General features: G+C 38.5%; 3 protein-coding genes across 3 annotated transcripts in view; 1 reads left to right on the top strand and 2 right to left on the bottom strand.

Moving 5' to 3' along the window:
- Positions 1-9,405, top strand: part of LOC140235422 (ufm1-specific protease 2-like) — a 17,066-nt gene extending 7,661 nt beyond the window's left edge. The window contains 7 exon segments of the mRNA XM_072315448.1: positions 1-35; positions 1,319-1,465; positions 2,763-2,896; positions 3,400-3,543; positions 4,584-4,686; positions 5,930-6,054; positions 9,175-9,405. The exon segment at positions 1-35 is cut by the window's left edge and continues 68 nt beyond it. Of these exon segments, the coding sequence (XP_072171549.1) occupies positions 1-35; positions 1,319-1,465; positions 2,763-2,896; positions 3,400-3,543; positions 4,584-4,686; positions 5,930-6,054; positions 9,175-9,261 (775 nt within the window). The 3' untranslated portion in view covers positions 9,262-9,405.
- A 10,150-nt stretch (positions 9,406-19,555) lies between these two features.
- On the bottom strand, positions 19,556-41,151 carry LOC140234597 (ubiquitin-conjugating enzyme E2 A). The gene is made up of 6 exons (XM_072314624.1): positions 40,939-41,151; positions 35,986-36,066; positions 34,845-34,870; positions 23,449-23,538; positions 22,619-22,707; positions 19,556-21,151 (listed from the first exon to the last, which is right to left on the bottom strand). The coding sequence occupies exons 1-6, from the start codon at positions 40,980-40,982 to the stop codon at positions 21,020-21,022; spliced, it is 462 nt and encodes a 153-aa protein (XP_072170725.1). The 5' UTR covers positions 40,983-41,151; the 3' UTR covers positions 19,556-21,019.
- A 14,475-nt stretch (positions 41,152-55,626) lies between these two features.
- Positions 55,627-68,374, bottom strand: LOC140235149 (uncharacterized). The gene is made up of 5 exons (XM_072315185.1): positions 68,071-68,374; positions 65,326-65,478; positions 64,827-64,918; positions 63,975-64,198; positions 55,627-56,162 (listed from the first exon to the last, which is right to left on the bottom strand). The coding sequence occupies exons 1-5, from the start codon at positions 68,266-68,268 to the stop codon at positions 55,627-55,629; spliced, it is 1,203 nt and encodes a 400-aa protein (XP_072171286.1). The 5' UTR covers positions 68,269-68,374.
- Between the last annotated feature and the right edge of the window lie 3,715 nt (positions 68,375-72,089).

The following is a 72,089-nucleotide window of genomic DNA, read 5'->3' as shown; positions in this document are numbered from 1 at the left end:
CATCTATCCAGTTGGTGTGAGTGATGCAAGTTTAGGTAAGCTACTTTTTGTCTCTAGCCCCCCCCCCCCCCCCCCCCCACACACACACACACACACACACACAGAGTGGTGAGAAGATTGTATCTCATTGCGATGGATCTCAAGAGGTTTCTGTTCTTTTCTTTTCTTTTCTTTTGTTTTTTTGAAATGGAGTGTTTTGATCAGTTTCTCCTAATAGGAAGAGAGAGTGTGTGTGTATTTGATAGTGGATAAAGCTACTTTGCCTTTGTTTCTTTTTGCATCCTCTCATGTTTTTACCTTGAAATTAGTATAACTTTTATATCCTTTGAGTAGACTTAAATGTATATTCTATGATACCTGTACCAATTATATCACGTTTGTTTGTTTGTTTTTTCACAAAAATATTGAGACCTAACTCTCAAACTGCATTGAGATGACTTACACTTCCATATATGATGCACCACGCGCTACCCCGGGGTATCGTAGTAACCCGGGGTACCACGTTGTGTAGCGCCATCTCAGGTTCACTCGAGTACAACCGCAGAGTTACTGCGTTACGTATGCGCACTGTACTGACCCGTGGTACGGTGCGATACTCAATATAGCGCTTCATGCACTGACTACACGCACTATTATAATAGCCCGCTAGCTGTAGTGCCAAAGTTACGATCTCGTAGACGTAGTTTCGATCCCGTAATTTTGTAAGTTTTGTGCACTTTGTGCCGAACAAAATATCCTTTCGCAATTAGGATAAAGCTGCAAAAATGACAGCAGGTGATGGGGGCTATGCCGCACTGAAAGGAAAGGGCCGGAAAAGAAGGAAAATTTCCAGAGAGGAGAGGCTGGAAAACGCGAGGCTTCGCGCCACTCGGAAGTTGGGGAAGGAAGGGGCCGCCGATGTTCATGGGGAATCAATATAAATAATAATACAGGGTGTACAAGTATCATAACAGCATGAAACAATATCAATGATACACTGTAAAATAGTTACTCATAACGTTAACAAGGGATTAATTGAGAAAACTACAGGATGAAGAGGGTTTTTTTTTACAAGAACAATGGCCATAATTGAATGTTGAAGAATTAATCACACACAAAAAAATTAATTTCCCACTTTTTGGTAACCCAGGGTACAGCCCTAAAAAAAAAAATAAATAATTCAACAAAATGGCCGATTTTTTTCTGGTACCCCAGGGTACCATTTATGTCATCATATAGCAAAGTTGCAGTTATGTGATGTTGTTCCAGTATAAGCATCTCCAAGTGGTAAAGTCACTTCATATTTCTTTGCTGTTGTTGTGTCTACCTGCCCCCAAAGTGTCTACCAGGCAGTCCCTACACCAGCAGTTCATCCTCCCACTGGACAGGCCCCTGCTGAGGAGGTGTAATGCATTCGTCTTTCCAGAGGACAGCAAGAGTCGGGTCTACCTCATGAATACCCACGTGGGGCTGTCCCCCTCCGGAGGTGAGAATTGAGCAGAGTGGATGTACTCTAGATCTTGTGTGTTGTGTTTGTTAAATGAAGTCCTGCCATTCAGCTGTCACAGTTTTTATCTTTGATACCTATGCAGCCATGCTGTATCTTTTACTGGTCTAATGTTTTGATTTTGCTAACTTACATCTCATTTATATAGATTCTCCAAGACCAAGCCCTGACAGTCATATAGTGTAAAGCAAGATATTTTCGCAGCATGAAATTTTTCACAAATTGGAGGCAATGGCCTATTCCACTGCATGAAATTTCTGCAAATTGCCACTGGCATTCAATGCATGTAGTGTAGACAAGAACTTTGCATTCATTTTGATTTTGCAAAATTTGACTTTTGCAAAGTTTTACAGTAGTCATGATTCTCTTAGTTCTGTCAGAGTGCACAGATTTTCTCTAAAGATTTAACCCTAATCGTTTTGCGCAATATCTTCGCAACGCAATAAGCTCCCACCGCGATGTTTCATGACTTTTTTCTTTCAAGTATCGCGCAACTTTTGACACCCAAATTGTTGCGCCCACGCGTACTGTTTTGACGCGACGCCCTTTCGAAAAAAATTTGTCAACCCCAAAATTGCTCCAAAATGTCATTTTGTGTACAAATCCAATGCAAATTGTGTTTTTTCAATTAATTCACATAAAAATTCATATCTTCACTTAGAATGGCCGAAATTAATTTATTTTAGCATAATAATGCTTCGAAAAATGTCTGTGACAAATTTTGGCCAAAAAACAAACAAAAACAAAAGGTCAAAAAACAGAGAAATACATAAGAAATTAAAAAAACAATAAAATACATAAGAAATTAATTTCGATACAGATTTTTTTTTATCCTATGTCTCAAAAGAATGATACAAGAAACATTTTAAAAAAGAAATTAGCTTAATTGGAGCATTAAAAAGTGATTTAGAGCCCAAAACTGATTTTATGCATAAATTACAATAATTAATTAATATAAAATATAAGAAAAATTTTTCGGAGAAAGCAACCATACATTTTGATAGAATACGTCGCGGGCGTCGCGTGTGCTGATTTTCGGCGCAATTGCGCGTTCCATAGGCGAGATCTGAAGGGGGGGCGGAATCCGCCCCCCCCCCCCCCCCCCCCCCCCCCCCCAGACATAGCATAGCCAAAAAAGCCCAGCCTGATTAGGGTTAAGTATCCTGGTGCTTTTGCTCAAGATGAAAATCTCTGTGAAGGTTTTCAACGATATGATTTCATTCTTTTTCTAACCTCCTTCCTCTCCTCCCTCTCCCCTTCCAATCCTCCCCTCTAGTGGCTGGTGGAAAGCAGTCCATCGTCTTTGGCAACTACACTTACCACCACTACATGCAGGACCACTTCAACGATGACAAGTGGGGCTGCGCCTACAGGTCGTTGCAGACACTCTGTTCCTGGTTCAAGTTACAGGTAAGCTGTGTCGCTGTAGTATAGAGAGTGATATATCGTTTAAGTGTATAGTATTCAAAACGGCCTGTCTTTCCAACACAAATCACCTAGACAAATGGCTGAGTAATTAATTACATATTTCCCACCAAGAGTGGTGATATGAAATCCAAAATTTTCACATCTTTTTTCAAAGCGCAATACTGTCCAAGCTGGTGAAGCATTACCATGAATTCCAACATAAAAATGATGTTTAGATCCATAATGATAACATGATTAATATTTCTCAGTTCGTAAAAATGTGGAAGATTTTTCTTCTGCAACCTTTCATTGATTGAATGACAGATGAGGCAATGGTAATAGATGAAAACTAAAAGATATGAAAGATGTGTCTTGCTCCATGAATAATAAGAAATACTCAAGATTGTGAATGTGCTCCATTTCTTTTTGATTGTTGGTTTGTTATTTTGCAAAATGTGATGTATATTCGCTAAATTGAGATAAATTTGATTTTCATGTTCAACCAGGGTTATGTAGACCATGCCATCCCCACCCACAAGGAGATCCAACAAGCATTGGTGGATGTTGGCGACAAGCCAGCCAAATTTGTTGGCTCTCGGCAGTGGATCGGCTCCATCGAAGTCAGCACTGTACTCAACCAGCTCCTAGGGGTAAAAAAACAAAAAGCTAGAAACAAAGAGAACACACATGCAAAACAACAATGCAGCCTTAAAGTAGAACAGTGCATAAAGTGGAGAGTATGGATATGCTAGGGTTAGGTAAATTCTGTTAATTGGTTCAAGATTACACTCTTGAGATCTAATCCTGAGATTGAGCCAGCTGAGAGATGATGAGCATGTGGTTTTGTCATCTAACCAGTGTGCATTGCACTTCACAGTTCACAGGAAATAATCTAATCTGCTTGCTACTCAGTCATACTCTCCCACAAGCGGGAAGGGAGATATACTCAGTTATCACTCACACAAGACAAATAATATCTAACAAAATGAGCACAAATTATTGATGAATACAGTATTTGGGGAAAATGACTACAGTAGGATTTACCTGTTTAGCATCAGCACTGCCACTGCATGCAGTGCTTATAATGTTCAGTTTGGAACAAAAGCATAAATTGATAAGCTGGACAAAACTTTCTTCTTTAATGCATGAGGAATAATGATACAACATAGAATAGTGAGGGTGTTACATGGTTATCACCAAAATTGGGCAGCATCACCACAGTATGCCAACTAGCCCAATATCTATGGGATGTTTACTAGACCTTGCTCTCATGAAAATGGCAATGAAATCTACTTAAAAGAACCGTATGTATGAAAGTAGAACTAGAAAGCATCATGATTGATTTTGTAATGATGAATGTGCTTCCGATTACAGATATTTTGTGCCAAAATGTGGGTGGGGGCAGAGAAATACAGCCTGTGATGCAAATGCCGTCATAAAACTATGTTTAAACAGAATATGCTTTTGGGACAGCTATTAAATTTTTCATTTCAGTCGTTACGAATTACTAAAACTTGACAGTTTCATATGTGTGACTACATGTGCAGAATGTCTAGGATTTGTAGCTTCTTCTATTACTTTGAATTTGAGACTGATATGGAAACTGTCCTCAGTTTAACTCTAGCTTGGCTACTGCACTGTCCAACTGAATCCACACTGTTCATCAATATCCTAATTCATTGCCTTCCAGATAACCAGTAAGATCATGTTTGTCCCCAATGGAGAGGAACTGGCTACCAAAGGAAGGGAACTAGCTCTCCACTTTGAGGTGCAGGGAACCCCAGTCATGATTGGTATGTTTCTCTCCGCAGTGCATCCCCTATTAGATTACCTTAATGAAAATGGTTCCATGGCCACCCTTCGTGTCAAACTGCTGGTATGATGGTAGTAGGTATGCATGTCTTGTTTATGCCGACAGCTAGTATATAACGGCGTGGACGAAATTGTGTGTTGTGTTGTCAATCAGAATTAAGAGCTAAAGTGCAGTTCTCTCCATGTTTGATTAGACTTAAAGGACAAGTTCACCTTCATTAACATAAGGATTGAGAGAATGTAGCAATGTTAGTAGAACACATCATTGGAAGTTCAAGGAAAATCGGACAATCCGTTCAAAAGTTATGAATTTTTGAAGTTTTTGTGCAGTCACCGCTGGACGAGAAGACTACTGCAGTGTATGATGTCACATGCGTACAACAATATATGGAAAATATAAAGAGAATTTCATGAAATTTCATCTTTTGAAAAAAAGTACACATTCCCTCGACTCGTTACTGACATATGTTATGGGTAATGTTATTCCCATTGCCTTTAGAAAGAGGCAAGTCAAGCGCTCTTTTATTATGCAAAAAAAGTGAAGATATGTTGAATTTTCTTTACATTTTCTTTATACTGTTGTACTCATATGACATCACGAGCCTTAGTAGTCTTCTCATCCAGTGGTTCCAACACAAAAATTTTAAAAATTCATAACTTTTGCATCAATTGTCCAAGTTTCCTCAAACTTTCACTGATGTGTTCTACTAATATTGCTGCATTCTCTCAATCCTTATGTTTATGAAGGTGAACTTGTCCTTTAAATGAACAGAATGGTAAGCGTTTCATCACTGTCAGTCATGAGATAAAGAAGTTAGGGAATTTTACAATTGTGCATGTTTTCACCAGAAAGTAGCATTTGTGAAAACTACTTTTGCAAATTAGCTGAGATGTTGATATCAACTCACAGCTGTACATTTGGTTCATGCACTAAAATTTCCTAAAATAATGTTTTTACAAAAAATTCATTTGGGTGTCTACAGCTGTTGCCATGAAAATATGCAAGTCTGTTGCAATACAAAACAAATTTGATGTAAAGGATTCATTAAATATTTCCCTTGATTTCTTGTTAATAAAAGAGACATTTGATAGATGATTATGCACATGTCATTCAAATGAGGCAAATCAATATATGTCTAAATCAGAAATTGCTAGGAGGGTCATTGGTAGTCGACAATCAGACTGATGTGTTTCGCATTCAAACTGAAATCTCTCCTGCATCAGGTGGTGGCGTCCTTGCCCACACAATCCTGGGAGTGGACTTCAATGAGAAGACTGGTGACCTGAAGTTTCTCATCCTGGATCCCCACTACACGGGAGGCGAGGATCTGAAGATCATACAAGACAAGGTGAGGTGTTGCGTTGGTTACCACTCTTCATTTGCTGGAGACCCTCTTTGGAAAGTTTTGACAATTGCAAGTGGCACCAGATGACAAATGACCATCAAGTGAATACTTTCTACCTCCGGGGGAAATATTGACAGAATATGTAGGAAGTTTTTGTCATGACCTTGCTGGAATTCAGCAATTAAAGGACAAGTTCACCTTCATTAACATAAGGACTGAGAGAATGTAGCAATATTAGTAGAACACATCATTGAAAGTTTGAGGAAAATCGGACAATCCGTTCAAAAGTTACGAATTTGTGAAGTTTTTGTGCAGTCGCCGCTGGATGAGAAGACTACTGCAGTGTATGATGTCACATGCGTACAACAATATAAGGAAAATATAAAGAGAATTTCACAAAATTTCATCTTTTGAAAAAAGTACACATTCCCTTGACTCGTTACTGACATATGTTATGGGTAATATTATTCCCATTGCCCTTAGAAAGAGGCAAGTCAAGTGCTCTTTTATTATGCGAAAAAAAGTGAAAATATGTTGAATTTTCTTTACATTTTCTCTATACTGTTGTACTCATATGACATCACGAGCCTTAGTAGTCTCCTCATCCAGCGGTTCCAACACAAAAATTTTTAAAATTCATAACTTTTGCATTGATTGTCCAATTTTCCTCAAACTTTCACTGATGTGTTCTACTGATATTGCTGCATTCTCTCAATCCTTATGTTTATGAGGGTGAACTTGTCCTTTAAAAACAAAAAGTACCAATCATTGTGCCTCCGATCTTTACTTTTTTTAATACTAATCATTCAATTGTGATCAGAATTTTTTTATGCCTCCGCCACGAAGTGGTGCCGGAGGCATTATGTTTTCGGGTTGTCCGTCCATCCGTCCGTAATGAATTTTGTGGACAGCATAACTAAAAAACCTTTTGAGTTATCCTAATGAAACTTGGCATGTATGTGTATTAATAATAATAATAATAATAATAATAGTGGCTACTTGTATAGCGCACAGGTCCACTTTTCAGTGCTCATGGCGCTTAGGGGGTGAAGTTGTGCCTATCAACTTATGGGTGCACATGCTCAAGGTCAAAGGTCAAAAGGTCAAGGTCAACTACGTAAAATTTCACTATTTCCACCATATCTATGCAATGCCTGAAGATATTTTCTCAAAACTTAGTGTATGGAGGAAAAACTTAGTTCAGCACTTTCCCTTGATCTTTGACCTTTTGACCTTTGAGGCAAACAAAAAAAGAAGTGGCTCAAGTTATCTTGAAACTTACTACGTATTTATGCATGTTGTGCCTGACAGTGATTATCCTATGAATTTTAGGGTCAAAGGCCAGATGAAAATGGTAACAATGAACTTTTCATTATAGAAATTGCACTTTTTCTCCATACCTTGAAAATTACTCAATGCATAAACTTATGAATGGGTCAAAGTCAAGTTAAAGTCCCTATTAAAATCCCCAAGTATATGCTCTCCTATTCATCCAATTAAACCTAGGTCAAGGAAGGTGAACATTCAACACATTTGTGACAAACTTGTCATTTTAATATTTTTCCAATTTTGTGAAAATGTAATCACACATTGTCTACATGAACTATAGACGTATTAGGAGAATCGTGCATTATGGCGGAGGCATACCAGTCGCCTTAGTGACATTTCTAGTTTTTACTTACACTAGATATAATTGGAAAACATTGTCGAAATGGTACATATTGTTAGACTGATATCAGTGTGAATTTGATAATTATCATCCATTGTTATCTCACAACTACACTTTTTTGCCACTCTTCATTGTAGAGACACAGCATCATCATGTCTCTTAAAAAAAAAAAATGTAGAAGTAGCAATTAATCACCAAATGGGATATTTGCATAAGATGCTTTAAATTAAAAAGTTTTTGTAGAAGCTTGTTTCCTTGTAGTGTATTAACCCTAAAGGGGCCGGGCTTTTTTGGCTATGCTCAGACCGGGGGGGATGGATTCCGCCCCCCCCCCCCCCCCCCGAGATCTCGGCCATCGGTGGTGCGATCGCGATGAAATTTGGCATGCGTGAGTCCCGCGTCATAATCTACAATATTGTGTCATAAGATTTTTTGAAACAAGCAATTTCTAATTTTAATTAATTATTTATGCAAATTAAGCTCAAGATCATATTTTAGCCTAATTAAAAGCATTGAGAGTCTAATTTTTGATCTGTATATCTATTTTGGCATATTCAACAATTGTACATCACAAAAACTTCCAAAACTCATTTCAATTCTTATGTATTTTATTGTTTTCAGAATTTCTTATGTATTTCATTGTTTTTCAACTTTTGTTTTTTCTTTGTTTTTTTTATTGGAAATTGTCACTGACCACTTTTCTGCCATAATTAGCACAAAACTAATCAATGAAAGTGATTAATTGTAAAAATAATCAGGTTTTTATGACTTTCATGACAGAGCACTGTTTTCCGTAGGAAATGTACACAAAATCACAAAATTGTGCCCGTTTTGGGGCGACATTCTGTTACAAAAATGGGCGTGGCTTTGCAAAAGTATGCACGGACGTCGCACATTTGGTCTCAAAAGTTGCGCGAGACTTGAACAAACAAAGTCAAGAAGCCTCGTGATGAGGCCTTCTCGCGTTACAGAATTATAGCGCGAAACGTCGAGGGGGGGGGGCGGATTCCGCCCCCACCCCCGGCCCTTTTAGGGTTAAAACAAAGCAAGCAAACAAACAAAAACAACATCTAAGGGAACAAAGATCATTTATAACTTGATACAGAAATAATTGTCCTTACCTGAATAATTGCCTGCTGCTGTTATAATGACATTCTGCAAAAATCCTGTGTGTGTGTATTTTTTTTAAAGGTTTATTTGTTTTCTTTTAAGAGGAGTTAGGGTTTGAGGTTTGTGTTTTGTTTTGTTTTTGTTTTTTGTTTGTACTCTTCCCCCCCCCCCCCTCATTTATAGAAAACACTTCACAGTGGTACAAGAGTTGAATATTGAATGGTAATATACTTAACCAGATGTACGTAAATGACACTAATGCTAGATTAACCACGCAACAACCCATGTTCATGATCATGGTAATCCATCTTTACCATCTATATCTATCTCACTCTTTTCCCCAGGGCTGGTGTGGGTGGAAAGGCATAGACTTCTGGGACAAGACAGCCTACTACAACCTCTGCCTCCCTCAACGACCCCGGGAACTCTGAAGAAGATCTCTGCTCCCACACCCCTTGCATACGGACACTAGATGATGCACTGGAGTTCTGCACGTAGAGTTTCACTTTCAACCTCTTAGATAGGGGCACAATAGGCCAGTTTACTGATATGCTCCTAGTGTAGACAATTATTGTGTTCTGTTTTGTTTTGTCCGTACAGACTTAAAGGGATGGTACAGTATTGGTGGAGATGAGAATTGGGCTTTTAACTTTTTGCGAGATACCAAGAAAACACTTATGATATAGTACAGCGCATACCATTTTAACAGGAATTCAAAGTTTATTTGATGAAAATCGGGTTTGGAATGACTGAAACATCCAAAAACAGAGTAAAACAAAGCAATCATAATAAAGTGTGGGTCCCACACTTTATTAAAATCACTCTTTTTTGGATATCTCAGCCATTTCAAAACCAATTTTCATCAAATCAATGTTGAATTCCTCATAGAATTACATGTTCTTTCATATTTCATAAGAGGTTTCTCATTGTCTCACCAAAAAATGTTAGAAACCTGAAATTAGGTCTCAACCAAAACTGTATGATCCCTTTAAATACCAGCGCTGTAATTCACCTGTTCCTGATGAATACACTTCAGTAGGCCCCACATGGAATCCATTTGGCATGCAGTAGTTGCTGTGTCAGGCAAGCCTTGTGTAAGTTGTTTTGTTGTTGGGAACAACTGCCATGACATGGCATGTCTAGCACGCGTGCATCAGATCTGGATATGTTTATAAACTGGCCTGTTGCTAACCATGCGATGGTTTTTGGAAATCAAATTCAATGTGACCCATGTAGCAAGCATTGTTTGATTTTTATACATGCATGGGGCTGGCATGCATTTTGAAACAGGGTGTAGAGCAAATGCCCGTAACTCAATCCTGTTCTTGTGTAGTAGCGTCTGTCCATGTATGGCTCAAACAACAGAAATAATTGCAGAATCAGTATTTGAAGATGGCAGGATAGTGTAGTGGTAGTGAAGATGATGATGAGGAGAATGCAAATGATTATGTTGCCAATGGCGATGAATTTGATGAGGATGATGACAATATAGATAATGGTTACTGTGATGGTGATTATGACTGGGGATATAATGTCCATAGTGATGACAATAGTGATTATAAGGATGATGGCTGTAGTGCTCTTGCCTATGATGACATATCACGTGATAGTACTAGCTCAAAACAGGTTTCCATCAATCGATATGCAAAGCCAGTGACAATGTTACAGTGGTTACTATTAGTGATAACTATATTTTATTTTGATAGCCACAATGAACAATCACCTTGTCAAAGAAGAGTGATGTGAAAGAAAAAAAGAATGATTGAATGAATCGAATGTTGAATGTCATCTTTGTGTTTGAAATAGGCCAAGTTACTTAGAGCACGCACCAGCAGATGATATATTGTAGGAAAGGTTACATGTTTCCTGTGTGTAAAGGCCAACAATCCACAAAAGCTAGATATACATCCTCCCATTGGTCATCATAAACAGGGTTGACTGTCTTTGGTGCAATGCTGCTTCATTGGAAACTATTGGCAGAATTGAGATAAGGTCATGATTTTGCATTGCAGGCCTTAAATATGGGATCAAAATTTGCGGCATTTCATGGCACTTTTGATCAGGGATGTGTGGATGTGTGTTTTCCAGTCTGTAATTTACTAATTTGATGCTTCTGACCAATGTGCAATAATCAAATGATCCAACAAAAGTAAATATTTTACAGAGTCTTTATTTTGATCATTCTCTTTCTTTAGTGTATTTTTTGAAAGACTGCTTTGTATTGAATATAGCATGAGAAATATTTTCTGCCAGAGTAGAAGAACCATGGTGACGGGATTTATTTTGTTTTTTGTTTATTTCTAGTTGTATGATAGAAATGAAGGTGTGCATTTTTGTTCATCAGTCACAAATAGTACGGGGAAGACTGAAAAATATAAGTTTGCATACATCAGTTGGTTTGATTTGAAATGTCCGAAACGATGGCATGACGTGTACCAACAAACATTGCTATCATAATGAGTTCGCCAAATACCAGTCAGTGATTGGATAAACATGGTCAGGTAATGATGGACCACTTGTTTCGTTTTCCCATGGGCGGAACATTCTTTCTCTCTTGGGAGAAAATAGAGTTAGACATATTGCAAATAAGGGAGGAGGCAGCATGTAATAAAATTAGGGCATGATATTTGGGTATACATTGCGCGCATCAGGTATAGAGACCCTGCAGCTGCATATACAATATTGTACATTGTAGTTGTGCCAAGCGCAGTACAATTCTAAAAACATGGTTATTCAATAGTGTGACATTTTTGAATTGATCTTATGCAGGTAACAGGGTCAAACAATAAGGTCAGATTCTGAAGTGTTTTTTTTTTTATTATTATTGTTTGTTCATTTAAAGGCTTGATTAAGTATTCCATGCAATTTTGAAAAATTGGTACTTCATTATGAAAAGATATCCCAGCGCAGGAGCCCGGTCACATCAAATGTGGATGAATGTAATTTTATGAATCACACCTTCAGATGTATGTTCTAGAAATGAACGTCAGTATTTTTTTGTGTTGCTGATATTATATTTTTCATCTTTTTGTACCATAGGCTGAAGACTTGAAGTTTTTGTGTTTTAATAGGTTTCCACCAACAGACATTTTATGGTAGTAGTTTGTCATCTGTGAGTATTCAGGACCAAACTGCTACACAAGATAACAGTGAGGTGTGTCAGTTTTTTTTTTTTTTTTTTTCATACATCTTTAGAGTATCATGGAATATCAGATGGGTTACTAACCTCTTATGGGACATTGTACAGTTGGGTTTGTGCATTTCATGAAAGTATAACTACCACACTTGACGACTCACTAACACAAAGGACTATGATGTTATGTGTTTCAGTGGGAATGTTGGGAGAAAACGTCTTTCCCAATATACAAGGCTATCCCTGGCTTTTGTTTTTGTTTTTGTTTCTATGGGGGGGGGGGGGGGAGGGATTATTCATTTAAAATCTTTTGGTAGGTTGTTTCTCGATTATATTTAGGTTACATCGGCTACATGTGTCCCGGGCTCTGGGGTAGGCAGCTAGCAGGCAGCTAGAGTGTCAAACACCCCCTCTCTATGCAACTCAGTTTGGTGGGTTAGTGGGTACATTGGAAGGTGCAAGGGGAACAGAGGATTTGTTTGAAACCTTGAAATTGGGTATGCAGAACTCTCGCCACTGGGGAAAAAAAGGACACCCAAAACAAAAAACATTGGCTGCCATTACGCTGTTTCTTCATGGCTTTAACATTACATAGCTTGCAAAATCTTTAGGCACTTCATGCCTCCAAGTACAGTTTCAGTCTTGAAAATACTTACTTTTTATTTTGAATGTCTTCCATGAACTGACTTATCCCAGTCAAACCAATTATTTCCTATTCCAATGCCAGTGCTAGACTATTTAGTTGTTGATTTATTGTGTTTTCATTATCAGTCATTCCAAGTTGAGTGATTTTTGCTTGATAATCCTACCAATGATGTGCAAAAGTGAATGTGTTTCTTCAGAATGACACTTGGCTCTCATGTTCCAGGTACTTTTTCTTTGTGAAATATTATGCAACATATTTTTATGAAGCACAATTATTGGAAAAAGAAACATATTAACTGATAATAAATTGTAAATTAGCATCATGTAGAATGCTTGATATCTGGTATTTATTTATGTGCATTTCTCCTTGATTTTCATGAACGTTGTCAAGCTTGCTAAGTTTAGACATAGAGATGCTTTTCCAGACACATTCTAAAAAGTTTTCATTATTCTCCTGGAAGATATTTCTTTGGTCTTGGTGTACTTCCAGATTAAAGAAAAAAAAAACCCAAAACAAAAAACAAAAAACTGAGCTGTTATAAATGTGAAGTAACCATACAGCAAAATAGATTTCTTTATTTCTTCCATAATTTGTACTGATCCAATTCATGTGAGCATAAAGTATTCAATTATTATGCACACCCAAACACACCAAAATTCAAACTTGACCAACACAGAGCTGATAATATTTTTTTGGACTCGTCTAGTAGGAAGATCTTTGCATCAGAGTGAGGAATGTTTTGGCTGGAATTCACCAAACTTGTTCAAATTTGATCACATAAATGTGTGTGGCACATCTTATCCAACAACAGACATCCAATATTGAATTCCTACTGGGACACGCATGTGCAAGGTAGGACTATTACACACTTGATGGACTGTGCTTAAACGATGGATATCGTCTGTAAATTTTGGCCTATATGGGTGGTGTGGGCAGAGACTCCTGTACTAGTTGCAAAAACTTGAGGCTCTCCCACGTGGTATTGTATACGTCTTATACTTGGCGATGGTTTTATTTTCGACAACATGCAAGTTGACTGACATATTGTGCAAAGTTTACATGGCAAAATACTTCCTCCAGCAACACGAATGTGATGCATGTTGTCTCCAAGTCAGGAAATTGGCAACTTTATCCGTTGAAAAGGGTTAATACCTCTTTTGTATTGTTGATGTGGTTCAAGATTAATTTAAACACAAAAGTTTAATGAGTCCCTGTTTACACATTCTTCTTAGTCCAAATTTGCAAACTACAATTGTAAATTTGAATGTCATATCAGTACTACATTTTGATTTCATGGAGTGAATAAGATCTTGCAAAGATTAAACAGGAGGTTTTGTGCTTTAATCCGATGCAATGAGGGAATTTTGGGCAAGGCTCCAGAACTACCAGGAAAAGGTGGCAGATTTTCAAACAGAAAAGTTTGAGGGATAATGTGACTCTCAATGAATGCTGATAAAGCCACAGAACATTTATTTCCTGATTTGAGAATTTCTCCATTTTGCTCAATTCTGAGCCTTCAAATGACATGTTTTTCGTTAAATTAACTACCCACTACAGTAATGCTGAGAAAGAAGGCGACCAGGTATGCAAAGGTATTGAGACAATTGGTTTTGGAGTCTAGACAGTCAAGCCAATTTGGAATTGTCCTTAACATTACAGTCTGTGTAATAAATTATCATCAATACACTTGAAATTCTTGTATATACGAGCATTTGATTTAATGTCTTCTACCTTGCAATGAACTCTTTAATATGTAGCAAAAATATATCTCATACCATGCAACGGAAATTTATTTGCGGGGTCATTAATCTGTAGGGTTTACAAGTATACATGATGGACCAGTATACCACAGAAAAAAACCCAACAAAAACAGTACAAAAACGGGTCCAGTAGAGAGTACCGGTTTATATATGTACGAGTCAGCAACACATACCCGGGGATACAATGACGCAATGTACAAACACAAACACACACACTTGCATGCACATTCACATACAGAAATCCTACAGACCTAATTAACAAACACACACACACACCATACATACTCAACATAATCCTCGAGATCAGGTTAAACAGTGCAAGAGTGAAATGAAACATGTCGAGTGGAGATCAGGAAATATTTTGAAAGAAACATTTTTATTAAAGAAGCAGACTCCTGGCCTAGTAATTTTATCTACCTATACAAGTGGCCAGTGTCATAAATACAAATATGCAAGTTTAGTCTCTTCTCTTTCTCTCTCCCTCTCTCATTTTATGGACAATGTGGGCTGAAATCTTTATACAATTGTTCCACTCCCCTTCATCCTCTTGAGGGGGGAAAATACAATTATCTTATATAACTGTGACATACACTAGAGGTCAAAACTAATAAACACTGTTTCAGTGTAATGATATACATCAAATGTGTATACATCTGTTTAATATAGAGCATAGGCTAACAAAATATGACCATCGACACATATGCAGTCAAATTGATAACTTTAAGGCATATACAATGCACTTACGAAACCAAATTACAAAGTATGCTCTCTCTGCAATATACAATATAAAAAGTCTGTCCTTATTCTCTTTAAACACGATTGCTACGAGAAACATGAACATGAACATCATCCCACTAGTGATCACAAATCACATAATCAAGTATGTGTTTAGATATGATTGACATCCGCACCGATTTCAAAGACATTCCCAACAAAAGAAGGAAATTGGAAAAAAAAAAGCAAATGAATTTGCCACAAGTGCATCCACTATAAAAGACTGTTCTCCCCAATGCTAATCTTACGCTGTATACTGATAAATTTAAAAAAAAAAAAAAATTAAAAAAAAAGCTTTTCATAGGCATCAATTACTAGCAGCATAATAGCTCTGATGAATGAACAGATAGCTAAACTGTGCTGTGTGCCGGCCTCCAAGGTTGAGTCATCACATGGCAAAGGACTACTCTACTCAGTGTGGACATCAGAGGTATGGTCCTCCCTTCTGCTATTAACAATGTACTGTGTGCTCAGCATCATCTGAACACTGCAATCATTCGTGCATAGTGGCACAGACCACACGCTTTACAATACTGAGGCCTCACACTCGCTCGTATCGGCACACATTGCGTGGATACACAGTACCGAAGCCCAACCTTGTCCGCTGCAAGGAACGGATGCAACAGGATCTGCACAGACCAGAATTACCAATACTGTCTGTACTCTGCCGCAGAAAATCCTCAGACAGAGCGACAGACTGGTGAAGTGGATGCTTTCTTGTGGTAACACCTTACACAAGCTGAAGAGTTAAAAGTCACCGCCAGAATCTTTTCCTTGGCTTTCTGTCAAACTTTTGCAAAGTGGAAAGGGCAATAATCTATCATTTTACAGCCTCCACTCAAGGAGGCTTCCCAAGTTGATACACCTCACACATAATACTACCAACAATATCAAAGACTACATCAAATGTTGTGGAGATCTATGACTGATGTCGCATCATACCCTAAAATGTTAATGCTATTAGATCAACAAGACTCATACATGTATTGTACGTATGAGCAAGAAAACAAACACAACTCCCGTCTTCTGTAATAGTCACCTACCCCAACCCTTTCCATGTACTTGTGTCTGAAAGATTCCATTCATTCCATGACTTATATTTCCCAGCAGCCTTGTCACACTGTTCCAACAGAAATCCCATCACTGTTTTATCTACTGACAAACATTTGATTGACTGGAAATAGTCTTTAAGGTTCACAATAGTGTCTGACACAAATACACACTGTTTAATAAACACACAAGCACAAGTGCAGGAAAATGAAGTATATGGTAGCTGTGTAACTTTCTAAGTCAAATACATCAGTAGTAAGATACCAATCATATACAACGATACGGGATATCTGCATGTGAAAAATAATGTATGCAAGATGGATGCAAAATCGAATAACTGTCACAAAATTTTGTGAGCATGCACGTGTGTGGAATATCGTTTTGTGCGTGTATTGACTTTGTTTTGCAATTGGTTGCTTTACGGAAGTAAAATCCATACAAGCACATGCACAAATGCACATGGCAACACGAACTCCAATCAGTCACGAATGCAAAAATGTGGTCCCGACTGGCAGTAATCACCTACTAGTCTTCCACCCTTATGCCATGAATTACACTTCACATCAAGGAAAAACATTTCTACAAAATCATTCTTCCTTCTTTTCTCCCCACACACATCATATCACACTGGTGAGATATGTTTGTCATGCCACAGGCAAATTGCAGTACAATACTGACATTGATAAATGTAGCTTCTCCACAAAGCAAGAGAGAAAAAAAAAAAAAAACAAACAAGATTTTTTCCTTTTTTTTAAAAGTTGTCTCATTATGTTGCTTCAGAAGTCTAAAACTGCTGCACTTGTAGCCATCCATTCCCCACACAGACAAAAAATATCAAGCAATAACTGTAATCCCCCGATGGATCACAATCTTGTCGTGGTCGGATGGGCTTACATGTCTCGGTGACCCCTAGAACTATGCCGGCGGGAGACTATTCTCCTGGTAGGGCCACCCAAGCCGGCAGGTCAAAGGGTAGAGACCAGACGAATTGTGATCCCTGGCCCTCCAGGTTGGGGGTTGGGCACAGGGTTAACAACCCTGTCCTGTAAAAAGAAATCTGTTATGGAAACAGCAACAAAAGTCAAAGCAAAAACCAGGCGCAATTTGCCTCCTGGTGTACCAAATGGTACCTGGATGATTGGCGGTGGTCAAAGCCGAAAGGAAGCCACCGACAGGAAGAAGAACTGTGGAGAGAGAGATGAGGGACCTGAACCACATCTGGGGGACACTACAGCGCCTGGCCATGGACAGGGTCAAATGGCAGACTTTTGTTGCTGCCCTACGTGCCCATGGCATAACGGGCAGTAAGTAAGTAGTAACTGTAATAGCATCTGGGCTGCAGTGTCAGAAATAGCCCACTATCAAATATTGACTAAGTGTGACATGTTTCAATAGAAACACTTTCTCTTCCCTTGCATAAACCCTCCTATTTTGTTCCATGTTCCCTCTCCATAAAGGACATTACCACAAATATTCCACAGAGGCCACTAATTATGCTCTGCATCACGACAAACACGGTATACTACATCGCCAGTAAATGGACAAAAAAACCACAAACTGGGTACTTTGTCTCATTTGTGCTGCTGTCCAATGCCGCTCATGAAGATTTGACTTTGGACTGGGTAGAATGTAGGATAAAGTGATGTTTTCATGGAGTATTAACCCTAACTAGGCCGGGGGGGGGGGGGGGGGGGGGGGGGGGGCCTCCGAGGCCCCCGCTCGACATTTCCCGCGATGTATCACTAACGCGAAAAGCTATCACCGCCAAGTTTCATGACTTTTTTCTTTCGAGTCTCCTGCATCTTTTGACACCAAATTTGCGATGCCCGGGCGAGCGGTACCAAAGTTGCACATAAATATGTATGTGCATGTCAAACCAAAAATTGCTCAAAAACGTGAATTTGTGTACAATTCCAATGCAAACTGTGCTTACAGGCAAATTTCATAAAAGCATGATTATTTTGGGGTTTTATTGATTAAAATCAATTATTAACATATTTTGTTCGGTAAAATGTCGCGGACAAGTTTCATCGAAAAAACAATGAAAAACATAAATTCAAAAAAACAAAGAAATACATAAGAAATTCAAAAAAAAATTAAATACTTCAGAAATTTTTTCAGATGGCATAATTTTTTTATCTTATATTTGCTCAGGACACTAAAAGAAATATTTACACAAAAAATGTGCCCATTTTGAGCTTTTATTTAGTGATTTATACCAAATTGTCTGATTTCATGCATTATTATGCATAAATTAGCATAATTAAGCATAAATGATAATTTTAACAAAATTTAACTTCGTGGTAATTTAGACTACGTCATAGGCAATGTGTGTGCGAATTTTCGTCGCGATCGCGCGGTCGACGGTCGAGATCTGCAGGGAGGGCCTGGGAGCCCCCCGGCTCTATGATCTACCTAAATAGCCCGGCCTAGTTAGGGTTAATTCTTTCATTTCAAAGGTTGAGTTTACTGGCTGCCGTTGTCAACATCAAAGTGGAACTGTGCAGCAGTTACTTCTAATGAAGTAAACACCATATGGTGCCTTCTTTAAATTTGTGTGCTGATCATTTCAAACTGTAATGCAGCATTAAAAAAAATAATAAAAAATACACGAATAAAGTAAATGAATGACAAAGAAAAAAAGAAGAGACCCGCGGGTCTAGTGCTCACCTGAGTATCGCAAGTTCACCTTTCACACAGTCACTATTAACCCTAACTTATTCACAGCTCTACCAAAATTTGACCAGGCATTCTCAAGTAGAAGATGGAAATGTACAATAAGGGCCCAAATTTTTTAAGATTCCTTAATTATTGGGGATTGGGGCCCCCTGGGGCCCTCTGGGTGGGGCATGGTGCCCATTTTGATAAATTTAGATCCTGACCCCCTAGGGATGCTACCTGCCAAGTTTGGTGAAAATGGGTCATGGGGTTCTCAAGAAGAAGATGAAAATGTACAATTTAGGCCCCATTAGAACCCCTCCCCACCCCCTCCCCTGGGTCCCAAGGGGGCACCCCTGATCCTGCCATGAACAAACTTGAAACTACAGTCATCACTGTACTAACTCATAGTATTAACTTAGCTCTATCACTTCTGGTTCTAGAGAAGAAGATTTTTACAGATTCCTTAATTTTGGGGGGTTTGGGCCCCCTGGGGCCCCCTGGGTGGGGCATGGTGCCCATTTTAACAAATTGAGTTCCTAATCCCCTGGGGATGCTACCTGCCAAGTTTGATGAAAATCGGTCCTGGGGTTTTCAAGAAGAAGATGAAAATGTAAAAAGCTTACGCACGACGCACGACGGACGCCGGACAAAGGGCGATCGCAATAGCTCACTTAAGCCTTTGGCTCAGGTGAGCTAAAAAGTAGAATCATGCAAAAAAACACAATTATCATTCCATGCACTCGGCAAACCAAAAACATGATTTACAGTTATGCCCTAAACATGCCAAAAATCAAACATGACAGAAGCGAGCTGAAAAGTCTTATTTTATCCCATGCTTCCTTCTCCCCAAACTTCTCATGAGAGAGCGAAAAAAATTGAATATAAAATATACAAGACACAAAATCTTGATGTGTGCTGTACTTACAGCAACAATCACAAGTGCAAGAGAGATGTATGTCATCGAAATTCTCTAAACGTCTTTCTAGCATCATTTTCTCCGTCTGTAATTTTCAATTTACATACATACATGTTTATATCCCGTTGTATCTCAAATTCATTTATCAAGAAGAATGTACAGATTTATCTACACCATGACGTAAAATGTTTCGTTTCACATTAGATTTGAGAGCAAAACTGATGCAGGCGAGCATGACACGGTCTAGCAAATGTTGTACTACAAAGTTTTGTTGACGACACAGTCCAAAAGCTTTAGCAATGCTGCCCAAACTTGTACACTATCCCGTTTTGTGATCTGCTATCAAAGCATCTGCACGGTGCCGTACACTCATGCTTACGGAGCAAAATCCTGATAAATATACACTGATGTTCCCATGAGCCTGGAGCTTTTTGAAGGTCTGGCCAGATGAAAAATTGTACCTCAATGTTTGGGGTATGCGCATGGCTAGTGAGGAGCTTATCAAATATCTTGTCAAGACATTTATGAGTTATCTGTTAAATCAACACAGATGATAAAAACTGAGTGTGGCCTGAAAGATACTGCATGTAGACAAAAACAAAAAATTAATTATCGCACGAAGCATTCTGTTTGTTTGTTTGTTTGTTTTTTTGGGGTGGTTTGGTTTTGGGAGGTTTTGAGCATATTAGTTCCCCTGAACTTATCCTCGTTAACAATGAGGAGAAAATCTTTGGCATGACATTCATTTACAGAGATATCACAATAGCGTGTTGACAGAAATGACATGCCGTGTATTGAGGAGCAAACAGCACCTTGACTGCAAATGCCTTGCATTCAACATACAGGGCACATTGATCTGAGATTAACAAGGTCGGCAAGAGTCAACAAACACCGCCCCCATTCATGATAAGGTATCATGCACACAAACAAACAAAACAATGGAGAGAGAAAGTGTAGCATCCACAAGTGGCAGTTTTACACAACTTCAATAAAACAAAGAAAAACTATTGAAATATGCATCCCTCTGAATGAGGTTAAGCTTTTGCACAATGCTGCAATGAAGGATTTTTACCACTATAAACCAGCTTGGATATGACGGTCAAAGAATTTTGGGGAGGAAAAATACTGATGTTTGGTATGAGATGGGTGTTACTATGCATTGTGATTTGTAGCTGTGTTCAGACTGGGGTAGGTGCGGGTGCTTTCTTGTGTTCCTTCTCCAAGTGTGAACTCCCCCTCCTCCCAAGTATCATAAAGAGTCGATCCAGCTTTCTTCCACGATGGCGGACACCTTCTTCTCGTACTCGCGACGATTCTCCTGGTACAGCTGCGCAGCTTGGCTATTGGCAGGACTGTTGGGGTTGGGTTCATCGAGTAACGACTGAGGAGAGACAATTTTCATTGGAATAGGAAAGGTAAGGGGAAGACAATAGTTGAGAAGAGTGAATACCTGGAATCAGAGGACACATACATGACTGTAGCCATCATTTCATTTCATGTAAATATTCTTCTATCTGAAGAATCATTTGATGTCCAAAGAGAAGGGCTGCAGTACTTTGCATTTACATTTGGCTGATAAACAGGTCATAAGGGTCAAATCACAAATCGCCTACAATAAAAATTTTGTCTGGTGCCATAAGATTGCAAGATGATTTTGCGTTGGGTCATTAGGAAAAGAGGTAGAATTGATAAAGCTATGCAGTGTCCCATGCACTTAGGAAAAGTGCATTAACAATCCACAGGCTAGAGAAAAGTTTAACCATGTTCCACAGTTTAAACATTCTGCTGTTTCCACTTACTGTATACGCCGAATATTTTGCAAGGTTTTTATTTTCACGAATTTTGCGAGTTAGGTGCTATTCGCGAAATTAAAGACACATGAAAATATTGACTCTGATCCCGATGTGAATGTAATGTACGTGTGTTCACTTCTCCATTCCAGTGCAAGACTCCACTATCGCGAATTTAACCACTCACGAAATTGTTGGGAGTTCCTGATTCGCGAAATTTTAGACTCGCGAAATATATGGCGTATACAGTAATAAATGTGGAAAGGTGAGAAATGGAGTTATGCATTTTTAAATGTTAAATGTGGAAAGGTGAGAAATGGAGTTATGCATTTTTAAATGTGGAGTACTTGTAAGGAATGGAAGTCAATTCATTTCATCTGCACATTGTCGTGTGTAGACATACAACGATAGTTTGGCGCAAATCAGTCATCTGACATAAATATCTTATGAGGTTGAATGTTGAAATAGGTCAGCAGAAATGGCTTGCGGTAGCAATAAAGTGGAAATTAATGCAAATCAGAGAATTTCAGAGTCTCTATGACACGTTTCAGCAACAAATCCCCAGGAATGAACACAGCTTCTTAGAAACGTATAGAGCATACAGCTGGTCCACAGGGTATGCAAATTTTGAATGCATTTAAAATGCTTGTGACACCATCACGAATGCCAACAGACATTCAAAACTTGATGTATGCTGACATGTACATGTGCAAGACAAAATAATTTCATGCTTTCTTTTATAGTCCATAGACTAAATTCAAACGAGAGATTTGATTCAAACTTCCTCTGTGAATGCAGGCCATAGACTTCCAGGCCAGAATTCACAAAGGTAGAACTTTTACACCTATTCCATGGATTACATACTTATATCTTAACTGCATACATGCGCATGACACATGATATACCTCAACAGACCTCCAATGAGAAAAGCAAAGCTGGCACATACATGTGCAAGGAATGCCTCTTTCTCTCTTAATCTAGCCCAGAGACTTAATTCAAACTGGGGAGTTGATTCAGACCACTTTTGTGAACAGGAGCCATAGACTTTCAGAATTTACCTGTATTGAGGTGAGGATAGCAGAGACGTCGTATGTTGGACTCCACCTGTTCTGAAGGATGTCCAAACAGATACCTCCGTCAGCATATACTGCAGAGGAGAAAAATCAGTTCATGACATGGTTACAGCATCTGTTCCAGCTCCTGCCTTCATGGAGGAGAAAAAAATCTGACTCAGACATTGAGTACTATAATGAATTACATGTTACTAAAAGACAGGAAAAAAAAACAAACTCTGTTCTGCAGAACTTTCCTTCAATTTTGATCCGTGACTGCTACTCACTGACAAGTCCGGTTAACCTGTACTAGCTAAATTTTGCTTTAAAAGTTACTTAGACACATTCATCAGAAATGACCATCTAAATATGGCTAAACAAAAGTACAAATATGTTTGACAATGCCTACTGTAAACCTTCTCGTTTCGTATACAGTAGAGCTCTAGCTGTCTTACAATAGAAGGTGTAGCAAGTAACAAAAATGGAGTCTAACCAAAATCCTCACAAGAGCAATAACGACATGAGAATGCATGCCTAATATGGATGGGTGTACGGGTTCTTCACATGATAATCTTGTCCATTAACTTACCATGCAACTGCATTAATGTTTTGGTGAATAGCTTCCTCTGACAAAATTATTCAAGCAGATACTACTAATACAGGCAACAAATGTTCTCAAGAAAAGTTTGAGGTTTGAATTTCTTTTTAAAATGTAACACAAATTTTCTCTGAACGTAAAAACACAAACATAAGTGTTCTTCACACTTGATATTTACATTATATGATAAGGCACAACTGCCACTCAGAACTCTACTTCTATTGAAATGCCAACTCACCATTGGGATGAAACATCTTTGATATAAAGCGTACTGTAGGGGGCTTGTTCGGATACTCTTCTGTGAATTCAATGGTCAGCTTGAATGTACCTGAACGATGGCAGAGAAGTATAAGAGAAAAGAAAAGAATGGGAAATTAATGTGTCATAAGCATAAGATTCACAGATTACAGTAAACTTGGTACAAAAGTGTATGTAAAGCATATTGTGTCATAAAGCATGAATTCTAATCTGGACAATACAACATGGTGAATGTACATGTACATGTACTTCTGAAGAAATTTGAATGAAATATGTACATCAATGCAGATTGCAAGGCATTTTAAAAGTTTCACACATTTTGAGGAATGGCTATTGATCTGGACTCGCAGTGACACATTCTTAATGATGGACTGTCGATCGGGACTACACACGTACACCGTAATATGCATATAATGAGGTCAGCATACTTCTGGGGGGAAAAAATGTCAATGATGAATACACTGGAGTATATATCCTTGCAGATTCTGTGGAATCGATTACAGTTTAAAAAAAAAAAAAAAAAATATATATATATATATCTCATGTGTTTCCTTATATTATGTCTTTCCTTCTTTTCATTCATGGAGGTGTCGTGGCTGAGTGGATAAGAGCGCTCGTCTGTGAACGACATGAGCGTGGTATGGTTCCTGGGTTCGAGCCCATGCCAAGCCCGACACATTTGCCCTTCAGCAAGGCACTTTATCCACATTGCTGCTCTCCACCCAGGAGTATAAATGGGTACCTGGTAGGATGAGAAAGCTTATGATGGTTGATCAGCATGTGCGCGCCTGTAAAATGGCTGCGACTGGCTGGAATGCTCCCCAGGGAGTGGAGAATGAGCACTGTTAGTGCTGGTTGGAAATAATGTATCCAGTGACCGGGGTAATAATAGTCTGTAAAGCGCATTGAAACCCTGAAGTGTGTGAAATGCGCTATATAAAAACCAGCTATTATTATTATTATTATAAACAATCTTCCCTGAGAATAGTAAGATTCTGTTCCACAACCTCCTCAATAGTAGATAGGCATCATATCCACTAGACTAGGGCCCAAGCTTCTCTGTAATAGCCAGTAATGGTTCTGCAGCAGGTACTATGCAATCATCCAAATGAATGATTCTTGCTTAGTGAGTTGTTTTTTATTGCAACTGACTGACAAATTGCCCTTCATTGACACAATTTAACTGAGATTATTCAGTGTTTGAGTAGTAGCTATGAAAAAAAAAATCATGGGCTTTCATACTCAAGTGGCATTCAAACTGATGACCTTCTGACTGCTAGACAGGAATCATAATATCCACTTTTCTCCGCAGGTTTGGAAATCGTGGACATGGTAGAAGGTGTAAAATGAATGCACAGCCTTGGGCCAGCTCGTAACATTCAAGTTGTAACTATGATTCAATAAGATCATACCTGCAGAAAGCTCTGAATGTATCCTTACAGTCCTTCCCACTGCTGAAATTGATCTCAATAATAGTGAACTCTGTGCATATCAGAAAACCCCATGAGCAGGGTCATCAATTACACACGCTACTGTGCTGTGACAGCCTGTACAATGTACCTTTGGGGTGTTGTGTTTACAAGAGAATCCCTTTGGAATATGGGTGAACTCTCTGCACATACACACAATCTTGGGGATAGGGATGTAATACAACAATGGACATCACTATTCCATATGTTGGCATGAGGACGTGACTGCGTCTCTAATAACAAAGACTTTTGTAAGCAATCAGTTCGTGTGAGATTTACAAATCATTTCATGTACGTTACAGTAGAGCTGCATGGCATAAATGATGGACATACGAATTCATGACGGTACCATCATAAAAAGGGGGAAATAAAGGGGGGGGGGGAAAGTATTCAGAACCTGTTTGGAAATCTGAAACCTTGCTATTAATTTCATGTGTACCATCAGTGAGTATAATAAACAGAGAGAGAGAGAGAGAGAGAAAGAAAGAGAGTTTGGCAAGTAGGCCCCTATAGTTTAGCCTGTGAATCTGAGTGACCTCTGACCTTGGCAGGTGACCTGGGTAGTACCGTAACATCAAAATGTGTATTTTGTGACCCAAGAGTGGTCACAATTGGACTTATGGTTGGAATGGAAAGATAATTGTCAAACAATCAGAGTTGTCCAAGTAAACTAGCATTTTGGACAACTGACCACAAACAGATTATCTATACTTGATAAATCCCTTTCATTGGCCAGTGGGTATTAAGACAAAAGAGAGGGTGGAGATGGGGAGAAAAATTCTGAAGCAAAACCATTTGGCTAGCCTTGGGAAATTAATCCGAAACCCCCTTAGCTTGATGCAAAATATTGGGGGAAAACATGACACTAAACAGGGTAAACAAACCTAGTGTACATAAACTACAGTATCAACAAAAACCAGCAGTAATATGACATCAAGCAGACACAGGTTGTAGACTTAGCAAAAGCTAGTTGTAAATCTCCCATGATATCATTCACATGACCAACAGGAAGTAATCGAGAACGATTACTCCACATAGTGCAACTACACTCTGTGAATAAAGAGGACTTGTTTTTGGTAGTTTCTGCATTTTGCCCTTTCATGTACACCCCTAGCAGACTAGTGCAGGATATGACAGTCAAGCGTGACATCCCTAAAACCTTTGTTCTTGCATGTGATTTTCAGTGGCAAGCACAAATGTTATGGCTGACAAAAGACAGCCAAACTTTCAAAATGGTGTGGGTGTAGTAGACACAATGGTGTATGATGGTCAAGGTTTGTTGATTTTGCTGTCTTTCTTTATATATTTACCAGCCCCATTATACAATAGTGTCACAATTATCATACTCACTGGTAGTGTCTCCGGGGGGGAAAAAAAAATCATATCACCATGAATTTATATCTGGTCTCTAGATAGCTATACTGTGTAATATATGGGATGAGCGAGATATTTAAGCAAAAGGCCCTGCAATACAACTTCTGATAGTCACTTTATATGAACATACATGTACAGTACGTGTATTGTCTATTGAGACCTACTACAAATACATGAAAGCAATGTTTAAAAAGAATCTTTGGTGAGCATTTCTTCTATACTTTGTTTGGCAGAGTAATTTCAGAATTGTTGACGCACTTTCTCATACATATCAGTCATAAAAATAAAGACATCAGATGCAAGTCATCATACAGTGGTATCAAGTGTGCCATAAATGGGAAACTATCGTGTGTTGCAAGTACTGTAAATGTTGATATTTTTGTGTGATTCATCTTTCGCGCTGAGCGACTAAAAAGAAACAAAACATAGTCGCGAATTCTTGAATTCGCGCTGCACAATTGTCACTGCCGGCAACCAGGGACAGCCTGGTGGTAGTGTCGCTGCCCGGAAAGTAGTAGATGACAGGTTTGAGTCCCACTGGTTCCTTTTTTTTCCCAACATGTTTGTTACTTTACAGATCAGCAGTTGCGATATTAAAATTTAAAAAACAAACTGAAAAAACTCACACCTGAATTGTCATCTCATTCAAAATTTACAGATAATATTGTAAAGGCTTTTACATATTTAGTGGGTTCTTTCATTCAAGCTAGACAAAAATAGAGCGAAATACGCGAAAAGGAATGTCCTGCATTAAAAGTATCTCGTAGTCAAAGGGATATATATCAAGGTGGTCTCTTGTAATTTCTATGCAGAACAAATTTTCTGTTTAATTCACAAATTATATGGATTTTAACAACATGAACTGAAATGAAACTCTTAAGATTGTCATTGTGACAAATTTGTACACTTTCATATCTTGTGATCATAGTCATCAATACTACTGAAAACACATGTCATGAGAACCTACTGTATGCATGTTTGTATATATTCAAGTTTTCTATGTGAACATGATGGAATTCTGGCAGATACAGTCAGGGATGCTAACCTTGCAGACAGTATTGTAATATTATGTGGGCTGAAGAATTGCAGCATGCAGAAAACTACTACTGTTCCTTTGTACTCTGAAGTGAGTAATGTTGGCTATCACTGTAAACATAATTGGTCTTTTCATGTACAGTGTATATTTTCAAATGAATGGGCAATGTCAGTCTTGTCTGTCATCATGTGGTTGTCATGTAACACACAATACATCCCTGGCCAAAATTATAGATCTTACAATAATTTCATGCATAGAACAGCAACAGCTACAATCAATTAATAGTGTTAGCTTGCCTACTATGCTCATACTGTCTACAGCACAAGCTGGAAGGTGCAACAGTTCACCCAGCTCTCTACCACATGAGCCTGCATAAATGCGCTGTCGAATCCGCACAGAAAGGCCATTCAAGGACATCACACCAGTGGCCTATGAGATGACCTTCCCTCCATGATGTAAATATGATTGGTAATTTTTCTTTTGTGTGTGTGTGTGTGTGTGTGTGTGTGCTTAACAAGAGCAGACCCATTAATCAGTCACTTTACTAATGAAATACAATTTAGTTAATCACTTAGCTGTATATGGGCATGATGTACCAGTACATTGTACATTATGCACTGTGTACATTGCACAGACATTCACTTCAAGGGGATTTTTCTATAGTAGCCAATCTTCATGTACATGAAAAAAAAAAAATGTAACTGCTTAAATTCTCGTTATCGCCAATGACGTAAAAAGTACCCGGATGTGGCTTTTTCGTCAAGATTTAGTGCACTTGGTAGCAAGGGCACTTCCGACCACGGATACTAGTACAGTAGGCGGTTGTACAACCCGAGCCAGCGAGTGGCCAGGCCTGTCATACTCGTACACTGTAGTCGAGTCCCCGCAGGCAGCCGGCCTTGCATTAGCATGCACTAAGCTAACACACACATACCTGTACAGCGTACTGCTTGATCATGCGATCGATGTGCACATCACAGATCAGTCATCTCTGCATACGCTGAAAATATGCTGGAAAATATTCACCCACCTGGATATCGTCATGGAATGCCCATCTTTTTTTTTTATCTGTTCTCTGTTGAAATGTCGCGAACACAATCGGGAACGAACAGTGATCTCGAACTTATCCTGTCTCCGAAGCAACTTCTTCCAAGTAAGTACAGTGTACGTACAATGTACGTAGGCACTAGGCCTACTACCTAGTGCTACTACCACTACTAATAAGTCGCACGTGCACGTACTGCGCTGTGGAGTCACCCGCAAACTTCACCCACGCGGCCACGTCACGTCTCGCATGCCAGTAAGGGTCCTATTTCTGCAGATTTTTTTCATTTATTGTCGTGCGAACAACACATGGCAACAACCAATAGTCGTATTAACAGCAATTTCTTAAGAATAGAGAAATTTCAAATCATATTAAAGCTGTAATTCAAGTCGAGAAAACAGGAAGTACACGTAGAATACGGTCGGTTGCATGTGTAAATAGCATTCACGCACGTACGAACGGAAGTGACTTTGCTACCGGACTATCCCATAATGCACCGTAAATGACGCTTAAATCAACATCCGGGTACTTTTTACGTCATTGGCGATAGCGAGAATTAATATCGTGTCTGAAGTGTGTTTGTGTCACAGTAGAGATGTATACAGGTGCACTTACATGTACCCCAAGCTAGACTAAAACATCACAGATGACTTATTTAAAGGTCAAGTCCATCTTCATATACATGTGGATTGAGTGAAGGCAACAATGTTAGTAGAACACATCAGTGAAAGTTTGGGGAAAATCCGACAATCCGTTCAAAAGTTATAATTTTTTAAAATATCTGTGCAATCACTGCTGCTGGAGAAGACTACTACAGTGTATGATGTCACATGCGTACAACGCTATAAGGAAAATAAAAAGAGAATTTCACAAAACTTGACTTTTTGAATAAAGTGCACATTTCCTCTTCTTGTTACTGACTTATGTTAGGGGTAATATTATTCCCCTTGACTTCTGAAGGAGAGAAATCAAGTGTTCTTTTATTATGTGAGAAAAGTTAGAATATCTTGAATTTTCTTTATACTTTCTTTACATAGTTGTACTCATATGACATCACAAGCTATAGTAGTCTTCTCAGCCAGCCGTGACTGAGCAGAAACTTCAAAAATTCATAACTTTTGAACGGATTGTCCGATTTTCCTCAAACTCTCATTGATGTGTTCTACTAACATTGATCCATTCACTCAACCCACATGTCTATGAAGGTGAACTTGTCCTTTAAAGTCAACGTGTGCAGTCATAAAACTGATCCAGGGATGTAAGATCATATATGAAAACTCTGGGTTTTGTAGTGCTTGAGGGAAAGTTTTTGTAACTATTTCAGGATAATGGTCATTCTAAACTGGAGGGAACCGACATACTTTGTCATCAATGCATAGTAAACTTAAGTGAAAAGAAAACAAAAATGCAAAATGCTTTTTTTCTTGAGTTGCTGCCATAATTGGGTCATTTAGAGAAGCAAGGCTGAAATGTATTATCACATGATCGCACTGCTATGTGGTACTTGTGGTATAATGAATTGGGACAAAAATAACATGTACCAAAAGTAGTGAAAGTGAAAGTAGTGATGGTTTCATAGCCATAGACAATAACAACAAAATGAACAAGAGAATAGACTCAAGACTAAAAATATTTGACAATTTGTTTGCCTCAGTTTGAAATCATACGTACCGCGGTAGTTGATTTCTTATAAAGTATTACAGTGAATATTTGATATGAAACGGTAACAGTTCTTTTTTCATGTATAACCGTAAATAACTGTGTATTAACTGCACCCCCTATTTTCAGCCGTTTGGGGGGGGGGGGGGAATGATATCTCACCGATGAGCACAGATACTGCCATGCAATGGGTGGAGATAGTGCTGACATGATGGATGAATTTGAGTGAAATGTTTGGTGCAGAAAATGGGTTGATTTTTATGTCATTAGAAAAAAAGGAGTCTATACAGTAGAATGCCAAGTGAACAGGAAATCATTTCACCAACATTCAGTGTTGGTATGACGGTAATGACCAAGTAAGAGAAAATGAACAAAATAGAAAGCAAGGGCTTGTTCTCTGTTATTTGGTTGTTTGTTATATTTTCGTTGTTTGGCAACGGCACTATGTCCTATTAAATTTCACACCATAATTTACAGTGTATCTATGTATATAGATAAACAAGTACACACAGGTACATTCTGAATTCTTTGAACACTTTGAAAAACACACCATAGGATTCATTTTTAAAGATAATAAAAAGTTTTGGTACCTCAAAAGTTTCCCTGAATTTCCTTGTCTTGGTTTGTGTTTCACGTTAAAGTACGTTGTCTGTGAGAATTACTCACCCCAAAGTGCTCTCATGTCTTAGTAATCATGCAATAATGGTTTCGTACCAGAGCCGTCGCCGTACAGCGTCAATAAATATTGTACGAAACCACTGACTGCGACCAGCAGCGTGCAGCCCATTGTACGCATAGCTAACTGCGACCAGCAGCCCCATACGCATAGCGTAATGGGGCTTCGCATTGTAACATTCAGGATCATGACAGAATTAGTATCGCGGGTAAATGTCAATTTAAAATCCCAAAATTTCTTCGATTTGAACACTTACCAATTAAGTTGAAGTGTTGAAAACAGGCTTCGAACAACGATTGGTTCTGCCAATAGTCCCTTTCTTTTCGAATTGATGACTGAATGTGACTCGGTCGAGAGGACCTTGGGAGAGCTACATACACCATGGACCGATGCATACACTGACTACTACGGCCAGCGCATGCGCACACAAACATCTTATCCGTTGATATGGGATTTGAAATTTGTGCGCATGTGATGTGTTCGCATGCACTGGCTGTAGTATTCAGTGTACATGGTGTATGTAGCTCTCCCAAGGTCCTCTCGGCCGAGTCACATTCAGTCATCAATTCGAACAGAAAGGGACTGTAGGCAGAACCAAACGTTGTCCGAAGCCTGTTTTCAAAACTTCACCTTAATTGGTAAGTCTTCAAATTGAAGAATTTATGGGATTTTAAGTTAACATTTATCCCGCGATACTACATCTGTCATGATCCTGAATGCTACAATGCGAAGCCTGATTACGCTATGCGTATGGGACTGCTGGTCGCTATGCGTATGGGGCTGCTGGTCGCAGTTAATTGCATGATTACTAAGACATGAGAGCACTTTGGGGCGAGTAAGTCTCACAGTGTTAGTTATATGAAAGGTACTTTAACCTGAAACACAAACTAAGACAAGGAAATATTTGAGGTACCAAAACTTTTTATTATCTTTAAATGCTTGTAACCAAAAACATGCAAAAGAGGAGAACAAGTAGGCTCAGTGGCATAAAATGCTGGGCAAGCTGGAACAGTGTGTGACAGTGTCCCACGTTCCAGGATGATGCCAATTGCTCTTTATTGAATAGGGGGCCGCAAAGTCATTATTATCTTAAGTAAACCACAACTTGACAAGTGATGGCTCTCTTGCTTGGCTGTCAGAAGGGAAAAGTTAACCTTTTAGCACTGGTGCAGCTTAAAGGGATTTACTACAAAAAAAAAAATGAATATGCAGGGAATAATTGTCCTGGTATCGCATCGCAATTTGCTATGCATTTTTACACCACTGCTACAAAAACTAACTTTTGTATAGCAGTTTTCTTCCATAGAAGTGTACAGGATACCGTGTGAAATATTGTTCATCAGCTGAAATTGCTGATCAAATTTGAGTTCGTAAATTATTCCCTGACATGTGGATTCAGTGAATGGAGGACTATCAGGGGAAAGCGTCAGTGAAGTTTGCGGAAAATAGGACAATACGTGGAAAAAGTTTTTAATTTTTAAATTTTTGGTTAGGGACTTTCCTATATATCAAGAGGCTACAACAGTTCCTGATGTCCAGCAGTGGTAGAATAAAAGGAAGTTACATGCATAAAGAGACTTTATGGTAGTATGGTTGGGGGGGGGGGGGGTATGGTAGCACTTGGATTCAAAAACATTTGAAAACTTTTATTAGGATTGTCTGATTTTTCTCAACTTCACAATGTATTTCACGAATACCTCTGCATACATTAAATTGACTGTATGTTTGGGGTAAATTCCCCTTTAATGATGAGCCTGCCTAATTATGGCTTGCATCCTTGACAGGCTTTGAACCAAGCAATGTCAAAGAAAGTACAGTGCCTATCTGAATTAGTAACGGAAGCACTTGGAAAGGCAGATCATACAGACCGAAACAACGGTAACAAGAAGGGAAGTGAGAGACATAACCAACATATGGCATGCAACTTAACCTCTTTGACAGACTACAATACTGTTAGTACTCAGTACATTAGATACACACAATACCTTTTAACTACAGTGCAAACTAGACTAGAAATGTCGCTTTGGCGACTGGTATGCCTCCGCCATAATGCATGATTTTCCCAATAGGTCTAGATAGTACATGTGGACACTGTGTGATTACATTTTCACAAAATTGGCAAAATATTGGAATGACAAGTTTGTCACAAATGTGTTGAATGTTCACCTTCCTTGACGTAGGTTTAATTGGATGAATAGGAGAGCATGTATCTAGGGATTTAAGGACTTTAACTTGACTTTGACCCATTCATACATTTAGGCATTGAGTAATTTTCAAGGTACAGGTGTGGAGAAAAAGTGCAATTTCTGAATTGAATAGTAAATTGTTACCATTTTCATCTGGCCCTTGAGACCCTAAAATTCATAAGATAATTACTTTCAGGTAGAACATGCATAATATGTACTAAGTTTCAAGGTAACTTGAGCCACTTCCGAGATATGGAGGAAAAAGTTAGTTCAGTACTTTCACTTGATCTTTGACCTTTTGACCTTTGAGGCAAAAAGAGAAAAAAAAAAACTTTCAGAGAATTTCTATTAGGTTACACACGCATACACCAAGTGTAAAAAAATAACCCTGCTGGCATTGCATAAATATGAGGGTAATAGTAACATTTTGAAGTCTTGCACTTGACCTTTGACCCCTGACCTTTGACCCCATGAATCCTACATTCTCTAGATAATCACTTCCAGTCAGTACATGTATATACTATGTTCCATGAAGATACCTTGAACAATTTTCCAAGGTACGGAGAAAAAAAAAGAAGTTTTAATATTTTTACTTGACCTTTTGACCTTTGACCTTTGACCTCATGACCCAAACTGTCACCAGAGAATCTTAATTGGGTAATACATGTATACACTAAGTTTCAAGAAAATCTCTTCAGGCATTCAATAGATATGGTGGAAATAGTGAAATTTTATGTATTTGACCCTGACCTTTTGACCTTTGACCTTTGACCTCATGACCCAAACTTTCACCAGAGAATCTTAATTGGGTAAAACATGTATACACTAAGTTTCAAGAAAATATCTTCAGGCATTCAATAGATATGGTGGAAATAGTGAAATTTTATGTATTTGACCTTGACCTTTTGACCTTTGACCTTGAGCATGTGCACCCAAAAGTTGATAGGCACAACTTCACCCCCTAATACACATACATGCCAAGTTTCATTAGGATACCTCAACAGGTTTCGATAGTTACCTTGTCCACAAAATTCATTACGGACGGACGGAAGGACGGACGGACGGACGGACGGACAACCCGAAAACATAATGCCTCCGGCACCACTTCGTGGCGGAGGCATAAAAAGCACTCTGAGAGTGCAGACCTCCGCCAAGCAGCTACTTTCCACCGATGATCTTGCTCTTCCCAAAGAGATTTTTCTCCTCTCCACCACTGGGGAAAAGCTCTTTGGGCTCTTCCATAGAGATCAGTGGTTTCCACACCCATACATATACATGCTGAAAAATTGCCCGATTTCCCAATATAGAAGCCTTTGTTACGTCATAAACCCTCAGCTGCGCGGCGCGCCTTGCCCTAGCAGAACCCAAAGACGCTTACCTATCTTTGGCAGAAACTAGAGCACGCACTTTAGTGCGCATTCAAAAACCTCAAAAATGCGCAGCTTGAACTCCCGTGTTCATTGACCCTACCTGTCAAAATATCAAAAATCCTTCATAAATGTCCCCCAAATTCTCGGATCACTACCAAAATTTAATCATTTGTTACTTGTGTCATTCTCAACCATTCCTGCAAGTTTCATCCAAATCCGTGCACAACTTTTTGAGTTATTTTGCACACGGAAAAACTAACTAACAAACAAACCAACGGTAACGAAAACATAACCTCCTCCCTTGGCAGAGGTAATAAGTCCACAAAAGAGACAGCTTAAAACAAAAAACAGAAACAAGCAAAACAAAGCCACAGAAAAGACTTAACAATTACATACATGTAACACAAACAGTTTCTTTGCTTATTCATCACTGTTTCCTTTTTTTTACTTTACTATTTACTGACATCCTTTTGTTTTATTTGTGTTTCTTTTTTGTTTTTTAGGTGAACAAAGAAACATGCTACATGTACCACTCAATGTATTTAACTTTATAAAACTTACCATCTTCAAAAGGGGTATCATGTGGCCTGTGGGTAAATAGGTAGAAGAAAATTCTGTTACCACAAAATGACAACAGAAACGCCATGAGCATAACAATCACACAAGCTATGTTTCATCATTTTCAATTCTAAAATGACAAGCACAATTGAACAAATGCATCCCATAGATATATACAAGGGTACAGCAGTATAAAGTAATCTAACTACAGTGTACATACAGTAGTTACACGGGTTAAAAGAGCAAAACATTAAACAGAATGCACTACTCTCAATAAAGTACACAACACTCAGAGACAATGTTTCCAGTGTTAATTATATTCACTTCCCTCCCATAGGTAACAGATGAAAGCAGCCGTGTGGTCAGCAAACAAAAAAAAAAAAAAAATCAGATGAAATAATCACATTTTGTGTCTCATACAAGGAACCATCCATTCAATGTGGTTGGTTTTGCATGTTTACTTTTTCTTCAGAGAACTCATGGCCTATCAGAATTTAGATGCATTTAATTCAAAGCAGGACTAAACATCACAGTGCACAAAGTTTAAAAACCATGGATGCTCCAACTGTTCCTATCAATTTCTGATGGAATAATTATAGTCAAATCTAATTACACGTACATGTCTTTTTGACTTGGATATTGTTCTGTTACTGTCAATCACATTTTTTTTTTTATTAATACACAACACCCCTCAAAACAAACAAACATTCATTCATTGAACATGTTTTCTTCAATATGACATTTTTGAGACAAGTTTCCACCACATTGCTCAACAACAACAAACATACTGGTATAACTTTTGTCATACCCACAGTACAGTCACATAACATAATATAAGTCCAATGTCATTGATCTGCAGATCTCATTCTGGACCCTCTGAATACAGCTTAAAAAAAAAAAAAAAAAAATACATTATACACTCAAACAATGGAACAGTCTTTTTTAAAATGTTCTCCTGTAAAAACAAAAATCTATGGCAGTATCAACATATTCAATGTTCTCAGCAAGACAATATCTAACTGCCTTGCTTGACATACATGTACCGACACCAAGTATGGACTTCCTATCAAGATCTCATGACTGGAACACAGTGGCATAGAAAGTGAAGTCCTTCACAGTCCACTGGACAAGACAGAATGCTTACCCAAATATAACAGCATTCCATAGCATGATGTTGTTTTCTGACGGAGCACCACTCACACCTGCAGGTGGGTCTTCTTGTAGTCTGTCAGGAAGAGGGCAAAAGATGGAAAGGGAGTTTTATGTGGAAGCTTATAGTAGTTGACACTTGCTTTAAAAAATGTGTTTTTGTCTTTGTATTTATGTGTCTTGAGCACTCCAAATAGTAGATTTGGTGCAACATACTGTTCAAGTGGAAATTTTTGCACATTTCATGAAAACAGATTGAGAAGCTGGCACAAATATAAAAGCATGTGAATGTTTTTTGCGAGTCATGTGTTCCATCAATAATGTTCTCATTCCATGGAATTAAAAACACACAAAAATTATCTTACCTGGCCAAGAGTGAAAAATTTCTCACATGAAAATATCCACTTTTACAGCAATTTATATTTATTATTATCATCATCATCGTCATCTTCATTATTCAACACCCTCTCTAGGACACAAAGTTACAAAGACAACTCTGTCAAAACTTGCCCAAGTGCTCTGTACAGGATAAAAAGGTGAGAAAGCAACTTTTTCATGAGTCATCAGGGCTGCAACTAGGGCACCTATCTCATGACATGGGAAGAAATGGACTTTCAAAAATGACGCAGATCCAGAATTTCAGACTCATTCATTGGAAGGGAATCCAGATTTCAAACAGCCCTTGTGTCAGAAACAACCATAGTTATACTCTGCTTTCTACATGTACCTCCATGTTCTTGGTATTGCACTATGACACACATGACATACCGGTATGATTTGTACAATGAAAAGCCTAACAAAGCCTCCTTGTTAGGGCACATACAATTTGTATGAGAAAATAGCAAACAGTTGTAAATTGTTTTCTCACCAGCAGAGTGGCAAGACTGAAACTTTGTATTTTGATACACATTTGTGCTAGGAAAAACAAACTGGACTGTTCTTGAGCAGGCAACTCTCTTTTCAAGAAAGTTCATCCACATACATGTGTACAATTAGGCAAAATTTTAACAAAAAATGCAATGTAAAGTGTAGATGTTGTACTGAACTGGTAACACAATAAAACACATACACGCAATAATAAAAAATCAAACAAAAATTCATGGATTCAGCAGGGTACTAACATTGACATGCAGTTGGATACTATGCAACATGGATTTGTGTTTGCTATTACATTATTGAACAATTATAATGCCAAAGCTGCTAAACTACTTATCACTTTGGAATATTCCTTATTTAGACCAGTACAGTAATACCCGTAAGTCTCCAATAGCACCGATTCCTTAGCTAACAGCCTGTGCTCTCTTTCTTCAGCCAAGACAATTGTGGGAAATGTTCTGCAACATTTAGAGTCACAAATTCTTTTATTATATATGCCAGTTGGTCTGGTGCAACTTTTTAGATGCCCCTGTATTTACAACTAGTCAGACCAGACGCTGTGCCAAGCGTCTGACAAGTACCAAAACACTTGGATAAGGACACACCTTAGGGCACTTACAAACATGTAACATTTCTACCTCAAATTTTATATTTTACTTACTTGGTAAAATGATTACTGCTTGGACTTAAAGTTGGTATTACAATACACAGCAAACTGTCACGTAATGAGGCGCAAAATTTGTGTTTCTGACTGCAAAAACCTGTCCTATGCAGCACTACTTCAAGGTACAAATGTACTTTGTAGTGAGCATTGTGTGTGTGTCACCTTTAATTGTCTGCTAGACAGCAGTCACTTTTGTGTGCACGCTGCTTGAGTGTACTGCCACACGACCAATTTAAAAGTGCAGTGATGACCATGTGGGTAACTTCTGCCATTACTAAAGAAAATACTTTGTAACGTGGAACCATGAAGAGAAAAGTACTTGATATACAGTGTGTAGGCAAAGCTTTGTCCCCCCTTTTTTTTTTTCTTGTTTTTGGTGGGATTCTAAGTTCCAAATTGTGTTCAAGTCAAAATCAATAACACCAAATACAGCATAAATGATCAAGATCATTAGATTTATGTAGGTCTGAGTTACCAAGCATAATGTAACCAATTCAAAATCCATTCTCTCGCACCGAGTCCTCATGTATTTTTATGGCGATTGGTACAACCTGTTGTGACTTGCTGTGCAGTGACAGGGCTGTGTTTAGCTATATTGTCATGCTCTGCTTTGCTCATATGTGAATAAAATAAAGAATGCAGTTTATTTTACAAATACATACGTGACCCCGTATACAAAGCATTGTAAGCCTAAGGAATTTCTTAACGTTTTTTGTCTTGATCAGTGTGTAGACTAAAAAAGATAGGGTACCTACATTGTTGAACAAGGAAAAGGTAAAGATATTCTATTACACCAAGGCACTGAACTGCCTAGTCAAAACAAATTCGGGCGGTCACGCAAAGCACACTCGGATCTTTGCAGATGGTTATTCTCACTTCAAACACTTCCCCATAGCGGTCTATTTTCTGGGTTTTTTTTTCTGTATTTATAAAGCAAATTGTCCAAGGTTCGACCTCCCATGCCAAAATCTACCACACCCTAAAGACATAGGTTTTACATGTAGAAGTCGGTCAAATTTTGGGCGGCATCAGGGACAAATTATGGGTGGCTTGCTTTGCATAAAACAGGGTCATTTTGAAGTTAAAAAAAAAAAAAAAAGACCTGCACCAAGTTTCGAAATACTGTGCCAAAATCTGACAACATGCAAAAGCGTAGGTTTTATGTAGCAAATTTTGGGCGGGAGTACAATAGTCAAATTATGGGTGACTCGCTTTTTAGAGGGGTTCTACTGTAGTGCTGATCATGTTAATCAGATTCATGTCGACTATAAACTAAATTCAGACACCCTCGGCCTTGGTTTGGGCTTGTCCATGATGCGTATTAGATTTATTCATTAGCCCAACCAGATGCCATGGGCAGCACTAGCCCGACCAGACGCTGTGCGAAGCACTATTTATGCAGCGACTGGGCCGTGTATAGTTTAGGGCAGCACCTGCCGCAACTTTTGTACAGTGACAGGGCTGTTTAATAGATTAATATGAGATCTTTTCTATTGTAGACCTATTTATTATCTTGGTGCTATTTGTGTGTGTGTATGATAGGTAAGTCATATCTCGCCACCATGCCCCTTATCGCCATAGCGCATGTAAATTTGCTGCTTGCACGCAAAGCAAGACAAAAGTGCGCAGTACGATAGGAGCAATACGCAGAGAACATGCATTGGTTTGATTTGCCGTAAAGAAACAAGGTGGAAACAGGCATCAAATTGCTCAAATTTGTGATTTTCTAGAGTTTTCAATTTGGCATTTAGCCAGTTTTCTAGATGATGTATCTCCGTAGACAAAATCCAAAATGAATGTGCCAGATCGGGATCTGAACTGGCGGTATTTTTAACGTTCGTGAGGCAAAAATCAAGTAAATTTGATTGTTTTTTCACATCAAAATCCCAGTAAAAGTTTCGGGGTGGCGATATCTGGCGTAACAAAAATAAGTGAGAGGAAACTGACACCGCTCGCGATTCGTGGCGATATTCTTGTAAGGCAACCTCAAATTTCAATTTTGAGGACAGCATCATAATCTGTTGTTGTGTTGTAACTGTTAGTTTTCTCCACAATGAGAGTACATTTCTAGCCGATTTCCAGTCAGTTTTGACATTACAATCACTGGTTGAATGTTAGAATGGCTATAAACATGTGGCGCACCCAAGCCCAACCATAGGTCCACACTCTCAGACTCTGTTGTTAGTGGTTCGACAATAAATTACAAGTTACACTAGATCTACAGTTGTACTGTACGCGTACGGTAGTGCAACTGTTTCTAGTGTAAAGTAACTACACACAGCCGCTGTCGCGAAGCGACGCGGCTGCACCTGTATTCCTTCGCAGACGTTGTCATTTTTCAGTGTGGTTGTGCGACTCCTTCATGAATATCTTTATTAATCATGGAAAACTAAAATACAAGGAATTATCGTAATCTATGATAATCATTCAATAATCGGTATGCGATTTTTTGTTTAATTACGTCAAAAACTCACCGAAATCTGTGGCTGAAATCAGGTCTGTAAACGTCCTTATTGCTTCACTCCTCATCTGCGTGTTATTTGAATGGCATTCACTCTCGTATACTACAACGTACAACGTAGGTAGTCGGAGAGCTAGAGGGCGCCTCTCCGACTACCTACGTTGTACGTTGTAGTATATGAGAGTGAATGCCATTCATAATAACACGCAGATGAGGAGTGAAGCAATAAGGACGTTTACAGACCTGATTTCAGCCACAGATTTCGGTGAGTTTTTGACATAATTAAACAAAAAATCGCATACCGATTATAGAATGATTATCATAGATTACGATAATTCCTTGTATTTTAGTTTTCCACGATTAATAAAGATATTCATGAAGGAGTCGCACAACCACACTGAAAAATTACAACGTCTGCGAAGGAATACAGGTGCAGCCGCTGTCTCTACAGCGGCTGCGTGTAGCTATAGTGTAAAGCATCACTGCACCAATTTTACTCTGTAACGTTAGACCAACGGCTGTAATATCCATAACAAGCATCATGCATCACAATTCTCATCAACAATTCAATCTTCTTCTTCTTCTTCTGTTTATCTGCCTCCCTCAATCCTGAAAAAAAAAAAAGAAGATTCTTGCAGATTTATAGAAATGACTGACTGGAATTATGTTCTACAGTGAAAGGCAAAACGAATTATTCTACTGTGAGCATAGTGAGAGATCCAAGAAGTTCAGCTTTCAATTATCACTTAAAATGAGAACTAACAATCACCAAACACTGCACCTTATTAGGACTTAGGTTGAAAGTCAGTGCATCGTTCTGTCGTTAGGCGATAGGCAGGCTGTACACTACACTACGCTACGGTACACTACACGCACAGCGTACGAAAATATCCATTGACAATGGCATTGTCATGCCAAAATGGCCCGAGTTTCGCAACGATACTCACCTCTTGAAATCTCTCATTAACCGCCTTCTCGCCGGAGTTGACATGTTTTGTGAAAAGTTTCTTCGAGTTCAAATAAATATATTTACAAGGATATAGAATGAACTCCTCTAAAGTTAGAATGGCCGTGGCTATGCTAGTTTTCTCGTAGATTTCATTGCATGACTTTGATCAATTCCACGGTTCCCCAATCCACCCGGTAGTAGTAGTGTGTCATAGAACGTGAGTGTGTTGCAAATGTTTTCCTTTTCTCGTACGTCAACCAACCGGAGAAAAATGACCTCATCGCTACGCATACGCTGTCTATGTGTGCGTGCGCTACAGTGTGTGCCTGAGTGATGTGCAGACGGTGCAAAAACCACTGATCCCCCATAAGGAAGCTTCTGGATAACTCATAGTCTAAGCGCTTTTGAAGCCACTGCGCCGCCATCTCAACACGCACACGCCCATACTTTCTGTGCATGGGTGTTGAATATTCAGTGCCCGATTACATACTTCAGTTCCCCGTTGCCCCTACTTCTGGTGCCTACAAACGCATCATTTTGCCAGGTAGCTGATTGATAATTTCTTTTTATCGTCAACTCGCTTTTCAATGATTTACATTCTTTTGAAAAACTTACGAAATGGGGGTAATTGCATATTTTTTCTATTGAAGATGTCAGAAACAAACGCAAAGGAATACTGACCAGAAATGAATATAATTTATTAGTGGAAAAATGAGCAGTGTAAAGTATTCTCCAATATATTCTCCACTGTACCCTAGTCGATCATTTGGGGTGACCCGAGAGCAAAATTTTACTGTTATCACTGTCATTCATTCTTGTGTAACAGTGTACAGAGCTAGCTCACGACTTCATTGTGATCTTGTTGACAACTTTTGTTGGATAATGCGTGCAAATTGTCATACCATGGAATAGGAGTGTGGATGTAAGATGGCGGCGCGGCGGCTTCACTTGTTTATACAGCCAGTTTGTTGGCCAATGAGAGGTCCATATATCTAGATAGCTGTATAGATCAGTGACAAATAAAGTCCGTCTCATAATGCATGGGTATCTAGCGCCATCTGCGTCTACAGTCAATATAACTTTCATGCGTTGTGAAATACCAGGGGCCTGTTGCCTATACATGTATAAGATGCAATCAAACGTAGTTAGAAAATCAAGGGTAAAAGTCAGGTATCGACCGATCAGAATTTAGTGTTTAGAGACTTCTGTTTGATTTTCTGATTTATTTCAGTTATTTATGCAACAGGGCCAAGGTGTAGCAAGAGGAAAAGAAAAATGTTTGGAGGGGAGGATAATAAATTTCCAACTTTAAAATGTTTGAGTGACACTGACAAAACAGGTGAAGATATTATTGCCAAAAACTCTCCCATCAGTTAAATTGCATCTTCAACTTATCATTAGATAACATGTTGTCATAACATTCTAGCACCTCAACCCCTCCCGAGCCCTGGGTGTGGCAGTACAGTATTGGTAATTCAAGAGTGTTCACGAGTTCAAGACATTGTTACCTCATCTAAGCACTATATTCTTTCTGTTACCAAAAGTTCTCTGTGAAAACAAATGAAACATTTATGTCCACAATATACATTTATAATTCTGGTCAAGCTTAATGAAACTGTCATCACTTTTGTTTATCGAGATATTTTATAACTTCAGGACAGCCAAAATTTAGTGTGAAACCTATTATTTGACAGATTTATATCAGTGGCTTTCTTTCCCTCACCCCCTCCTCCTTTTTCTCCCTCCATCTCTCACTATTGCTTTCACATGAAAGGAGAAAAAGTAAACGCATCTCAACCTTCCTCTTTAAATTACATGCCTTTTTAAAGACTTTTAAGTATGTGTATGTTGCAAACTAGTGGATTTCACTCTTACCTTGTCTGCTGACAAAAAAAAAAAAAAAAGTAAGACTAACACATCTTTTCTCTGGTCTTAAAAAAGAGAGAAAATATATGATTTAAATACATAGGAAATATCTTATTACTTCCACCTCAGCTGGTGTATTTGAAAGATCATGTTTTAATTTGTGTTTGTTCCTGTTGTTTTATAAGAATAAGGAAATGATATCTTAGACAGTATTATATGGCAGCTTGTGTATAAATTGAAAGATAAAATTTTGATTTCTGCTTGTTCCTGATGTTTTTCAAGAGCATTGCAAGTATGAATATTAAACTATTTATGGATCAATGGCTACATGTATATTTTACAAGCTGGCTTCTGTCAACAATGGAGATATACATTGATATATTCATATATTGTACATGCATATGAAGAGATTAAATGCAAATAAGTGCCATTTTCAATTAATATAATGGTCCTCACCAAACAGAGAATGATAAAATGTTCTTAGTGATAGCGCACTTGTCACATAACAAGAAATATTTTCGAAGATACTAAAATCATCACAGACATTTAAATTGCTTTCTGTTTTTCAGCAGAGTCAATCTCAAATACAACTGTATCTCAAATTGAGAAAATGGAAATACATGTATCTGTGTTTGCTTTCAAACTCTTCATATAATATAATATATATACACATATACATGTAAATATCTATATATATACATATACATATATATATATATATATATATATATATATATATATATATATATATATATATATATATACATACACACACCACACACACACACATACATAATATGCAGGGCTCAATATTAGCGGTGGCCCTGGTTGCCAGGGGCCACCGTAAATAGAGAGCGTATTAGCCTGGCCACCACAGGAAAAAGTCAGTGTCAGGCTTTTTAACCCGTTGAGGATGGTTTGATTTTGCTACAACACGCATTTCGCATAGATGCTTGCCCGAGTATACTCAGGACTCGTCCTCAATGGGCTAATATGTATATCCACATACACACATATACCAGCAAACATGCATCAATCCATGCATATACATACAGATAAAAAGACAAAAATACAAACAGACAGATAAAGAAAAAACAAGATGAGCATCGCAACATTCATCTCACACGTCCATCAATCTAATCCGGTCATGACAGAAAACAGAACACACAAGTCAGTTTTTAAGTGCAAAACAATCTATATTTCATGAATTCTTTGTCACAGTGCTTCCGTCGCTTTTCATAACATGTGCACAAATTTTCAACAACTGTCCCAGTTGAACTATGTGAATTTCTGTGTATTGAACATTATCAAAAAACAAACAAACATGAGGAATAAAACCTGGCATCAATATATCACCATATACACAGTAATCTGTCCCCATCAATTTCATTCCCTTTAGTATGACCAGACTGCATTCATTTTTCCTCTACCTTGTCAGCCAAATTCTGTCACATCTACCCATCCAACTTTTTGATTTCTTACCTTTGAGATAATACAACCTAAAATCTCAGCAGCATTTTTTTTCCAGTCACCATCTGTAAAATCTTCTCTTTACAAACACAATTACAGATTCTAATTTCTTTTGTGACATCATTCCAAAAATACAGATCTCCAAAAAAAAAAAATTGATAGTGACTCTTGATCCCTAAACTCTAACATAATTATGAAGTTTAAATCCCCCATAAGATCCTAGCACTGGCCCTTCACTGCTTGCATATAAACATTGAAACTTACAAATATCTCATCCCTCTATTGCATCAAGTTTGCCTCAATTTGTTACATGTTTTTGCATTGTAAAATTCTGGACTATATCATGGCGAACATATACATAAGGAACCCTTGATTTCAACACTCAGTATCTGCCTGGTTCATCTTCCTTTTGTCACGTACCCACATATCAGTCTTCACTGAAACACTCCTGTTCTTTCCAAGGTTTAATGATTAGGAATATAGTTTTGGCAGAGAAAAATGGCTGACAAATGACAACTGAAAGAGATCACAATGCTCACAGAACCACCTTGTGGCAGAGGCAAGTAATTGACCCACACACAATTTTTCTGTCTCTTACAAATGGCTAATGACTAAGTAAAAAACACCAAACATGTAAGCTGTCCTTCATTCAAATCTGAATGATTACAACATTCTTCATTTAGCTGTATGAATAATTACAGTAGATACAGATAAAGTGAGATTAAACCACTGGTCATATCTGTAAAAAGAAAAAATAGTAATGAAATGTAAAAAAAAAAAAGCAAAAGTAAAATCAAATAATGATCTGAACAGCTCTTTTGCAAATTTACATGGCCTACAAAGTTAATTAGCTCAAGCAAGCTCACCGAACTGCACATATTTGTACAAAATATATCTTAAAGGGATGGTACAGTATTGGTGGAGATGAGAATTGGGCTTTTAACTTTTTGTGAGATAACAAGAAAACACTTATGAAACAGGACAGAGCATACCATTCTAAGAGGAATTCAAAGTTTATTTGGTTAAAAATCGGGTTTGGCATGACTGAAACATTCAAAAACAAAGTAAAACAAAGCGATTGTAAAAATTATAAGAATCTCCTATTTTGGCTATCTCAGCCATTTGAAAACCAGTTTTCATCGAATAAACATTGAATTCCTCATGGAATTACATGCTCTTTCATATTTCATAAGAGGTTTCTTATTATCTCATCAAAATGTTAGAAACCTGAAATTAGGTCTCAGCCAAAACTATACGATCCCTTTAATGCTTTGAGGAGATCCAGTTGAGTCTGCAGCTTATTGTCTTGAAAGTGTGTTACAATGCATTTTCTTTAGAGATCTTACAATGACTAGCTCCTGAGGCACAACATCATGATCAACATGGATCTAAAAAATGTTTCATATTTCTGGGTATTCAAGGGACAGTATCTTCCTCACATTGTTCTCTCATCGTACACTGGGGGATAAGCAAAGCTGGGCATATTACTGATTTCAAAGACTGTAGTCGCATTTACATTTCAGGCACAGAAATCATATTCAGAGTAGCTCTCATATAAAGCTACTCCTTGCAGGACAGTACATTAATACATTCTTTTATTTTTTAATTCCATTTAATTTAAAATGCATAAGGCAAATTAAGCCAAAAATAGGGAAAATTATACACAATTACATAATACATGTAAGGCATGACCAAAGTTTACTGTTAAATAAAAGTCTTCTATTTCCTCTAACTTCAGATGAAATTTCTCTGAATAAAGTCTGCCGACCAACAGAAAACCCAATTCTTAATGCAGCATCAGCAACTACCAGGAACCAGCCATCTCATTCTGATGAAGGAACACATTTACAAGGACATATGGGTGATTTAATTGAAAGACATTTAAAAAAGTACAGGTCTACAGGCAAGAAAAGGTAGGTTGTAAATATCACACATCCAGTGTAAAATTAAATCAGATGGATTTTCATAGTTCTAGAATTCAGCTTTGCCACTTTATAATGTTGAACATTGATGGATTAGTATGATCAAAGTGAGCAAGAAATGGAAACTACTGCATTCTATACTCCCGGTTTTATCTCTACATTCATTAAGCATCATGACAACTCTCAACACAGATTCATTGTCAGCTTGTCACGCTATGTTCAACAAGATAATCAAATCATGTCTGTACTCTTTGGGAGTATTATGTGATGAAAGCAAACATGAATGCAGGACAGAATTAAGCGCAACATTCCTGTGTCAATAAGATACAAATGCAATTTTGGTACAGGTCTGATATACTACATACCAATGCTGTCATATACTAAGTAAGATGCTATGATATCATAAAGTCCACTGGTTTTACCATGTACAATATTGCTGCGTACATTCTTTACACATTCAGCAGTTTCATGTACAGGGTATTGACTGACCTTCATAGCTCATCATACTGTGAAAGTAGATATTTTCATGCGACTAATTTTTCGTGCTTGGCTGGGTAAGATAAGTTTGGCATGTTTTTAACTCAGTGGAATCAAGACATCAACTACTGGAACACAATGGAAAGCAAAAGTATTTGCGTGTTTTTATTTTCGCGTAGTTCTTTGTTGCGCAAAATGCGCGAGAATTTCAACACCACAAAAATTTCCACGTTAACAGTATCCCATAAATGTCAGCAAGACATCAATACGAATGATCTTTCATTATACAATGCTGTGGTATTGAGACATTATGGAACCCAATTCAAATGGTCAAATCTTGGTATAAATGTCATGATAGGCAAACAAACATCCTGTGAACATCTGAGGCTGCATGCAAATGCACTGATTGGATAAAACACGAGTAGATGTTAATCTCCTATAGCTTCTAGGGAGTTAATAATTATGCACTTCTCGGCTGAGACAATGAATAGGGTCATGTTCAGTTCAACCCATGTTGGGGAAGCAAAGTTGCCACGTAAAGATATTGTGATGATGCAATCACATCTCTATTACATAGATGGTTCTGCACATCTTTAAAAAAAAAAAAAAAAAAAAAAAAAAAATCTCAAGGCTTGACTAACATAGCAAAAACTAGGCACGAGAGATAAACATCTTACATTGAGAGTTTGTTTGGGTACCGAGTATGTTGTTCCTGGGTCCAGCGGGACAACATAGCAAAATATTTGAATACATCAGTAATTTCAGTAATTTCAATGGCATCGATCCAACACCCTCCTTTTTTTTTTCTATTTGCTCAATTTGCTCAATGGAAACAATACCATAATTGGGGAATTATATGAGTGTCAATATTGAATAGGAATCTGTGGAGTCAATGCCCTTCTGGTCCATGGGATTAGATAGTTAAGAATGAACACCAGAGTGAACAAGGTAACAAACATTCAGCATCAGGCACAACATGGGAAGCAAATTGCAAATATCAACTCAAAAAGGCTTGCATTACACTTTATATAACTTTCCAACGACAAAAACAGTTGGAATAAAAGCATGTCTACAAAAGTGGGTAGCTCACACACTGTACATAAACACTGCACACCCTAGACAAGTGAACACTATTTCAAACAAACACAAGTGAGAAAGCCCATGTACAATTCATGCATGCACTTACAAAGAATGACTTAAAACATAAAAAGAGTGGGGGGGGGGGGGCGCTGAATAAATGCACTTGCACTTTTTTTAACTATGCAACATAAAATAGCCATACATCATATTGACTTCGGACTTAACTTGTAATCAATAATTTACATTTATACCATGCAAATTCACACCAAAAAAAAAGAGACATTTCCACATCTGTAAGCCACAACTTCACACATACCACCAAAAAAAAAAAAAAAAAAAAAAGAATAAATAAATGACAAGAGCTTCAGTTGTTGGGCTTTTTGTTTCATTTTTCCCCTCCATGCAAGGTCAGCTTCTGTTGAACTGTGTCACATATTTCACAGCCATAATATTTATGAGGATCTGAGATATATCATCTGTACTGCAAAAGACATTTCTTTGGATCACTCGGTGACACAGGGAACAATCTTGGCTAAGGGTGACACTCACGTTACATCTTGACTTGTTGCACACCAACCCAAGGTATTACACTTTGCCTTGATGCATTACAAAAGATAATATTGGTACTACACCAATAATGAGCTGGGTGTTTGAACTTTCCAACTCACTGCATTTCACCAGAATCGATTCATATGAAAACATCTTAGAGTTTCTATTGCAGATGTGAGCATCAAAATTTCTACAAACGTACTCTAAGGTTGGTAATTACCAACAGAGTCTCAGTTTTGTTTTTATTTTATTGTTCATCTTTGAAATATCAAAGCTTGTATACATTTACATAGGCACTTAGATAACAAACTATATTCTCTAGTTTCTTATTACAGTTACAATCACTTCAGAGGTTGGTTTCAAGTTAGTCTGCTGGAAAAAAAAAAGGAATCTGCTACATACTGTATTTCCACAGTTTCATATTCACAGAACTTCACCTCTACCACACAACAATACAGGTCATTTTATACAGACTGTACTAACATATCTACAAATCTAATCAACAAACAACAAAGTGAAGACTGCATAAAAACATACCCATTTCACAGAGCAAATGCACACATACAAAATATTATTCATCTTTTTCAAAAATAAAGTTATATAATACGGTAAGTTACAGCAAGCATTTGACAGAATACAAGGGGATTTTGCACTGTGTACTTTTCTGTACAAGACATTGCAAATTTTTGTAAGTTTAAGAGGAAAAACTTTTACTTGACTATCAAAAATGTGCAATAATGCAAACCACATTGCTGGACCTCCGACTCACAGTGGTCAAGGAGACTGGCCCTGGACAATGCTTCATGACACTAAGTACATCCAATTAAATGTACAATAAGTTTCTTTATCTTTATTGTACCACCTTCAGGCATCCATATATATATTTCAATGTATAAAATATACAGCAGGATGCTCTGAAGTACGCACCCGTATGCTGAAGTAAAGGCATTTGAGTAAATCTCTGTCATGGGCATATAACTGTTAAAATGGCTGTGCAAACTGTGTAAACTTGAACTGTAGACAAGAATGAGACCACTGTTTCATGCACATATCTATCTCTCTCGCCTTGGCACACCAGCAGTGAAGAGACCTTTCGTGCTGGTGTCGGAGAGGTTTATTTAACTTTGGCTTCAAGGGAAACTCATGCTTGAGGCCAAACACATAGGCACTAGCCTTAACAACTCTTCTAGGTACATGAAGAACTGCCAGGTAGAATGACAATTGCTTTAAAGGCAATTCTGCAATACAAGAGAAAACAAAATAGATAATACTTGATCTGAGTAGCATTTCATATTTGATCAAACAAGCACAACTTCTGCCATGCACAGCCATGAAACTTGTTGATCTCAGATTTCATACTTGTACAATGACTACAGTAAAACTTTAAAAAAAAAACCTATAAAAATGTGCTGCATGGATAATACTGTATATTCAATTCAATTCAATTGCATAACTTTGCATGGCACCTGCAATGTTCATACACTAGATAAAATGGTATCAGATATTTCATCTTTGGATAAGAGGGCATAAGAATACGAGGATTGTACAAACACTATCGGCATGGCATTGCCAAATTCAATAGCTGGAAGTTTCTACGTACTGAATAAGTTTGTAACAGTTAACAGTACATGGGATACCAACAACTGCTGAAGTAATCATCGACAAAACTAACCTACTTCTGATTGTTCTCAAGCTTTATGGTTTGCATAAAGTGTAATGTACACATTGTAACTCTTCTTTACATGACAGATACAATTTTTATTGACAACCATATATTGTGTGGATCTCTTTCATTGACTTTACCTAAAGGTAAGTCAAGACTTAGTGATTATACACTTGCATGAACATGCAGAGATACATAGACTGTTACACTTACATAGCCCCACGTGATATGTGTCTATGGGTATCAGTCAGTATAGAATAATACACATTCAACAGAAAAGATGCACTGTACAAAATAGGAATGGCAAGAAATTCCTTCTACTCTAGCTGTACAGATAATGCTTCTGGCAGGACCAAAATGAATAAAATAATTCCGTGCCAAAGTCACTGACTAGGAACTAGAGGTGGTCTCAAGGCTTTATGTAAGTGGGAAATAAATTCAAAGTATCAAATTTTGAATATTAAACTGGACAGCCTAACATTAAAAATACTACAGTATATTCTGGAAACTACACACACATGCAATCTGAATGTATTATGCATAGCTAAAAAATAAGTTCTGACAAGTGTGCATCCGATACCTCTTAATAATGGCACATACATATTCATTCTAGGCTCACAAAGATCCACTATCAAACACACAATCAATCGCTGAATGACACTAGATCCTAAATTTGTCTAATGAAAAGTCAATTGTATTGACTATTTTTTAAAAACTTCCTCCCAATCAATCATCTCCTGCAAAATTTGGAACTATTACCATTTCATTCTTTGAAGAAAAAAATGGCTTCATGTTGAAAACTACATTATGAACATCCATCTCTTGAATGCTCTTTTTTGCCTTCAGAGAGAAAACATTGTGTGGTTAATCACTTTGGAGTAGCAAATTAATCTATAGACCGATTCAGGTTCGTTGAGGGCAGCAGACAATTTGTGGCACTGGGCGCAGCCATAAGCTCATTTTGCGGTGTCCCAGCCGACCCCCCCTCCTCTCCCCCACCCCACGGGCAACATGTTTATCGCGCACTTGTAACAAAGGTTAGCGCACTAAGCAAGCATTCGCGCACTCAGTACGAGACGCCCATTGGCTAAAACAACCATGCATCAGTTTTTCATTCCGTGCGCGTGAGACGGGTGGGGAGTGAGGAGGGGGGGGGGGGTCGGCTGAGACACCGCAGTAATGGCGCTGCCCATGCCAAAAATACACATAGCGCGTCACAGAATCGGTCTATATGAAATAAGCACTTTGTCCCTAGCTTTCGTGTGACTTTAGATGATGCTGAACAAAGTCCCTGCTTATATAGGTAAGCTGTACTGCATCAAATACTTCTCACATAGTCAGTACTAGGATATATCTCAGACATGGGAACTGGGATGTCATACAAACATTATGATGGGATGCTTTGACATAGAATGAGAGAGCCACAAGGAGAAATTTAATCCACTAGTACCACTCTCGGTTCTCAAACCCATGCTTCTGTATTTTATGCTTGGTAATCTGTTTCCGTGTCTACATGTAAGGATGCCAATACAACTTGTGACAGTTCATTGAAAATGACATCTGTCCGTTATTCAGCAACTGTCCTTTCTCTCAGCCAAGAGCCAACATGGTTATCAACAAGATGGAACCATGCTTTGCCATGCACATTCATTATTCAGTGAGAAGAAAAGCCTGTCATCTGGTTCTTCTACAAAATCCTGAAAGTGAAAATTCAATTCATCATGTCTACAATTGGACAATGATCCCGTCTTATTCACCTCCTTCTGACATAGACTGAGCTGGATCTATACAAAGAGTATGACTGTTGACTAGGGAGAGTAACTGAATTTAAGTAAAGGCCGTGTCACACCTTTCCGGGCAAGCCTTGCGTGCGACTTGCAAAGAACAATTTTGACTACCCGGAGGTCCCCGTAGATGATCCACACATGACAGTACCTAGCACGTATCTCAAGCGTAGTCGCCTGGAGGTGCACACGCATATTTTTTTTTACCCGCAACCGTGTTTAGGCCCTGTCACACCTTTCCGGGAAAGCTACTCGGGCTTGTTACGTGTAGGGATTTTCTAGCATACAGGGCACTCCTGAGGGCGGAAAAGGATTTGAGCGAGTCAGTGCATGTGTCCTACTTGCTGGACGCGTTCTACTTAAATTATACTTGCGAGTATACTGTGTGACCTTTGTACCAGTCGCGTGGGGGCTGACAACTCAGTGAAGGAATTCCTCTGATGGAATGGCTGAAATCCCACAGAATTTCATTATCTTGGCTGCATACGGGACTGCGAAGTACCTGCGTGGGAGTTGCCTGGGAAGTGCTGCCGCTACGGGCCTCCTACTGGCGTTCTGTGTGGACCTCTCCGGGCATTCCCGCGACTCACCCGGAAAAAGTTTTGGTCATGCTCAAAACTTGGCTACGGTTAAATCGGACTTGCATGAGCACCTCCGGGCAACTACAGGCGAGATACGCGCTAGATACTGTCAGGTGCGGACCAACTGCGGAGAGCTCCGGGGAGTAAATTTGTTTCCCCGCAAGTCAAGCCGCAAAACTTCACCAGATATATGACAAGGCATGAATGAAAATTGCAAACATTCTTGTTCGCCCGCTGAAAAATCTTCTACATGCTGGAAACTACCTCCTCGCCACAAGCCCGCGTAGCTTGCCCGAACGGTGTGATATGGCCTTTACAAAGCTTCATAGGTATAAAGTCTAGACCAACAATTGATTGTCAGTAGTAAAATGGTATATCAAATTGAAGGTGCACACTACATCTAGCAGGTGGAAGTATCAAGGCACCACTGGCCTTTATGGGGCACCTTAACCCGTTGAGGACTTGTCCTGAGTACACTCGGGCAGGTGTCTATGGGAAATGCGTGTTATAGCAAAATCAGCCCGTCCTCAACGGGTTAATGAAATTAACTTCTGCAGCTCAGACAAAATTTCATATACACTCACACACAACAGAGAGAAAGAAAAAAAAAACAGGAAGTTTTTTCTATAATTTGTGTTTTCTAACAAACGTGATAACTATTCAATATCAATTAATACTAACAAGTAATGAATCACATCAAATAATCTACCTTTGACTTTTCAGCGACTGTAAATTCTATAAAATAAATAACACACACACAAAAAAATCTACATGATTGTGAATAATACTACATGGAATGTCTAGTCATGGCACCAATTACTATGAAAGCAGTATTGTCTACATCATTTCGACAAGCCAAAAGCACAAAAATTTACATCGGAATATACATGTATGACCCTGATACTTGTATATTGAGGGTGCAGCAAGGTAGCACCAAAGAAACATTATTACTTGGAAAAGAGTTCCAATGCATTTCACAGTTTCTCTCTAATAAAAAACAAAACAAAATATAATACATCCTCTAGATCTTTGAAGAGTCTGAGCCAGCAGCTGTTCATTGATAACTATTGTCCACACTAGTAAGCATGTCCATACACCTTGTCATAGCTATTAATTGTCTCTGCAACTTGGGTATCATACCCCAGGCAATGGTTTACCATTTCACGGTGCTCCGCAGCACCGTTTGACATGAGATCCCCTGTGCTATTGCACTTCTGAGGTGATGCAGAATCAATGGCGGTGGATAGAGCCATGGATTGATCTACGGCTCCCAAATAAACATTGGCATTTTCCGTCACCCTCTGCACATTCCCACTGCTGACTGCAAAGCCATTTTGTGGTGGGTGGGGATAATCAACCTCTGGCACATCATCCATCGGTGCCATTTCTGCATCGTCACCATGGTTACTACATTGCATCTCCCTGAACTCTTGGCCCTTCAACAGAAAGGGAGTTTTCTGGAAGACTGGCTGGCAGCCTGGCAATCCAGGAACATAGTCTCTTGTTACCTCCACACTACCATTGCTATACCCAGGTTCCATCGTGGTACCGTTAGTGCCAATGTGCTTGCCATTGGTGGTACCATTCAGACCTACCACACCACCAGATGCTGTTCTCTTACAACCTACTCTGATTGTTCCTTTACCTGCAGTCAATGCTGGATCATGGCTTTCTCTTGCAAAATAAGACAGCGGTGCTTGGACTTGCTCTGTGTTGAAAGAGACATTGTATAGAAAAGATGAGAGCATTTCATGTGCATAGTTGTTGTGATCAGTTGCACCTTGCTATCTCCCAGGACTTGCACATATTGGGCACTAAGTGCAAGTTAATATGACCATGACATGAAGGAAATGTACATAAAGCACAAAACATGCTTGACAATTCCACACAAGCTATGCACAGAAATGAACATGAAGCATGCAGGTAGTTTACGCAATCACACAACACCTGTTAAATTTCAAACAGCAGAGTTGTGATACCCACTGGCATGCTAAAAATTCCACTGGTTTGGGCAATACATATATCAAAAGGAAAGGCAATATGAATGGTACCGGTAACCCAAAAATTTTCTGAACCAAACCATTTTTGTGGTAAATATCACCCAATGAAAGCAATTCAACTGCATCTTGAAACCAAAACAAGTGAAATATGAAGCAGTATTTGGCAGCCAGACAGAACATCAAATTATTCTGAAAGGATTAATGACTATAAATCATTAGAGTGTGCTGTGCTTTTACATTGTTACATCAGGACACTGGGAACATATTCCGATTGTAGACTAGACCCCATCCCACCTCCCCTCTATTCCCTGTCTAAATAGTGAAGGTAAGCACCCTTCGGACACATGCCGCACTGTTGCATGACAAAACAGTTTTAAGGATAACACAATATACTGGTCATAAAATAACATACAGCGCATGGTCCATCCTTTTACATGAACTGAATGGGTTGTGCTGACAAAAAGCCATGCCACATGTACAATGGGGGATATTACAGTGTTACAAAATTCTGGACAAATAATCAGGTATCGTTTAATATCATAGTAATCATTATGGACAACACATTATCAGACAGTGTAATGACATCGTTTTCAGGATGAAATTGCATTTGGGACAGAGGAGTCACTGGGCGTAAACATGGAATTAAAGAAAAGCGTTCATATTTGGCAAGAAAACATATATCTGGGAAGTTGTGAATTTTAAAAAAATAATATATCCGACAAGTTGTGAGAAATTCTTTAGTCTGATTGGCTGATTTCTCTGAACTTGTCGGATATAACTGACTTGTCAGATATTTTATCCGACAAGTTCCTTCATGAAATGCCCCCCACTGATGAGAAACTTTACATGTGCATCAAAACATTCTTCCTGTTCAGGCAAGTGAATTTGACACTCGCATCACATAGCCAGGATCTTGAAAATTCTGGCCCCTTAAATAATAATAATGATTTTTAAAAAAAAATTAGGTACATTCTATGCATGTTCAGCATAAGGTGAATCTTTGATTAAATTACCAAAAATGTATGATCTGCTACAATCTACAAATGAAGAACTGTGTAGACAGGATATGTATTCATGTCATTTTGACTTTTAAGTACTTCATACAATTATATTCTTCTAGCCTTTTCAGGCCTATCTTATTCTGAGATTTCAAATCACCTGCCTACACAGATTTTGTTATGATTTTCTTTACTAGCCCAAGGATATTGGGCATGTGCTCCCTCCCTTCAATACAGTCATCTTATATTGTAAAGATTGCATTTACTTCAAACCATGACATGGCATTCAAACTGGTTTACAAGTAATGCCCTCTCAGAGCCATGCATTTTGGTATCGCAGTCTTCTGCATAGGGCTCTGTTTTGTGAGCCCCATCGCATCTCCGTTGGGAAAGAGATGGGTTGTCATGGCGACTGAGTGTGCATCACGGCAGGCAACTGGCGCCTCCTCAGTGTCATCCACCTCAACAGACATACTCTCCTGATGATTGGCACCATTGCTTGGGGTGAAAGCGTGCATATCAGATGCATGGTTGGAGTTGTTGGACACATGGAATGTAGCACCACTACCACCATCAGCACCGAGTCCTATCGTTGTTACCGATCCATCGCTGTTAGTGGTACCACACATAACCGGCTGATTTGAAGATGAAATCGTATCCATCATCACAGTCCCATTTCTGTACTGTCCAGGCGCAAGCCAGTTGCCGCCATTTTTGTCCCCGTCACCTAACGAGTTCGTTCCATGCTCGGATGTCGTGTGTGAAAGCGTCGCCGTGGTTTCCCACTGTGAGTTCTGCAGGTGAGTTGCTACATCGGTGGTGCCAATACCGACTGCAAAGGTGCGAAAGAGGACAAACAGTTGTTTGCTGTCGACACACTGATCAATATTTTCCCAATACAAGCCAACATGGCAGTCAGAGTAGTGCGAATGCTCCACAGAAAAAAAAGAACATACAGTACATCTGTGCATCATATATAAATGCATTCATCTACGTACTGACACAAAATAGGTAAAATCTACATTGCAATTTACATTGCTGTTTAGGTGGTGTGTGCATGTACATCGTACCTACAGGTACAGTAAAAAAATACTGTGCCATGAACATGTTACACAATGTGTGTGCCCTGTTTCTCATCATGTAGAAAATTTCGCCTCCTCATATGGGGTGAAGCAGTGATACACATTGTGAAATCAAACTTTCTCTTTGCAGAGAGAGAAATACAAGTCCTCTGAGGACAGTGAATACAAACGCTAGCCATATATAGACAACACAAAGATTGCACTGATAATTTCAAGCACAGAACTGAACAAGACATTTGCATATATCACCATTATCAAAGCAAAAGCTATAAAGAATCTAGCCACAGGCTAACAAATGAGCACCACTGATACATGCACTATCATCAGCAGAATAAATATATCCTAAATGACAGACAAGTGTGCAACTTCTCAGATCTTATACTGTATACGCCATATATTTCCTGAGTCTAAATTTTCGCGAATCGGGAATTCGCGACGAGTTTGCGAGTGGTTAAATTCGCAATTGTGGAGTACTGTACAGAACGGAGAATATGTACTAGCATACGTCACATCCACATCGGGAACAGAGTCAATATATTCGCGTGTTTTTAATTTCGCGAGTAGCACCCGACTCGCGAAATTCGCGAAAATAAAAACCTCGCGAAATATTCGGCGTATACAGTATGTGAAAAAGCAGAGAGACCTTACTTGCATAAAGTATCAACATACAGCCAATTCAACAACTACTCTGTACTGGCTTGATGACATATTCACAACCTTACTGAGTGCTTTAGGGACTAGATATAAAAATATGCCTTCAGATTCAGCCTCAATTAAAGAAATGCTTGCACACGGAAAAATTGCAATATTGCATGCATTGTAGAGAAGATCACATTCACAGTGGTCCTCCTGCTTCAGTAGTACAGGTACATGCTCCACATGGGCAAGGAAAGTAAAAAATATCTCAAGCAGCACAATATGATACAACACAATTGCATGGTCTTGGAAAGCAGGCCAAAGAACACACATGCAGGTTTAAAGCACAAAGCAACAGTTCCGACTCATGCAGAGAGTTGTCAGAGGGCTATGCAACCACATACTCACTGGCCCATGGCAATTGAAAAACTCACTATTGGACAAGTACAATGCAATGACACTTGCACATTGATTTCCACAAGTCTACAGGACAATAGCCCATATGCCAGGGTGCACATCACTGCTAAGTACCATCTTTTGATGTCTCAAACTGTAAAACAATAAAGTTCCTCACCATGTACATGTAATGAATTAGGGTTACAAAAACTACACTCATGTATACAAATATCTGTGCATAAGTTAAAGCACAATCAAAGTAAAGTAACCTGGATAGCAATCTCACTTAAACAAAAATTAATATAATCCACAGTAGCCCAGGCAGCTCTTCAAACAGGACATCTAAACACTGGTGGAGGTCAGGAAACTGGCAGCATTGTGCAGTAAATACATCATTGGCAATTTAGATATGGAAAGGGCATTAACTCTATTGACTTTGCACAAAGTCAATACTTTCCTGTCTCTTCAAACTTCTGTGTTGGGTATGTCCCTGCCTATGCCAGCAAAGACAGCTCTATCATAATCATGTATAGTAGATCCTCACAACATAGAGATTGGATATAACAGAACTCTCCTATAACAAAGTGATTGTGCAGGTCCCAATATTTCTGTTTTATTACCCTGATACAGTGAGAGATCTAATATAACAAGGTAATTTCAGGGTTTTAGGTCATCGTTAAAGACAACTGTACGACAAACCATGAGCATGGTTGTGACTGGCACCACCATAGAAGAAGTGAAGTTTTCACAAACTGGAGGCATCTCACTCTAAAAAAAATGCTTAAGTTGTGTCAATGCTGAGGACCTGGTCAGTGGAGGATGGGGGTTGGGAGGCAGCCAGCCAGAGAGGACATGATGGATGATTATGAATACGTTGTCATGGTTACATGCAAAAGGATGCTATCTCCATCTGAACCTTTGACACAGCTAAATCAAGTTGATTCTTATTCACAACCGATAAACAATCTTGGTCGACACGTTTTCCAAATATACAAACAAATTTTGTTTAGCAATTGCTTTGATACTTAGACATGTGCCACAATTCATCAAGGGCTGCCTTTATAAGTATGCATAGTTGTGTTTGTTCGTGAACATCTAACTTACTTTTTAAAACATTCAAATAGCTTTGAGAATTAAACATGTCTCTGAGACATGCCTCACAAATGCTACAATACATTGTGCACTTGCCTAAGGAAAAAAAAAATCTAAACTTTGCAAGGTGACGTCTTGTGACCAGAAGATAGTATTGAATGGCAAGAGTAATACAGCACTGGAAACAATCTACAGAAATATATGAAATACAAAAATATCACATTCACTACATTCTTTGAAACAATTAAAGAAACAGGAAACATGCTCAAGCAATCTTTACTTAAAAACAGCACCAAGATCTCAAGTAAAGTTGCAATATATATTTCTATGTCATATGTCAATACCCTCAATAATCAACAAAATCAAACAACAAAGTCTGAAAAAAAAAACTATTTAAATATCTCTCAGATGAATACCATGTTTGGTAATATATATCAATTACATTTCCATACCTCTTTAGCATTAGTAAAATAAAACTTACTTTTAAGAATATCATCAATTATTCAGCAGAGCATATCAAACGGGTCATATGCTGCACATAAGGTATTACAAATTTTGTATTACAATGATTCATGACTTCTTGGGCTATTAAGATTTCCACACTATTTTTACTACGAGAATAATCAGTTTGGTTTTGATGAGATCATCAAGAGTGAAAATTTTGCAAATGTCTACGCATCAACAAGAACATGTGTTGGATGCACCCTTCTTTCTTTTTTGTGTGTTTGTTTTTATTTTATTTATTCTGACAGTCAATGATAAAGAACAGAAAAAGAACAAAAACAAATAAGAAGTAAAACTTTTACATTACATAAGGCAAAAACACATCATGAGAAATACTTTCTAACTCATCATGATATACGACCTTTATCACCCTGGCTACTGATAATGCTGCCGGTACGGTACTGTGCAGGGGTGCTTCATAGCAAATCAAATGCTCTTAAACTATGTCTTGTTATTTTGCATAAAGAGAGGTTATAAGGAGAAAATGTGGAAATCTGACATTTCAACTCCTATCACAGTCATCTGTACCTTCAAATCAAATCTGTTCATTATCCTCTTTCCATTTTCTCTTTCCCTCATACAGGAAAAGAAATAAAGTCTTTCTCCTACTATCTGTCTTTGTTCAGTGAGCAACTTTGGTAAATATAATCACCTTACACATGAAACTAATGAATGGAAATGATAAAGCACATGATTGGTTTGTCGATAAATATTCATACTTAATACAAAGTTACAGGTGAAAAAAAAAAATAAAAACTTTCATCAGATACAGAATGGCTGGAATCTCCAGTGCTCTTCTCTTGGTATGCGCTGTGGTAAAACAGCCACTGGGGGCAGTCCATCACTTTTTTCAGCCGTGACAGTATGGCATTCGCTCTCATCCATCCTAGCCGCAGCCTGCTCCACATGTTCATCTTCCTCTTCCATGTCAGGCAAAGTGTCATCCTGCCCATCGTCATGGACGTTGCCGGGTGTGGCACTTTGAGGTGGAGTTTCTGCCATCTCTTTTGGGCATAATTGTTGGGTTGTCGTTGTTTTGGTTTTCAGACGAAGTGGGGTTTTTGTTTTTGTTTTTGTTTGTTAGGGAAGAGATCATGAGGAGATATGGAGTGACTATTTAATGTAGTAACATTAAGACAGACATCACAAAATGAGCAATCTTTGGTGATTTCTACAGTTTGAATGAATCATTATTTCTAACTCTCCCCACAGCACAAGCCACGATTATCTAGAGAATTTACAGAAATAGACGCAGATCGTGTAACTGTATTACATACACTAGATGCCTACTCAGTACTGGAGCCTAACATTTTTAACAGTTTTAAAATGAAGCATACAATTGCTGACACCAAGCCATGGCTCCAGAATTCAGAGGGGGAATCAACAAAAATTTAGAGTGCATGGCATGCATACTGTATGTTGACATGTCCTGTCTCAAAAGTCTAATTAAGAAAACTTGTTGTAGTTGCAGTAGACTCGGTTAATGATTAATGACCTGGTTGACAAACACCACATGTTTATGAACTACAGGAATGTCTAATGGCAGAACACTACTTTCACGCAATAACCCTCATAAGTTCCCCCCCCCCCCCAAGAAAAAAAAAAAAAAAAAAATCATTTGAAGATGGCTGCTGATATAACAGGGGAAAATGCAATGTGATATGAACAAGGCATAGCATCTGGTCAAAACCAGAAATGAAATTATTCCTCTGCATATTTTCTGCAATTTCCTCAATTGCCCAAGTCACCTCCCAGCTCTCTCGCTCCTCTAACTAAATCTTAGTTTGCTGATTCACACAGAGACTGGCAGAATTTTTACACTTACTGCTACTCATGAATGTCTTAACTTTATTTGTAGATGAATACAGATTAAGGAATCCTTGTAATTGCTATTGCATTGCAATGCCCTTGCTATGAGACAGTGGCATTGTTACATCAAAGCAGGTTTGTCTGAGTGTCAATAAATTGGACAGCCCAGTCTGGGGAAGTCTGTGAATGCTTACAATGTAGCAAAACATGGTACTGGTAAACACACACACACACACACACACACACACACACACACACACACACACAAACTAGAATTATCACTGAAGGTGATTAATACCCCCACCCCTAGTGTCGCTTTATAGTATGTGATGTCATGAGGGCAATGACATTAATACCAAGTTTGTGCACTTGTCGAATTGGAAACAGAATAATTTTAGTTTACTGTACAATTACAGAGTTTACACTGAGTTCCACAAGGTTTGGGTAAAAAGTGTGGTTACCATGGCAATGCATTGTCTGATACAAACACAAGGGACATTTTGCATAACTACACTTAAAGACCATCATACACACCAAATTTGACCTTCATAGCTTGAATGGTTTATTTTGATACAAAAATGAGTGGTAACCATGGCAACACATTTTCCTTAAACTAACACATTGGTGTCTTGCAAAACTACACTTCTAGATCAGGATACATACTAAATTTGACTTTAATTGCTTGAATGATGGAAAAGTTATTCGATCTGCAAGGTTTTGGTAAAATTGTGGTTACCATGGCAATGGTTTGTGTGACAAACACAAAAATTATGTTGCACATCTATGCCTCAAGGTCATAATGCCTACCACATTTGATTTCAAATGCTTCAAAACTGTGGAAGTTGTTCACTCCACAAGATTTCGAAGAAAACATGCGGTTACCATGGCAATGCTTTGTCAAGTACAAACACAAAGAGTGTCTTGCATAACTACACCTATAGATCATCACAGATACTAATTTTGAAATTGATCACTTAAATACTATGGAAGTTATTCAATCCACAAGGTTTTGGTAAAATTATGGATACCATGGCAACACATTGTCCAACAACAAAAAAAAAAAAAAAAAAACATGTCTTGCACATCTATACCTCAATATCATCATTTACCCTAAGTTTCATTTAAATTGCTTCAGAATTGTAGGAGGAGTTCGCGACGCAAGATTTTGCAACAGACCAACCGACCGACCGCCCGCCCGCCCGACCAACATCAGAGTGATTCCTATATACCCCCACCACACGTACAGTGTGAAGGGGATATAAAAAAGAAGAAGAAGAAGAGAAAGAAGAAGAAGAAGAAGGAGAAGGAAAAAAGGTTCCAAAGGTATGCAAAGGTACATGAAGGGCTCATATTACAGGGTCTACTTTAATACTTATCAGGCAATATCATGAGTAATGGATTACAAGTTGTGACATGTCTATATTTCTAAGCTGTCATATAGTCACATTGAACTTATTTCTAATCAAGGTTTCCAAAAATGACCTGCCATCAAGGGCTAAAACTTTGAACCGTAAAATACCTGCATCACGACAAAGCCCTCAGGGTTCTAAGAAAAGATAAAATGTACAGCCCCATTCATCTCTACAACATTCAATAAAATTATACAACCACTCAATGACAGCAATATAAGAGCAGGACTTGTAACCTGTGCAGAGCCAAACACATGCTTAGGCACAGTGAGAAAAATATGTGAACATATTCTGAAGGGGAAGTAATATAAATAAAACTTACATTGCTTTATTTAAAAAAAAAAAAAATGCCTGTATAAAGAAAGCATGCAAAGTGTGCAAAGTATTAAGAATGATATTTGTCAATAATGAATATATTCCCTCCAGACGGAGAAAACATGTACTATTCTAAATAGGGCAAAACACACATTTAGTAGCTCATCCAACAGTAATTGAACATAAGTCAAGTTTGAAAAGGATGATTCACACGTATCTATCTACAGTGTGGAGTAGTGAACCTTTGCAATTATGGCTATAAAAAAAAAGTATCCCCAGAAGAAAGAAAGAAAGAAAGAATGCAAGAAAGACAACTTTAAAAGAAAGAAACTGGAAAACCAGCAATAGATTCATGAAGCTTTTGAGGCAAATCACAAAAATGATGATGGCATTTGAATAGAAATAATCATTTTAGAATTTCAGTAGGTCATCTAACACTGCCTACTATATGGGGACTAGGATCAGTCCTGGTCAAATGACTGCCATACTGCTTGCACAAGACTCCTAGCGTATTTTGTTTGTGCCATTATTTCATATTTTCTCAAAAAAGTCTGTCTGCAACGCTGATGGTAGTAGTCATCCTGGTTACCATTTGACAAATCTTACTACACTTGTATGTGGTTTAAACCTTACCACATCCCACGACTGGACATTATGAAATCATTCTGTCATGGAATCAAAATTTCCCCTTCGATATTCATCATACAATATAATGAATATGCAATAATGTGAAGCTAGCTATGTGACTATAAAATAATTTGCTTTTCTTAACTTAATTTCATCGTCATGTGTGAGGTTCGGAACATATACGCTGTATGACCATCATGAACACTACGAGTCAGGTGTAAATGTCCAAGAGTGAAATGAAAGCACCTCCACACACTATATACACTATTCTTCATACTTCCTGTAATAACGAATGAGCCCTTCACATCTGGGAGCCTCAAAAACTCACCATGAATCTACATTATGAACAGATGAGAAATAGCAGGGCAGTGGCCACTCGGATACTGTATGCAATTTATGTTCCTTCCTGTTATGTACAGATAATAAATAGCAGGGCAGTGGCCACTCGGATACTGTATGCAATTTATGTTCCTTCCTGATAGGACGTCAAGGCAAGTAGTCAATAAGGAGACACACTCACATTAAAACAGATCTTTAGAAAAAGACAAACCAGTGACAGCTACTGGTTTGGCTGAAGAAAGTCCTTCTGACCACAGACTATTTTTTTTTCCAGACACCTACAAAAGATATGTCAAGCAATATAAAAGTGTACTAGAGTATATGTTCATGTTTTTGTGCTAACTGGATTGATTGTCTGTTTGTATGTCTGTTTGTTTGTTGTGTGTGTTTTTATACCATTGAGTTGCAGTGAGATGGCTAAATAAATGCACCCACCATGTTCTACTTTTGCTCTCTTTGCTGCCTCTCCATTCATCTCCATCTCCGCCGCCTGCAGTCTCTTGCGGTTCCCGGCAGCTCCGTTGCTAGCTCCAGCGTCTAAGTGCCCAGCAGTCCTCGGATGGAGAGCATCCCCTGCGGCCCTGAAGTAATCTAGACATGGGCCTTGGAGTTGGGACATCGCCAAGTCAGCTGCGGTTTCCCCTTGCCAGTTTTGAAGACTTTGGTGTAAAAATGACAAACTTTAAAGCTCTAAACAAGACCCTGCACACTGAGACATCATAGTGACATGTTCACTTGGTGGAAAAAAAAAAGAAAGAAGAAAGAAAGAAGAAGAAGCAACTACACTTTTGGAATGGTGGAGAAGAGCACATCCCACTAAAGAAATAAATTTTATTATATTCAGTAATGAAGAAATTAGAATGTTTCTCATCTTGTTCGGTCTGAATTAAATTACCTTTTTGTGGAAAGAAAGATATAATATGGGTGACTTAACTTCCTAAAATACACAACTGAATTATACCATTATTGGTAATGGTATATTCACAAGTTTAGATTACGTTAATGTGATACCATCCCTTAGCAATACATGGCATATTCAATTACAAACATAAAGGTGAAATAAGCCCTCTGGCACAAACTTCAAGTATAGGGGGCTGCTCTGATGTAGCATAACACATGTGTATGTGATGTACACTCATCCAAGCTACATGTATGTTGAAGTCCCAAATGGCAGATGCTCCTTTCTTAGGACTGATGGAAAATTTTTATAGAGTACACTGACTTAAAAAGGGGATTCTATGTGAAATGCATGCACCATACACGGATACAAGATGGACTGCGATATACCTCAAGTCAGCACCATGTTGTCGGAGGATATGAAGGCACTGTACACTTCCACATCTCACGGCCTTGTGGACTGCAGACTCTCCCATGTCGTCCTTCATTTAAAAAAACAAAAACGAACAATATCAGTACAGTAACACTAAAGCATTCCAAACTTTTTGTATTATGTTAACATGTAGGAGACACTGATGTTTGCTACCACATCCAAATAACCAGATGTCATTTCTACTGATAAAAGACTTGTAGCCAGCATTTAACAAGTTGAGTGAATATTTTTACACTATGTGAAGATAAGTTTTTTTAATAGTGAAATATTATTGATCATTACTGTCCATATTGTTTCTTTGTGATTAAACTGACCCACTTCTATTTGCAACCTCACACCAACACAATTTTCAGCTTCCCCTTAAAACTAGATTATCCCTGCCTGTGTTTGCGAGAGACAGCTTAAACCTGTGAAACTTCTGTCATATCCTGCAGAACACAGGCCATGTTGGCTCACCCTAGCGTCAACAGCCACTCTGTTCTGGCAAAGCCAGGCAAGGCAGGAGGCCTGCCCCTCTAGTGCTGCTACATGGGCCAGCGTCAGGCCCTTTTCCTGGGTAGTTATGTTGCACGACACTCCTGCAGAAAGCAACATCTGTAGGCAGTCAACCTATCAGAAACAGAAAAGGCAAAGACAATGATGAAGATGAAGATAATGATGATATGATGATATGATGATGAGAGAGAGAAGGGGGAGATTGCTACAAAAGAGAGAGAGAGAGAGAGAAGAAATATATGTCCTATTACTGGTGTTGACGAGGAATAAGACCTGGGACATAAATTTATGCCATACATGTTGTCCGCACAATATTTTGCAAATGGAGACAAATAAGGCTGATTTGCGTGTCAGTAGATGTGTGAAAAAGAATTAAAGCCGTAGGCACAAATGCATGCTGCCATACATTACCTACAAATATCCTGAAATCATAATGTAGCAGGGGTAGAACTTTGTCATGACGTTAATTACCTCCGCCAAGGGAGGAGGTTATGTTTTTGTTACTGTTGGTTTGTTTGTTTGTCTGTGTGCAAAATAACTCAAAAAGTAGTTAACAGATTTGGATAAAACTTACAGGAAAGGTTGAGAATGACACAAGTTACAAATAATTAAATTTGAAGCTGAAGGTTTATGACGTAACAAAGGCTTCTATATTGGGAAATCGCACGATTTTTCAGCATGTCTACCTATGGGTGGAAATCCCTGCTCTCGCCCAAAGAGCTTTTCCCCAGTGTTGGAGAGGAGAAAAATCCCTTTGGGATGAGCAAGATCATCGGTGGAAAGTAGCTGCTTGGTGGAGGTCTGCGCTCTCAGAGTGCTTTTCTAGTTTTGCAAACATTTAGTGTTATCCTCATTAAGAGCCCCCCCCCCCCCCCCAAAAAAAAAAGGAGAAAAAAAGGCATTCATTCGAGCATCTCAATCACTGAGATGAGAAATAGGAACTCATATACACTTGTAATACAGAATGTGCTACCATCCTAGAGCTCCTGTTTGTCTTACAGTGTATGAGGATAAGACAGCATATTGTATAACCAATCTGCTATAAATTGTACTGTATCTAGATTTATTGTCCATCCATAAATAATTTGAAACAGTATTTTGCCAAGTGCATTACGAACAAACAGAGAAAGTAACCTGCTCAATCCCCTCAGTGTGACATCAACATCAGCACACCGTCTGATGATGATAATTGTGTATGAAGTTCTTTTTGATGTGCTAAGCAATGGCTAGTGCATCAACGAGTCTGAATATTGATGGCACATGTGTCACGCAATCATTAGAAGAACTCTCCTGTTGTGCAGGTATGACCCCTTAATTACATACATCCTCAAATCTAGTTCAGTCTGGTTTCTTTATTGTCACAATCCTGCTCAATGTTTTCAGTGGCTGAAGAAGCGACTCATCTTTAATTACGCATTGTGTCCATTGTCCATGTGATCTGATCACCAGGACATACATATGTACATGTTACATAAATTGGGGCAGTACAGTGTATGTCCATGTACAATGTACATGGTGCAGCCATATACATCATGATTTCAGTATCACAGATGCTATATTTCAGGCAGGTTGATCATAGTACATTTCGTCAATCGACTATGCTGTGAATTGTGTTAGGTTGTGAGTTCTGTCCGTGTGTGTGTGCGTGTCACTCTCAGTTTAAAGGATGCAATGATATGCTAAAGAGCAAATTTATGTCACTATCAATATCAGTCTTGTAGAATAAATCTTAATCTTATGTCATGATATTTACCTGTTCATCCCGCTATTTTCTGAGAGCCTTTAATGCACCCAACAAGATTCTTTTTGCCCGTCACAAAAACAAAAAATAATGACAGGTTGGTAATCTGCTTGTGCAAAGGCAGACAAAGAGTATGTCTCCCCTTTACACGGTCAACTACAAATTGTACATGTGCCAATTCCACTGAACAATGCAAGATATTAATCCGACGTGAGATATGAATAGACTGTGCGCCGATGTGCTCTCAAACACTTTTGTTATAAGGGCACTCAAATGGCATCAGCGAAAGTAACTAAAAATCTAGTGAGCTCAGCCTTGGTTGCTATGTCATGCCTACATTGTACATAAATTACAATCACATGTACGTCTTTGTAAAATTTTTATCACACTATTCATTGGAAAAAGGTAAATCAAACAAAAACTCTACACATAGAATTCTCTAGCAGTTTCCACACAGCAAAAGAATAGATATATAAGAGGTCAAATAGAAGCAACTCTTGTCTTTCAATACAACTTACAAGTCATCTTTCTAATAAGCATATTAAAAACATTAAATTGACCAGTGTTTGGACTTTAAACACGACACGAAACAAGAAAGAATCAGGCCACAAAGACGAATGCAGACATTCTTGAAATTTTTGTCTAGAAGTAGAACTCTAGACCATAGATTTGGGAACCTGGGGCCCGTTGCATATTAAAAGTTACAATTACGGCAACTTTGCCATCCAGTGGTATTACTTCCATGGCAACAATATTCAACAGCCAATCAAAATCAAGAATTCCATGGAAGTTACCATTATTGGATGGCAAAGTTACCATAATTGTAACTTTTATGCAACACTGAACGGGTCCCAGGTGTATAGACCTAATGGAATCTACCACTAATTACCAGGTTCCTGTTATGAATGGGGTAAGAATCAAGGCAAAACAACATGATAAAAGTGCAGCAAAACCGCAGTGCACACCTTCCCGTTGTGTGATGCCCAATGAGCCGGCGTCCAGCCGAAGAGCGGGTCCTGACCAACTGCATCGCACACCGACACCACGGAGTCCCCGAGCAGTGAAGACAAAGCCGACAAGTCTCCGTCGCGGCAGGCCCGGTGAAGGGGGTAAGCTTGCAAGAGATCCTCCGCACCATATCGTTTTCCGCCGTCAACTTCCATACTCTGTGCCCACTCGTTTTCAGTTGTCACGTCCGTTATTTTGTTTGGCTGACAATTTTCCCCAGAGTGTAGTCTTACGTGGTGTGAACTAGATCAAAGACAGTAGTAAAGCACGTTTATGACACATCAGAAGAGACCGCTTCTTGTCTAGGAGTAAACGGCGGACGGAGAACAACCGCTCGTGGATCGTAACACTTCACTGGAACTCATGCTCCGCTCCCGAAGATGCCGTTGTATACTGCACTGCAGGGTACGGGGTCTAACAGTGATCATCGGCCGTTAGTTTCGCTATGGCATTTAATGACTTCCCGAAAGTTTCTGAGATGTCTACGTTGTTTTCCCTCGATATCAGTACCGTTATCGACCCCACTAGTTTTCCATGGAATCACACACCAGACAAGAGGGCTCCTCATGAGATATCGGACATGAGATGTGAGAGCTAGCACACGGCCATGCTTCACTAAAAAAACATGCAGCAGCGCGGCGCACATTCAGTGTGCATGAGATGAATATTGTGTTGTGAATGCAATGGACCAAACGCAACGGGAAGTAAACAATGATCTCGCGCCGAATACATGTAAATTAGCAAGAGTGTCCTGTAGATGGCGCTACACTACAGATAACAAATCGTAGTGTCCACAGCAAGTCATGTTGTTGCCCCTGCACTGGGCAAGATGGGAGTCCCAGTTATAGTTGACCTATTTCAAATTCGCCCCATGTCACAAAAAAAAAGTCGACATGATTAGTAACTCTTGCTGCAATGACGATTGTCACGATAGCAACAAATATCCTGCTTCTTGAATGGTTGTTGATATACGGGGAAAGAGGTGATTTCATATCTACAATAAGTTTAGCGTTGCTACATCTTTTATAAAATGGGCCAAGACACCACAACCTGGGAAGACCTCGAGAGAGTCGATAGTCGCTCTCGAAGAATAGAGCCAACAGGCCGTTCCTAATTCAACAAACAAAATTATACAATCACTGGTTTCTAGACATAAAACAATTCCAAATTCACGTACAGATATAACCACTTTGACAAGAATCAGAATGCAGTCAAGCTGGCTTTTTAGTGCAACGGTGGTGTCATCTTAACACAAGGAGAAGGTATATCAATACGAAAAGGTATATTAATACTCAGTAATAGTTTTGCATCCGCTAAAAACACATTGAAGAAAGCATAACATTTTTTATTTGAAACATAGTGTATAGAGTAGACTCTAGTGCGAAAGTCTCTTTCTTACTCTTTTTTTTTTATGAGGGGGTCAGGTAACTGTTGTGAGAGATACATTTGACCACAACAGGGATACAGCATTTGCTAGACATGTATTGTCAAAACAACGACAAGATCTGCATGAATGTTGATTTCAAGTTGACCAATCACAATCATGTTATATAGATAGCTGGTTACAGAAGTTGATTGCTGTTGCTACCTTTTTCTTTTTATTGTATGAAAAAAAGAGGAAATCTTAAGTTTGGGGGGGGGGGTTTTTGGGGGGGAGGGGGTGTTTTTATTTTTTATTCTCTGGTTTAGTGAAAGAAGCACTATAATGTCTGGAGGTTTGAACGTTTAGTGGTGAGAATCTCTTGGGGAATTTTATGAAGAGTTTTGTCAGATATTTTTTTTTTCTTAAAAACTTTCATAAGCTACTGAAATCCTTGCGTCTGATTGGCTGAGAGCAATTTTGTTCGGCAGGCATATTTTTGTCCAACCAGGGCCCCGTTGCGTAAAAGTTACGATCAAACGCAAGTCAAGAAGATCAGACGTAAGTCCCAAATGCTCCATTCTGATTGGTTGAAAATTAAGTTGCGTATGATTTTCTTGACTTGCGTTTGATCATAACTTTTATGCAACAGGGCCCAGGTCCGACAAAACGTTTCATGAAGTGAATCCCCCCTGAAGTGCAGTTTCTTTTCTACGATAACCGTTGAGGGCGCTCGTGACTGAGGGCCCTTGCACTTGCCAGGTCCGCACTTACCAGGTCCATGCACAGAGTTCCATGAAGATGGGTCCATAGGGACCGCAGTCCCTTTGTGTGAATCGCATATGATTCTAGCTTGTTTTTGGTGATATGTTATCACAGTTACAACAACAATTACCTCACAGAATTGATTGTAGGGCGCTCGAAACAGCATTCAGCGCACTCAATACACGAGTAGACCTATTATTTACATTTTCATCTCACGTTAAAAGGCCCTGCTGTGTGCCTTGGGTTCAATATTATAATGACAGTATGTCTTCACATATAGATTACCATAACAAAGTACTCGCAGAGGTCATTGTATGATATTGAAATATATATCATCAGAGAAATGCATGTAGGGACGGGCCCCTCTTTCATGCGTGCACCTCACAATAATAGAACCTCCCGCATTAACGATTTATACAACAGTCATGAACCAGAATAACATATTCCAACAGCCTACATAATGCGCTGAATTGTTTTGTTGGGGCTCTCTCATCGACTGCCACAAACTCTTGCTTGTATAACAATAGAGCGGCAAAGCTATAAGGGGCTACCTTTTATGTACCCACTAAAAATTTTTCTCACTATTTTCTACAACATTGCAAGCTACTCTGCCATTTGATTACCGGTGGTGTACATAAAAAAGGTATATATTACATAAGTCATCCCCTTTTGCAAACTGTATACATTGTAGAGTTGTACAAAATAGTTTTACTGTCCTAAGGTTCTACTTTTGTAAACATGATAATGAGATTCCAAGCATTTGTTATTGAATCTTTAGTGTTGCTCGATTTATCTTTCGATACATTTTCGCATTGCAGAACAAACGTAAAAAGGCGCCAGATCAACACTTTTACGGGGGAAATTATTTCAATTCGACCTCTACACACACACACACAAAAAAAAAACCTGAATCTGAATAATCATTTTTTAAAATCACACAATATTGACATGACATGATGATATGATTATGATCTGTATCAATATGATAACCATGAGAAAATTGTGTTATTTCACCCGTTTCAATTCTCCTATAGGATGTGGTCAACGTTAATATGGTGATACAGATATGGTCTTAAAGGACAAGTTCACCTTCACAGACATTTGGGTTGAGTGAATGCAGCATTATTAGTGGAACACATCAGTGATAGTTTGAGGAAAATCGGACAATCCGTTCAAATGTTATGAATTGTTTAAGTTTCTGCTCACTCACGGCTGGATGAGAAGACTGCTATAGCTTGTGATGTCACATGAGTACAACGATATAAAGAAAGTATAAAGAAAATTCAACATAGAATAATTTCTCGCATAACAAAAGGTCACTCGACTTCTCTCTTTTAGAAGGCAGGAGTAATAATATCACCCTTAATATACGTCAGTAACAAGTTGAAGAAAATGTGCACTTTATTCAAAAGTAAAATTTTGCGAAATCCTCTTTTTATTTTCCTTTTATCGTTGTACGCATCTGACATCATATGCTGGAGTAGTCTTCTCATCCAGCAGTGATTGCGCAGACACTTAAAAAATTCATAACTTTTGAACAGATTGTCAGATTTTCCCTAAACTTTCACAGATGTGTTCTACTAATATTGCTGCATTCACTCAACCCACATGTCTATGAAGGTGAACTTGTCCTTTAACATGTTTAAACTCTGGCTTTCATTATTTGATATTACACAGAGAGTACAATATATATATATCAACGATATCATAAATTCCTCAACCCTTCTCACCTATGTATTATTCGCGGACGATACCAGTGTCTTCTACTCTCACAACTGTTTAAACACACTAGTTGATATACTTAATTCTGAGCTTGCAAAAATTTCTACATGGTTTAAATGCAATAAATTA

The sequence above is a fragment of the Diadema setosum genome, chromosome 11, assembly GCF_964275005.1.
Source record: "Diadema setosum chromosome 11, eeDiaSeto1, whole genome shotgun sequence".
In the NCBI taxonomy this organism is placed as follows: Eukaryota; Metazoa; Echinodermata; class Echinoidea; order Diadematoida; family Diadematidae; genus Diadema; species Diadema setosum.
The sequence above is the reverse complement of the archived record's forward strand: the minus strand, read 5'-3'. Positions and strand labels throughout refer to the sequence as shown.

Bases quoted from the DNA above. Each gene is read 5' to 3' on its own strand.
- LOC140235149 (XM_072315185.1), bottom strand. From the start codon at position 68,268: ATGGAAGTTGACGGCGGAAAACGATATGGTGCGGAGGATCTCTTGCAA. The intron at 65,479-68,070 runs GTGTGCACTGCG...TGTTTCTGATAG, and splicing joins GGGCATCACACAACGGGAAG to GTTGACTGCCTACAGATGTT. The intron at 56,163-63,974 runs GTGGGTGCATTT...GCACCTTTGCAG, and splicing joins GAGAGCAAAAGTAGAACATG to TCGGTATTGGCACCACCGAT.
- LOC140234597 (XM_072314624.1), bottom strand. From the start codon at position 40,982: ATGTCAACTCCGGCGAGAAGGCGGTTAATGAGAGATTTCAAGAG. The intron at 23,539-34,844 runs GTAAGTTTTATA...GCCATCGTTCAG, and splicing joins TGATACCCCTTTTGAAGATG to GTACATTCAAGCTGACCATT. The intron at 21,152-22,618 runs GTAAATTCTGAA...GTCTCTCCTCAG, and splicing joins CTATCCTCACCTCAATACAG to TCGTTACTCGATGAACCCAA.